The following is a 70,521-nucleotide window of genomic DNA, read 5'->3' on the forward strand; positions in this document are numbered from 1 at the left end:
ACCACCCAATAATGGATGGATGTGTTTGACAGAGTGTTTGACGATGAGCTGCCTTCCTCAATCCTGTTAAAATTGTCATCATAATATGGAGGACCTTTATGTGTCTGAGCTGGATTTAGTCCAAAACAATGCCAAGCATGTCGATGTGATAGTATGGTAGCTGTGTCTCTGTAAATAAGAGTAAAAAAATAAACAAACAATAAAGCTGCTTCAGACTTTAACCTCAAAACAAACTATTGTAAAACAACAACTAGTCTATAACCAGCTGTATGATAAGTTGTTATGATAAGACTTTCACCGATAAGCAAAACCAGGTCATGATAAGGTTATGGGGAACTACCGCCCCCTGTCGGTTATCCACGCGTAAGGCAGCGTGGTGACGTTGCAAGCGCGACAAAGTTAGCTGACTGCGTTGTGGTCGCGTGTGCCACAAGATAGCAAGAAGCGCGTACTTAATGCAATCAAACTACTTCTCATGCGTCGCCTTATCTGTTAAATTCGGGGGGGAACGTGGCGGGGTGCTGCGTGAGAGCGCAGCGTCGGAGCAGCGCGCCGAAGCGGAGCTTCTTCCTCGTTGTCCGGACGCTGTGCGTGTGACAGGACGAGGCTTTTGCCATGTAGAAGAATGAGCAGTCAGCTCACTCCAGCGGACAGGACGGACGAGCGCACCACCCAGCAGGACAACGAGCTCGAGGCGCTCGCCTCTATCTTTGGAGATGACTTCCAGGATCTGCGAAACAGCGACCCGTGGAAGGTAAGGCTAGCTGAAGCCATTAGCACCGCGGATGTGTGCGCAAATGTTTCGGGGAGACTTTAACAGTGGGTGTGTGTTTGCAGGTTAAAAGGCCTCCGGAGGTGTACCTCTGCCTGCGGCCCAACGGGCTGAATAACGGCCAGGGTTGCTACGCGACGGTGGACCTGCAGGTCAAATGTCCACCTTCATACCCAGATGTGTGAGTGCAGAACCCAAATGGCCTTTTTCATCCCCTTTGCAACGCAAATAGGATGCTGCAAAACTAGATACTTCCTGGTTCTCCTGTATATGAGCTTTAGCTGCACATTTTAAAGTACATATCAAAAAACAGAGAGCCTAAAGCGCAGAAATCAATGCAAAACTCGGGCATTAAGGTGTATTTCAGGATACTGTAATTATTGTCAGTATCCTTATGAAAAACATAAACAATTAATATTGTCATAAACAAAAGCAGTTGACTATTGAGTTATAGGGCTGAAAGCTAGATATTGATCTTTACAGGAATAGTTGGCAGTGCTGTGTGATGGTAATGTTTCCCGTTCGGTTCCAACAGGCCTCCAGAGCTGGAGCTAAAGAACGCCAAAGGTCTGTCCAATGAAAAGCTTCAGAACCTCCAGAGTGAGCTCAACAAGCTGGCAGCGTCACGATGTGGTGAGGTGAGGACTCCAACACAAACACAGATAAGTTATATAATAGACAGGCTTGTGTTTTAAGCTTACCCGCTGGTCCGGCCAGGTGATGATTTACGAACTAGCGGACCACATCCAGGGGTTCCTCAGTGAGCATAACAAACCCCCACCGCGTTCCTTCCACGACGAGATGCTCAAGAACCAGCAGAGACAGCAGGAGAAACGAGCACAGGAGGAGCAGCAGAGGATGGATCAGCTGCGCAAGAAGGAGGAGGAGATGGTGAGATAAGAGATTAAAAAAAAATACAAGTGATGGATTTAGTCTGAGGGTTCGATAGAGTGCAATTATTGAGATCACTCCAATGAGAGGAAACGCGCCACTTGTCTCCCTCTACTGGCAACGAGGGGAATTACAGCAGCTAATTGATATTTTCTCAATGAGGTTATGTGCAGTCTGTTTTCACAAGAACTGACTCTTGCGAGTTGCAATAAGGCGGAAGGGGAAAGTTCAAATTTTCTTTTTTCTTTAGGAAAAAGAAATCATGGCTGAAATCCAAAGACGAGAAGAGGAGAAACGGGAGGAAAAGCGACGGAAGGAGATGGCAAAACTGGTGTGTGTGTGCTGCACTGTACCGTGACGCCGCCTTATCAGATGCAGCGTATTTTACCGTTTGCTGGAACTCATATTCACAGGAGAGACTTGAGAGTATCGATCAGTCATTAAGTGCAAACTCCAACCTGCTTGGAAAGAGCCCCCCCACACCTGGAAAAACTCCCCCTGAACTGACCGATGCCAGGAAAGCAGTTGGTAACCGCCGTCGGACTACCTCAAACTCTCGCCACAGGTACACGGCAAACAGACGGACGGCGACGCTGACTCTGGTAAAAATACTGACCTCGCCTTGTGTTCGCGTCCACAGACGCGATACGTGTAACGAAGACACCCATCGTTTGCAAGAGGTCCTCCACTTCAGCAGCAGCACGTTTGGAGAGCTCCTCGTTCACAGAGGGAAGAGTTTAGGTGAGACCTGCTCCAGGTGGCGCCGTCGGTCTACAGCCCGGCCCGTTTGACACGTCCGTACGCTATTCTGACAGGTGTGAGCCAGCACCTGGGCCGCGATGTTTACAACGGGTTCGAGACAAACTCCGGGGAGTTTGCTGTGATTTATGAGTGGACTCTCCACTGGAACAAGAAAATGGGCAAGTTCTTCACCACTCAGGAGAAAGCCAAAATTGAGAGCTGCAAGAAACAGGTCAGTAGAATAATGTGCCATTGTTATTATTATTATTATTATTATTGTGAGGTATCGCTGTTCGTTAAACCTGTGTGTTGGGCAGATCCACGCAGCAGAGAATGAATTTAACTCCCTCTTGAAGTTGAATCATCCAAACTTGGTTCATTACATGGCGCTGAGCACCACGGAGAAGGAAGACTGCCTGGTGGTGAACCTGCTGGTGGAGCATGTGTCCGGCACCAATCTCAACCAAAGCTTAACCACCCACGGGCCGGTCCCCCTGGACAAGCTGTGCCACTACACAGCCCAGCTGCTGGCGGCTCTCGACTACCTTCACTCCAACTCGGTGGTCCACAAACAGCTGTGTGCGTCCAGCGTGCTGGTGGACTCCGAGGGCACCGTTCATCTGACTGATTACAGCCTGTCGAAGAGATTCGCTGACATCTGCAAGGAGGACATTTTTGAGCAAGCCCACGTGCGTTTCACGGAGGGCACGGCCATGCCGACTAAACTGGGCAAGAAGGGGGACGTGTGGAACCTGGGGCTGATGCTGCTGGCTCTGAGTCAGGGGAAGGAGGTGAAGGAGTATCCAGTGACGGTGCCTTCCAGCCTGCCTCCCGATTTCCAGGATTTCCTCAACAAGTGCGTATGGCTGGAATCCTGCCTTGTTGCTTTTCAGGCCATTTATTCTGATTTTATCATGATCTGTTTCTGGTCTGTGCAGATTATTGCAGGGTTGATTATTGTGTCTTTGTTTCAGGTGCGTCTGCCTGAACGACGTGGACCGTTGGACACCTCAGCAGCTCCTGGACCACTCTTTTCTCAAGCCGCCATCGCCTAAGAACCTACCACAGTATCAGGAAGCCAGCCCAGAAGGTGATTTATTTATATATCTGTTTATAGACCTTGTCAGTAAATGTGCATACATTCTTTATTAGAGGAAATCATCTGAACAAAAAGTAAAGCCTCACCTTGGTCCTGTGTGATTTGGCCTCTCCTCAGATCTGGCCGTGGACTTTGCTTCGACAGTCATTCCAAGGAGTCACATCCTCGATGCTCCCTTCATCTCAGGGGTGCAGAGGCAGTTTTCTCGCTACTTCAACGAGTTCGAAGAGCTGCAGCTGCTTGGAAAGGGCGCCTTTGGTGCCGTTATCAAGGTATGAAGATGTTTAGCTGCACTAGAGGAGCAGCTGGCTCTTAAACCTCTGTTGTTCCTCCAGGTTCAGAACAAACTAGACGGTTGCTATTATGCCGTGAAGCGCATCCAGGTCAACCCGGCCAGCAAACATTTCCGCCGAATTAAAGGCGAGGTGACGCTGCTGTCCCGCCTCAACCACGAGAACATCGTCCGCTACTACAACGCCTGGATCGAACGACACGAGAAGCCCTGCACCGGGGTGCCGAGCAGCACCGACAGCTCGGAGCCGCAGAGCCCTGACAAGTCTCCTCACGGCAAAAAGCCTCCACAGCGCCTGAACGAGCTGGGCCTCCCCGACAACGTGGAGGACGCCGCTCCGCCTCCCGCCCTGTCCAGCTCCGTGGAGTGGTCCACCTCCATTGAGAGGTCCTCCAGTGCGAAATGCAGAGGACACCAGTCGAGTGATGAAGAGGATGAGGAGGAGGAGGAGGAGGACGTGTTTGGTGCTTCATTTTTGTGAGTTTTGTGAAAAAATGAATTTCCATTAAGGACTCTCCTGGCTTATGTCACCATTTATAAAACTGTATCTTTCCATTAAGGCCATCGGATAGTCACTCCAGGAGTGACATCATCTTTGACAACGGCGACGAAAGCCCAGATGAGATGTCCCAGGTTGGAGTATTTTCTGTTTTTCAACCCCCCGTAGTTATGTCATGAAACCTGGAGCTAGGTTTGCTCTCACAGGTCGAGCCGAGCAAAAGGCCAACCAGCGACACTGAAGAGACGACGGACTCGGAGAGTTCGCTCCTCGTAGCACATTACCTGTACATCCAAGTAAGCTCGATCCCCGTGCTTTGACCTCCTGCCGTGGCCTCGGTCTCTAATGCAGCTGTTCCCTGGCGAACAGATGGAATACTGTGAAAAAAGCACTTTAAGGGACACAATAGATCACGGGCTGTACCAGGACCAGAACCGCTTATGGAGACTCTTCAGGGAAATCCTGGACGGACTCGCTTACATCCATCAGCAGGTCTGGGTCTACACGCACCTTTAAAGCTGTCAAAGAAGTTTTTATTCACCCACAATTTCATGGTCTGTGTTTCAGGGTATGATTCACAGGGACCTGAAACCTGTCAACATCTTCCTGGACTCGCAGGACCACGTGAAGATTGGAGACTTTGGCCTGGCTACAGACCATCCTGCTAGTGTGGTATGAGGATCACATCACTTGTTTAGCTTCTAAACATGCTGGAGGTTCACCTTTTTTTGAGATTTGCTCCAATAAAGTGATAAATGTGATACAAACCCATGGAGAGATTTTTGTTACTCAGGCTGCAGGTAAATATGAAGTGGAAGAGCACAGCACAGGATTGGTGCCCAAATCAGACCCAACAGGTGAAAGCGGTTTAAAAAACACTCTTTGCTGTGCAAACTCTCTTCTGACCCTTTTATGTGGTTTTTCTACAGATAACATGACAGGTATGGTTGGCACTGCCCTTTACGTCAGCCCCGAGGTTCAGGGAAACACCAAAGCCACCTACAACCAAGTAAAACTTTTAATTGGTCTCGAAATAACTCCACATTTTCAGATTATGATGTTCATTCTCCATGTTTCCCCCTCTGTCAGAAAGTGGACCTGTTTAGTTTAGGCATCATCCTCTTTGAGATGTCCTATCGGCCCATGACCACCGGCGCCGAGCGGATTTCTGTCCTGGGCCAGCTTCGTGGGGTAAGTCCATGTTCTGGACCTGAAACATTCTGCATTTATCGGGGAGTTGAGTTTCTCTCTCCTCTCCACAGGAGCCCATCGTCTTTCCTCAGGACTTCTGTACCAATGAGATAAGTACGCAGGTAAGGAGCTGCGGTTAACTTCATCTTCCTCACTCTCAAAGCTTCTGTTTTCTGGCACCAGATTGCCCTTAATATCTTCTGTGTTCCTGTCAGATGAAAGTGATCGAGTGGCTGCTGAACCACGACCCAGCCCTGCGGCCCACCGCCCAGGAGGTGCTGAAGAGCGAATTGCTGCCTTTGCCACAGATGGAGGAGTCTGAGCTTCACGAGGTGCTCCAGCACACCATGGCCAACGTCAATGGCAAAGCCTATCGCACCATGGTGGGCCAGCTGTTTGCCCAGGACATCTCTCCTGTCATGGACTACACATATGATATCGACCTGCACAGGGTACGACCAGCATCTTTTCCACAGACAATTTCCGAAAACGAGTTGTTCCCGCTTTGACCATTAGGCGTCGCTGTAGCCTAATCTCTGCAGCAGCCCTCTATTCTGCCTGTTTTCATCTGTTCTGTATAATTGATCCGCCTGTTAGTGCTTTTTAGATGTCACATGGTCTCTCAAAGGGGCTGATTATTTTGTCTCCCTCCAGGGCAACTTCAGCTTTAACGGTGCAAAATTGCAGCAGCATGTGCACGAAACAATCATAAGGATCTTGAAGAAGCACGGTGAGTACAGGAAGCCTAACTGTTGCGTGCGCGCACATGTGGCGGCTGCTCTTTATCGACGCTCCCCTGCAGTGCGCTTGGACCCATGACCTACTGTAGATCCGTCTCAGGGACGCCAACATCTGCTCCAGTTAACCGAGCTAAACAATAAGTTCACTGTTGAACAGGTGCCGGTGTTTTTCATGCGCACACCCCCGATGGCATCCAGATGTACCTACTTGTTTATTTTAGGATTGTATCTGCTCACATGTGGGCTTGGTTTTATTTTAAATGCGTGCAATGTTGCTCCACAGGTGCGGTGCGTCTCCAAACCCCACTGCTCTTCCCCAGAAACAAGAAGCTGTACGATGGTAGCGAGCTGGCTTGCTTCATGGACCATAGCGGAATGCTGGTTACGCTGCCTTACGACCTGCGCGTGAGTCCACCCCACACGTGCGCACGGAGGCTAATTATACAACTATTTGCATCGGCACATGCAATCGCAGAGGGAGGCTGCAATCAGCAGCAGCCTTCGGTTCCTGCTGCCGCAGGAAACGGAGGACAAAATGGTTGTTTCCCCGCTGTGATTGATTACAGCCTGCTCTGCTGTGACCTCACTGTTTATAAAGCCGCACGCTAAACGTCTGCACTCTCACTTTAGATGGCGTTCGCAAGATTTGTCGCTCGCAACAATATCACCCACCTCAAGAGGTACAGCTCTGATGGTTATTTCTAAATAATGATGCCAGACAGGAGTAGTTTGGGTTGCCATGTCTGATTTAAATTTTTGCTGGACAATAGTAAAAGAACACCGCCGCTATTTAGTTGTTTCGCCTTGAATGCAAACGTGGCCTCGGGTTGGGAGTAAACGCAGGCCTCTCTGGGTTTCTCCAGGTATAGCATCGATCGCGTCTTCCGCCCCAGGAAGCTGGATCGAGCGCACCCCAGGGAGCTCCTGGAATGTGCCTTTGACATCATCACACCCGTCACCAACAGCCTGCTCCCTGACGCCGAGGCCATTTACGCCATCTCTGAAATAATCCAGGAATTCCCCATCCTTCAGGTCACACATTATAACTGCCTGCTTTGTTTTTTTCTGGATGCCAGTTTCATTGTCCCGCACTTCCCCGTGGCGCCCCCCTTGTTTTTTCCGCTTTGACGCATACTTGACATACCGAAGTATGCCTGACAAATTTCACAGGATTTGATATTTACATATTAAATCTGTTATCTGCAACCCTCTCCACTTCCTGCCTACCAGCACAGTCCACTTCCTGCGCAGGCTGGCGCCTCAGTGCAGCGCGAGCCTCCACTCACAAGCCTGTGCACGCGTTCCACGAACCCGTTCAACTCTGGCCTCTGCCTCATCCCTCGCAGATCCTGTTTCTTATCATTTTTGTCACGTCTCTCCTTGTGTGAAAGCTTTTAAGCGTGTATGAGTCAAAGAGAACGCGAGGGCGGCGGATGGAGCCTCAAAGATGTGTTTGTGTGACTGCAGGAAAGGAACTATCACATTTACCTGAACCACACCAGCCTGTTGAAGGCCATCCTGCTGCACAGCGGGATCCCCGAGGACAAACTGAGCCAGGCCTCCATTATCCTGTGTGACTCCATGGTTAGTGCATGTCACACGGGCTTCACAGATGTTTTCCACGCTGCACATCTGTTGCTGACAGGCTGTTTTGAATGTCAATAACGTCTCTGCAGGATTTATGTAACCGAGCCGTGATTGATAGAGCAGGTGTTGCTCTTAGAACGGTGATATGATTAGTGGAAGTCAGAGAGCTGCTACAAGGTGTCATAAGGGTGCAGAGAAGGCACGGGGACTGTGCGCGCGCACGTTTGTGGGATGCATTTCCCTGTTGGGGGTAAATGCTTCTTTCAAATGATCGCAACTCTTGTTAATCAACACTTCTGTTTTGTTTCAGAGCGAAAAGTTGACCAAACGTGAGGTGGAGGCAAAGTTCTGCAACTTCTCACTGTCGACCAAAAGCGTAAGCGCCCCCGCCGCCACGCCGCCCCCCTCTGCAGCAGCGTTCCGACCCGCGCTAGCTAGAACGTTCACGTCGATGTCCTTCCCTGTCGCGTGCAGTTGCAGACGTTGTACAAGTACATCGAGCAAAAGGGGGAGCTGCAGGACCTGCTGCCGCTGCTGACAACACTGACCAAACACAAGACGGCTGTCAGTCAACACGCCAAGCAGGGGATCAAGGACCTGGAGGAGGTCACGGGGTTGCTGAATAAACTGGGGGTGAAACTGCAGGTGAAGCAGGATTGAACAACAGCTTAAAGTGTGTGTGCGTGTTTATGTTTTCTCCACCTTTTTAACCCAAATCCAACCCACCAACAGGTGGTGATTAATTTAGGGCTGGTTTACAAGGTGCAACATCACACAGGAGTCATCTTCCAGTTTGTGGCTTTTATTAACAAACGCAAGAAAATGGTGGCGGATATCATCGCCGCCGGAGGACGCTACGATCACTTGGTAGGTTTTGTCACAACTCGTCTGTGTGTCTGTGTGTGTGTAAGATGTTCTGTCAAAGTGTGCCCAATATTTCCGCCCACTCGTGTGTGATCTGAGTTCAACGCTGCACTTGTAGATTGTGGAGTTTCGAGGTCCAGCATCTATTGTACCAGTCCCCTCTGCAGTGGGAGCCAGTTTAGCCCTTGAAAAAGTCTGTGTTGCCCTGGCTGGCATGGAGGAGCCAGTAAGACACACACACACGCACACACACACACACGCACAAAGCAGTGTCACATTTATCACTGGCTTTTGACAGCTGGTTCCACTTTTAGAATCACGTTAATAACGACTCTCCGAGTAGCCGTTAATGATGTGGAATTATTTCGGGAGGTGCATTTTTCATACTTTTTGAACCTGTTCACCCGACTAGTTTATTAAAGCAACCCTGCTCATTTTTTAAGCTACTGCTTAGCTTGCGCGTTCTGTTTTCAGCCTTCGGTGAGTTCCTGCGACGTTCTGGTGGTCCCGGTCGGACATTCTTCAATGACCAGAGCCATTAATGTTGTCCAGAAGCTGTGGAGCACCGGCATCTCTGCAGACATCACCTACGACGTCTCACAGGTGAGCAACCCACAGTCGACTTACCTTCCATGGAATTTTACCATGTTTACTTTTAGACTTTATTTAAGATGCTTTTCAGTCTCTTAGGTCATCTCTTATGTATCAACTAAATAAATAAATAGACACTTTCGAGTGTCTGACTTCCGGAGCCCCTTCTGGTCCTTTTGTAATCCTTTATTACCCTCAACCCTCCTCTAGGGGGCAACACTTGGCTTCCGTTCTGGAGGAAAGAGCCCCTCGTTTGTCAGCAGCAGGCTTATCGTGATCGCGTTGAAAATAGTAAACAACCCTGAGAACGGGCTTAATTCTGCGGTCTTTCGGAAAGAGGATTACGAGCCGCGTTGGGACAATTAGGGTGGGTTATTTTCGCAATAATTAACTCTTCTGTTTGGTAACATTGGCGTGATCCCACTCAGGAGCACGGTGGCGTGATGGAAACGGACTCGCACATTCTCCGTGTTTATGGGACAGACGGGTGTCAACCGTCTGTTTGTGTATCTCAGTTGGTTCAAGAGCCGTCATTGTCTCTCAGCCGGCTCAGCGCACGAGGAAATCTGCCTACTTGGTTTTCCCGTGTTCTTAAGAGCAGCTCTGGAAAGTTGGTGCTTGAACACAACAGCCTTTGCTTTGTTGATCATGTGCACTCGACAAGCAGCAGGATGTTGGAGAACATGGCGTTCCACCCTACACACCCATCACGCCCCCACTCATTCGCCGCCCTTTCCAGTTTCCAGAACAACGTACAGCTTTAATTCACCCTCTGGAGACGTTCCACATTTGCAGCTTTTATTAACCAAATATGGCGTTCCGCTCTGCTGATCCCACCAGATCTGCATCGATCTGACACCAGTTGACCTTCTATTGACGAGGCAGAACGGCGTGCGCGGACTGAAGGAACCGCCAGATGGAGTTGATCAAAACATAAACGCCCCTCGCTTCAGTTCAGCCGATTGATCACTGAACCGCCGTCGCCCTCCCATTTTTCCTTTTAGGCGCCACGTCCCTCGCTTTAATGAGCTAATTCTAGCGTCAAGCTTTCGGGCCTTTGACACCTCTGGACCACGTCACCTTCATAACGCTTTTGTTGTGTCTAGTCTCAGGAGACGTTGCTGGAGCACTGCAGGCTGGCCGGCATCAACTGCACGGCCCTGGTCTCTGACAAGGAGGGCAGCTACGTGAAGGTAAACGAGCCCGCCGTGTGTGTGTGTGTGTGTGTGTGTGTGTGGTGCGGTGTGTGGTGTGAGAGTGTGAGAGAGAGTGTGTGTGTGTGGGTGTTGTGTGTGTGTGTGAGAGAGAGTGGTGTGTGTGAGTGTGTGGAGAGTGTGAGTGTGTTGTGAGAGAGTGAGTGTGTGTGAGAGAGTGTGTGTGGAGAGTGTGTGTGTGAGAGAGTCTGTGTGTGAGAGAGAGTCTGAGTGTGTGAGAGAGTGTGAGTGTGTGAGAGAGTGTGTGTGTGTGTGAGAGAGTGTGTGTGTGAGAGAGAGTGTGTGTGTGTGTGTGGAGAGAGTGTGTTTTGTGTAGAGAGAGTGTGTGTGTGTTGTGTGAGAGAGTGTGTGTGTGTGTGGTGAGTGTGTGTGAGTGAGTGTGTGAGAGTGAGTGTGTGAGAGTGAGAGTGTGTGAGCGTATGAGTGTGTGAGCGTATGAGTGTGTGTGTGTGTGGTCTACGACTGTGCTGAGCATAAGTTAAAGCAGTCATTTGTGTCTCCAGGTCAAATCCTTCGAGAAGGACCGACAGTATGAAAAGAGGATCCCCGACTGGGACTTGGTGGACCACATCATCCAGAAGTGTCGGAACAAATTCTTTGAGGAAAGAAACATCAGGTAAAGAGACCTGAGTTGTGAGGAAGCGGCCGAGACGTCTGTGTAACACGTCGGAGGCGTGGTTGTGTAACGCTGCCTTTGTGTGCCGGCAGAGAGGTCCCTGACAGCATGGCCCTCCAGAACCCTAAAGGATCGCTGCTCAGCTCTTCAGGTATCCCGCTCACTCCATATTGGCCCCAAAAAGTCTCCCATTAGGGAAAAAGATCGGAGCTTTCTGCCCGTTAGCTGCTTGTAATCAGCCACACTCAGTTAGTTACTTTCATAACGACTTTATGGGATGGAATCAATCTGTAAATGTGTGTTTTTCTTTTGTCTCCAGGCTCCTCTGAACCACACGGCAGCAGCAGCATCGTGAACGTGAACGTCATCAGCCCGGAGAAGGTGTCGGCCAGCGTGCGGCGGCGCTACGAGACTCAGGTTTGTGCTGCACACACACACACACACACACACACACACACACACACACACACACACACACACACGCACACACACGCAGACTGCAGGGTCGGACCTGGGAAACACCGTGTTTAAGGGAGGGTTTAACTGCCAGGTCCCGCCTCCCCCTGACCCGCTGACCCGCGGCGCCAGTAAAGGTGTTTTGGTCCCGGGCCCGTCGCGTCCTCTCATGTTCTCGTCCCTGTTGTAAACTTTCCAAGGGCACAGCTGTGAGGCGGCTCGTGAGCGGAGCGCCCGTTCCACCGCATCACGCTGTGATCGATTCTCTTTTCCAGATCCAGACCAGGCTGCAGAACCTGGGAAGCAATCTGCAGAACAAAAGCAACGACATCGAGGTTCTGGCTGTAAGTCCCTGGTCTTTTAAGGCCCGTTCATGTTGGTGTGTGAATCATAGACCCCCCCCATCTGGGCTGGAACGGCTCACGTGTTCTGGAGGTCAGAGAAACCCAGATAGTCCCAGTATGTTTACCTTGATTCCAGTAAAGAGTTGGCTCAGAGGGCTCCGTTTCCACGGATAAACCCAGGAGAACGTTCCTGAGATCATTGTGAAAGCGCAGTTCTTAGAAATTCCTCCATAGGCCTGAACAATAAAACCATAAACACTGTCCAAACACGTGTGTTCAGTCCTCCCATCAATCATTGGGTTTGTTTACGCAGCACAAACGCCAAAGTGCAAAAATAAACACTGTATATGAAATAAATGGATAAAGCCGGAGCAGCAACACAATAAACGAATTAAAGAGACCAGAGGAAGCAGAACTCTGACAAACCCTCCTGAGCCGCTGGTTATTGACAGGTGGTAAAGCGGCCACAGGTTAAGGCCCGATCACACCTTTGTTAGACGCTGCAGAGCTTGTGGGCCGGGCCGAGGAAAGCTTCTCCTTTATCTTTTATGACCTGTTCTTGTTGTGCGTTCCGCAGGTGGACCTGCAGAGGGAAACGCTGATCAACTTCCTGTCTTTGGAGGTTAGTTTCCGCGCTGGACTCCATCCAGGCCGCCGCAGAGTTAATAAAAGGCTCCGTCTCGGGAGGGAAGGGAGGGAGCAGGAAGTGGAAAAAACAGGCCGTAGGGGTCAGGATCCCAGACAGGAAGTGGGGATCCCGTCTCCTTCCTTACAGTCGGCCTGATGAGGAGGGAACTGAGGGAACACCCCTGCGTTTCTGCTAAACACGCTGCAGTTAACAAAGGGAACTCTTGAGAGGTGTTAATAATCACATTCCAAACTCCTGACCGTGTCCCAGCCCATAAAAATTATAGTTCCACAGAGCACAGGTTTGAAAAACAAACTCTAATTATATTTCGCGGAGAAAGGCGAAAACGCTCCTAACGGCGGCGTTATATAAGCAAACTCTTCACTTCATAAATGAGCGGCCCACCTGTACAGTATGGACCTCCTGTTCCAGAACCCACCACAGAAGAGTGTCGGGAAAGGCCCGTCCACCCATCGCAGCATCACCCCCCACTCTTTCCCACTCTCTTTCCCACTCTCTCTTCCCAGTTTGACAGTGAATTCCAGTTCGACAGCAGCGTGAAGACCCTCCTGTCCCGGCTGCCCAAGCAGCGCTACCTGAAGTCCATCTGCGACGAGCTGCACCGCTTCAAAATCGCCAAAAAGTAGGTCGCCTCGCATTGATGATGCACCCGAGGGTCAGGAGGAGATCCTGGGTGGGTGGGGAATGTTTAAAGACGGGGGTTTGTTGGGGTCAACAGTCCGTTCAGTCCATCAGACTGTTTGAAAGGTGCTTAATTAGTGCTGATTTACTCCGTAAGACGCCTGTAATTCCATATTTCTCACTCTGTTTTCCACCTTTTCTACCTCCGGTTGACTTTTGTTTCACTTTCCATGAAATTGAAACTTGAGGCAAACGGCGGAATACATTTAAAGAGCCCTTAAGAGAGGCAGGCTCTCCTTTTACGGGCCCCCGCCGCTCCAGAACTGCGAGCGAACCCTCGCGCCCCAGGTGGAACAGTGACCGTCCTTCAAAGGGAGCCGGTAGGAGGATAACGACCGCCTTAAAGAACCTTAAATCCTCCACTGATCCCGTCTCCCGAGGCGAATTCTGCCGTGGGATTAGCCTTTTTTGGTCGTCTGGCGTCGGCCCCTTCCACACCCTCGGTGATTGATGCCCAGAACACCAAAGCACGACTCGGCCACGCCGCTCGTGTGTTTCCAAACTTAGCAGAAGAATGTCGTTTGTGGAGGGCCGCTCGCCCGGACCCTGTGAGGGATTTAGCGGATTTTCAGTTTTTTGAATGAAATGGTACCAATAAATAAAATATCAAAGCTTTGTGACTTCCTCTTTGCCTCTCCAGAGCTGGTTTCAATTTCCTCTCTTCACTGTCTGTTCTCTTGGCCGTTTAGCAGCCGGTGAGGAGGGTCTGGGCTGGTGCACCCGCCCGGAGTCGCCACGCTCTCCTTTAGATGTTTGTCCACAGGTGTTATTTGTTCTTAGCAGAAATATTTGAAATAAACCTACCGCTAAGCTCATGTGACACCTCGGGAGCTATGCTAGCAGCTCTGTGCTAGCATGTTGTGCTAACATATTTCTTATTTCACCCGCAGGGTCGGCGTGGTGGTTCTGTACAGCTACAGGGACGACTACTACAAGATCCTGGTCTGAGCCCCTGATCCTGATCCAGTGTTCTTCGACCTACTGAATCTTTCAGACTGGAAGAAACCAGAGCTTTTTTTTTTTTCTATTTTTTTTTTTTATAAGGCTGAATTTAGTTTTCACAAAAGTCCTTAAAAGTTGTGATTTTTATTATTTCTCAGTTTAGACGGTTGCTGAACTTTTAATGCCTTAATAGATTGATAGATGTTAAGAGTTTGTATTGGAAGTGCAAGTTTTATATTTAGCGATGTGACAAAAAGCAGAAATAAAATACTTTTCTACCCACTCGGTGCCCGTTTGAAGCCTTTTCTGTGGAGAGCAAAGCTTTTGGTTCACAGATTTATTTTTCAAAATAAGTGTAAATGTTACAGTTCATCTAGGAAACATATTTACAGGTTTGCAACAGTGAAATAAATAAGGTTGTATAGAATATAGCAGATAGAAATGGTAAATAGTCTACAATGTACAGCAGCTTTGGCTACCAGGAGTTCATAAAAAAGAAAAAAAATCTCAACCTATAGTATTAATAAATAAAGCTATGTGAAAAAATAAATAAGGTACTCTTCTGTCCTGCTAATTTCAACTAATTTTTTTACACGAACAAAGAATTGCCAAAGTCAACAGTCACCTCTTCATTTTAAAGCACAAGATTCAGAATTCCAAAAAAGAAAAAGACAAATCTACACAATTCCTAAACACTTCATTGGGAATTGGTCTCCAACCAATTTTGGCATCAGAATGTGGTGAGTCGGGATCTGCGATGCTTCGTGTTCACTCGCGCCAGTGGTTCAACATCTCCGCAGAATTCCCTGATCAGGCGCTTTCACCCCCCGAAAAACCCCACAGGGAGATTTCCTAAAACTAAAAATCACCAGCTCTTTGATCTGCTTTGATTCTTTGATTCTGATCAAAGACATTATTGATGCTGTCTCCTCACCTAAATGCCGGGGGAATATATCACCGTTTTTACATTTCACGGATAATCAATGGGAAAAAAGGTGTCGCAGAATCCGTTAAGGCTACGGAATTAAGGCTAACCGCTAGCTGTGACAATCAAAGCGAGCTATCAAAGACATTCGTCCGGCAACCGGGTCAAAACGTGACGCGACCCGGCGCCGCTTAGTCAACTGCAGCTGATGAACTGACATTCGTCCTCCTCTCGTGACCCACTCCTTCCGCGGCGCGACTGCGGAACGGCTGGATCCGTGTCCGGAGGTCAGCGGGAATGTTTGGCTCTGCCGTTTACAAACTGGGAGACATTCGTTCCAACAACAACGCTACGACATGCACGAATACTGAGGAAATATACAGAAAAGAAGGGTTTGGGATCGGGGTGGGCGGCGAGGAGCCTCCGTATTTGGCTGCTTGAACTCGGGGCCGATCCGGCCGGATCGTCGGTTCCTTTGGGTCCCGATAATGAAAACGACGAGAGGCGGCGTTGTGATTCGCACCCCTTTCCGTCTCCTGTCTGCTCCAGTTTCTAGGTGATGGAAAATAAAAGAAGAGCATCCGAGGAGCCTCCCTGAGCTGCGTCCTTCACCGCAGCCCAGACCGGCTTCACGTGTCCGTGAGGTCCGTTTTGTCTCTTCGAGAGCATCTTCAGCTTCAGAGAAGAAGAAGCCGACGCCCAAGGTGTGTGTGGAAGTGTGTGTTTGTGGGAGTGTGTGTGTGTGTGTGTGTGTCGTCCTCTTTTGTACAGCAGTAAGAGCGGGAGGGGTCGGGCGGCTCTTGCGAGGTCGCTAGCGCGGCGTCCACTCGTTGCCCGTGCTCAGCTTGGCCCTGGGGATGGTCATCTTCTCCATGCAGGGGGAGCTCATCTCCGGGGAGAAATGGATGATGCCGCAGTCGTTTTTCACGTTCTGGAACTTGTTCTCCTTGGAGGGCTCCATGTAGACCACCGAGTTCTTGTTCACCTCTTTCTTTAGGATCACCGTCTGGGCAGGGGGGGGGACAGGATTTTATTTGGATGAATCTTTGAGTAAAAACAATGCTAAGATCATTTTAGGCTAGGTTAGCATTCGACGATCAATAATCAAATTTAAAAACTGCTCTGTAGGTGGGTTAAACACATTCAAACCCACGTACTTTTACTGTTTACCACCTGTTTTTAGTGGTTAGCTTATTTTTGGCTTCCGATAATCCCTTCAGACAAGTTTTCTGACAGCAGAGTTTGACGGGTCAGCGTTTTTGACGGAGGACCGAGCTTCGTTTGAGTTGGAAGCCGAGCAGGTCGGAGGGGAAACCGCGTTAATCCCGAAGTCATGACAGCTTTAGCGCCGGTTGGAGCAGAAGATCAAGGAGCCGTTTTTAAGCCCGTCCTTCAGAAATAATGAGCCGCTTCATGTGATTTACGGGCGGCTCCTCACCTTCTTTGGCGCGCTGTAGCACGACATCTGCACCCACTTCTTCTTCTTGTTGATGAGGATCGCCACGATGAGGAAGAGCACGATGGCCAGGAGGAGGCCGGCCAGGATCCAGGCGGCGGATTGGTAGATAAGGGCCATCTCCGTATGACTCGGGTAGTTCTCAACCGAACCTGGAGCATCTGGGGGCGGAGACAAGGATTCAAAAACGATGCGTTTGATGCTCGAGGCGCCGTGGGTGATTTCACTGACCTCTGTCGGCGACGATGGTCGGCACGGTGACGGTGGTGATCCACGACTCGCTCTTCACCGTGACAACGACCGTCGTCTTGGGGACATCTGTAGACGGCGCCGCTGGCACCGGTGATGTCATTTCTGTTGAGAAAGGAGTAACATTCACTGCCCACCGAACGGGTAGGAGATTCCGGACACGTGTGAATTCGGGTTGTTTACCGGCGCTTTCTTTCATCGTAAAAAAAAAACAAAAAACACCCGCATTTAGAACAAAGAACAAAAACAACGGCGGCAAGTATCAGCGGGAACAATGGGAGCCGGCGTTGAGGTCGGAAAAGCTGACGCGGAGCTTTCGCTTCCTGCGGCGCCGTAAAGAGAGCGTCGCGGGCCGATTCAGCCGGGGACAGGAAACACGTGTGAATGCGCGGATGCTAAAAGAACGTTTTCACGGAATGCTGCTGCAAGCGGCGGCTGCGTTTGCCCGCGTAGCGCCAGACGACTGAACGCCGGAGAGCAGGCCCCCCCCCCCCCACGTAAACCCGCTGGTCCTGAACACCAACGCTCACCCAGACAGTGCGGGCAGCACTGGCCCTTGCGCAGGACGGGCACCCTGCAGCTGGCGGCCGGACAGCTCTGGGAGAAGCACTGAATGGTGCCGTTGTTGCAGGTGCAGCTGGTGCAGGCGTTGGCTCTCCAGGAGTCTCCCGCCAGCAGCACGTCTCCGTCGTTGGTGATGCAGTACTCCTGCTGGCTGCTGTTCACCGGCAGCAAGGGGCTCTGGGTCTCATCTGGGGACGCACACGGGGACAGTCGGGGTGAGCAAGGAGGCCGCGCGACGCATTCGTCTCCCAGTATGCTAACAATGCTAACAATGCTAACAATAACAGCAGTTTTAACCTCGATCTGTACATTAAATGCACCGTCCTTCCAGTCAAGTGCAGAGAAAACACCCTCCTCTTGCTGATGTGCACCGCTGGTCCGGTGAGGAGCTAAAAAGGTTAGCAGCGGGAAAATGGACCAGGAAAAATAAATAAATAAAAAGGCTTTTGTGTGACCTTTACATAACCGCAGTTTAACGTCTAGTCCATTAAAGATGCGAGGCCTTAAAGATAAGTTGCTTTACTGTACAACACAAGTGCCTCCATATGGCGGTCGCCATCTCGGGGATCTCATTTCTCCGTCTCAATAGGCCGCCACAGGCCTTAGATGTTCGGCTCCCTTCCGACTGGAGAGTTCAGTTAAAGCACGTGCGCACCGCGGCGCACATACATCACAGGCCTGTCAGTCAGATGTGCATTATTCCCACATTCCTGGTGACCAGGCCGGTATCAAAGAGGAGCCGCTGACAATCTGCTTTTGTGGAGATGCAGCGATAAGGCCGGACGGCGTTCCGGAGGAGCGCGGTCACGCACTGCTGATCCCTGCGCCGCGTGGGCGTATTTGGGTTAGTCTGATGCCTTCGAATACGCTTGGAAATAAAATATCCGTGTGTTTTCGCGTCCGCCTGGACACAAGCTGCCGGGCTTTATTCCCAACAACCACGGGAGTAGAACAGATGGAGTGAAATCAGGAACATTCTTGCCATTCCGATTCTGCCGAGTTATGAAAAAGCGTCCAGTGTGAGCAGCCTGGACGAACCCTTTCTAAACCCCGACCGGCCTCGGCCGGTTTCTTTACGAGTCTGTGTGGCCAACCTTCCAAAAGCTCACATATCTAAAACATCTGGCACCTCAGGAGGTTTTATACTTGCTAGTAGCAGAATTTACGACCTGTTTTCCGTCGCTAACTCTGGCTTTTTTTCCCCAGTTACCTGGACAGGCGTGGCAACAGGTGTCCTTGTTCCTGATGGGCGCCTGGCAGAGCGCCGGGGGACACACTTCAGTGTCGCACAGGACGCGACCCTTCCTGCAGGTGCAGCGTGTGCACTCGTCCAGGTTCCACGTCTCGCCCTCCACGTAAATTTCCCCCCCGGGGGCTTGGCACACCACGTCCACCCCGTCCGGCTGACCGCTGCCTGACTCATCTACGGCGGCGAGGAGAGGAAGAGGAAAGCGTTAGCCTGGGACGAAAAATCTCTCTGGCTCCAACAGCTGTTAGGAGTTAGCATGTGTCCCTGGCGGCGCGGAGCTCCTGAAAAGTTGTAGACATTCCTTAAAGTTTTAAGTTGAGTCACACTTCTATAAATATCTCAAGAGCGGATAAAAATGTGGCGGGAATGAAAGAGCGACTCCGAGAGCCGTTTTTGGTTCTGAAAGCAGCAACGGGGAAGCAGGCGGGGCCAAAAAGACGACCTGAGACGTACCCTCGCACGTCGGGCAGCACTGGTCCGACCTCACGACGGGCTGAGAGCAGCTGGGAACCGGACAGGAGATGAGGACGCACATCTCCCGGCCCGAGTGGCAGTAGCAGTCGCGGCAGCCGTCGTGCCAGCCGTCGCCCTCCTCGTATCGGCGTCCGCTAGAGGTGAGGCAGAAGCCGGGCGTGGGCGGCGCCGGGGCGGTGGTGCTCGGAACGTGGGCGCTTTCTACACACAGGAAAGGCAGAGAGGTTATCGGCCCGTCGGAGGACGCGGATCAGCAGAGACGCTCGGAAATTCAGCCGAAAAACCTGCCGGCGTTGTTGCGTTCTGTCCAGTTTCATTAGCGGGAGCTAACTGGATCCAGTTCTGACTAAAGGAATGTTTACCAACCTTTGCGTCAATATTCGTACAACCGTCCTCCGCTCATAGCAACGGCCGATTAAACGTGTTTATGTCTGTTTCTGTCCGGTAAACTTAGAAAATAGGCAAGAATTCACGGGAAGAATCAGGCAAACAGCAGGTTATTTACGGCCGCGCGCCACACAGGAAACGCCAGAGGTCGAGATATTTGCAGTTACTAAAGAAGCAGCTAAAATGTGGTGCAGCGTAAACACGGCATCGGTTTGTTTGCCTTAAACTCGGATCAGAGTAAACCCAAAAAGTCTCAAAAGTGAGAAGATGTGGATGAAAGAGGATGTGTGTGTGTGTATTTTAAATGGAATGTTGTCGAACACCAAAATAAGCACGAAACTGAGAAAAACACACTTTCTTCCTCTTCCATTAGCTTCCTCTGTTAGCGGTTTCGCTACCATATTGAGCAACCAGTTTTTTTCCCCCCTTCTTCTGAGGACCATCATCTTAACAGAAATGTGACCAGTGGGAATAGAGTCCGTCTTTGTTCGGCATGCTTCAGAGGGCGTTACCTTTACACATGCAGATGGAGCAGCCCTTCTTGTTCTGGCGGTAGCCGTCGCTGCAGTGCTTGTCGCAGGTGAAGGGAGGACACTTGATGCAGCGACACATCTCGCAGCCATGTTTGTTCCTCCTGAGGGATGAAAAAGGATTTATGCAGGAATTAAAACAGGAATTGATGCAAAAAGGGGATAAAAAACACCCCCAAAAAACGGATCACTTCAGTGCTACGCTAAGCTACGATCCAGCTGTCTTTCCTCCCTTTCGGATAAGCGATGAGATCTTGTTAATGAAGCAACGACCTCATTAGCTTCGGGTAATTGCTTGATTAATCTTCATGTGTGAGGGGCGAGTCTGATAAAAGCAGGCTGTGGATGGTTGACGTGGATGACTGGACCTCCGGACCGGCCGCTGCCCGACTGTACAAACACGCAGAGGGAGGCTTTGTGTGAAATACCAAACAGCTCCGGGGAGATAGAGAGGCTCAGGGAGGTACTGGGGGGCCCCCAGGGGCCTTTGGGGGTGGCTGAATTCTGAGGCTTTGGAGCTCTCAGACAGTCTCACGAAGGAACCCGGACTTCCCGTTCTCCTTTACCCCCGCCGGCTCCCTCACCCGACCGCTGCACACGTATCTTTTAGCAAACACACCGAGGCCGCTCTAAGCCGCGGTTCCGCAGTACGGGGGGGGGGGGGGGGGGCAGGGCCTCAGGAACGCCAACTGCGTGTACATTTGCTCATTGTTTTGAGACGAAGCAATGATTTATGAAATGAGAGCGGAAGAAATGTTCCGGTTAAGACCACTTCCAGATGTGTGATGGGTTAAACGGGATTAGGGGGACGGGAGCTGCAAGGGGCCGAGATCCTTGTAAGGACCTCACAGTCTAGCGAGCACACACACACACACACACACACACACACAACACACACACACACACACACACCACACACACACACACCACACACACACACACACACACACACACAGGAGACTCACCACCAGCAAAGAACCATTTATTTAGGATTATAAATTAGTTTTGCCCCTGATTAATTCTTTTCCCAGAATTCCAAACAGGCACTGGATTAATGAGACTGGACTCCATCTGTGTGATTGTTGCTGGTTTCTGTGTTTTGTTGTTATTTACATGGCTGTGTTGACTTGGCTTTACTTAGTAGCTGTTTATTAAACGATGCTAACTGTTGTATCAGCGCTGTAATATTTGAATTAGCCGCTAACTGGACAACAACGTCGGTCCATTATGAAACTGCTCACCTCTCACTCACTGTCTTACATAACCGGCGTCTCATTTCCTGCAAGTCGCAGCACGGCCACGTTTGCTTGAAAAAGGAAGATAAAGGAGCGCAGGTGGGCTCGGCGCCACCGGGGCTACTCACACGTATCCGTACGCGCAGGTCTTGCTGCAGGTCAGGGGTCGGCACCTGGGCGCGGGGATGCTGCACTCGCACACCTCGCAGCCAAAGTCGTCCCTCTCGTAGCCCGTGGGGCACTGCAGCGGGCAGTAGCGTCCCAGGTCCGGGCAGGAGTCGTCTGAAAGAGCGCAGGGAGGGAGGGCGGTCATGTGATGGCGGCCACAACCATCCATCACAGGCTGGAGCGGCGGCTGCACGTGGCTGCTCAAACGCCAAGTGAGGCCACGTTCATGCCCCCCCTTCGAGGCTTTGAACCCTTCAGATCCATCAACGCTGAGGAAGGAGAGCGGACTTACTGCTGAGGCACTGGCAGAGCAGACACCCATTCTGGTCCTGCTGGAAGCCGTACGGGCAGTCGATACCGGACAGGGAGCAGTTGTCCATGGGAGGGCACAGCAAGGGGCTCACGGTTTCATAAGAAGGCTCTGAAGGACGAAAGGGTGGGAAGGGGGGTGGGGGGGGCATCAGCAACAACCTTCCCAGCATCCAACGATTGGTTCTTCAACCGTCGTGCACAGAAACCCTCAAGCATAGCTAACGCTAACCGTAATAGCCAAACAGCAATTACTGATAACTGCAGCATTTTGTACCCCCCCCCCCCGATTCTATACCTACAGGTTCCGGCAACTTCATAGCTGTGCGATGACCTGCTGACCTCTGGCATGCAACCCCAGTGACCCGCTCATTTATCATAAAGACACATTGTTGTAATGAATGTATTAGCATGATTTATGTCTATTCTTTCATCTATCTGCCCCCCCACCCCCACCCCTCTGCCAACTGGAGGGTCACCTTGTGTGAGCCTGGTCCTGCTCAAGGTTTCATCCTGTTAAAGAGGAGTGTTTTTTGCCACTCTAAAGCGCTTACAGACAATTCTGATCGTAAAGACGCTAAATAATAAAGATGAAATGAAATTACACCGCGGCGGGACGCTGGGTCGGACCCCTCTGTCTCCCGTTATTGACCCCACTGGACTGAAATTAGATTATAATCTCCCCTGGGTGGGGGCCAGATTTGTTGTGAAGCCACAACAAAAGAGCCACACACGGGCTGTCAGAAGCTGCTCTCCGGACACGTTCGGTGGGAGGAGTAGCCCAACGAGCTGTAACTAATTACGCTCGCATAAAGAAAGGATCCACTTCTATTATGCTGCCTCCCACACACACGCAGGTGGGTCTCATTTTGGCGGGCAACTGTAATAAAGGCGCACAAAGGAGCCCGCGGCCCCAAGAATGCTCTGTGGCCTCCCTTTAATGAGCCCATGCTGACACGGCCTCTGTGGCAGAACCAAGAGGACGCCGGAGCCTCTTATGTGCGGTACAGGGGTCCACTCGGGCCCTGGAACGCATCGACCCCCCCCTTGCTCTCCGTACCTTCGCAGAAAGGGCAGCATTCTCCGGGGATCTTGACCGGGTTCTGGCAGCTCTGCTTGCAGGCCATGGCCGTGCAGTGCGGCTCCGAGTCCACGCACTGGCAGAAGGTGCAGTCGTCCTCCTTCCACTGCTCCTCGTGAGCCCGCAGTTTGTTGTTGACCCAGCAGCTGGCCTTGGTGCTGTCCACCGCCAGCAGCTCCACATCTGGGAGGACAGAAGAAGAGGACGGGGTGAAGGAAGGGGACGCCTAGACGCCAATTTAACCCAAAACGACCATTTAGCTTGCGACACTGACGCAACCTAAAGAACGTTGCTCTGTGATCATCACGATCATTTAACCGGTTGATTTACACGGTCAGTTGTTAACTCAATGATGAGAGGGTCTTTTACTGTGGTCCTTTAAAGTTTCTAGTGGACCACATCACCAGTCCCCTCGAGGCAGAACTGCTACAGGAACAACTTCCTGCGACGACAGTGGAAAAAGGCTGACGGCTGCGGCGCCGTTTATGGACCAATCCGGGATTTGCATCATTAAATGAGTGGTGCAGCACTGTCCCGACCTCTCGTTGCCGTGGTTTCATGTGTATTGTTGCCCGCCAGCATTAGCTCGCAACACTGAAGGCTTTTTTAGCATTCTGACGCCTGCAGGTTGACATCATTCCACAAGTACACGCAACTCATTTATAGCCTCGGTGTTGATGCGAACGTTCCACACGTGTTGCGGCGGCACGCTGCAGAGTCACGTCAGACGGGAGGTGCTGCCCATCTGGCTGCCATTAACCTGAAAGGATCCATTTTTCTTCTCCACTTTCACTGCCACACACATTTGACCGTGACCCTAAAAATGACTCTTTAAAGCGTCGCTTTAGACCCTTCGGTGATCGCTTTGATGATCAGCAGTGGTGAAGCCGGTGCCAAGATTGGTTTGTATTAGTGCCTCCAAACTCCCAGAATGCAACATACTAGAGCTTTAGCTAAGTTAATGTCAAAGGAAGAGGTATTAAATGAGTTATTATCTCATAAAACACATAAGTAGCTTTCTTGGCTGAGTAAGTTATGTCTTAATGTAAGATTTTTAAGGACAGCACAGACAATTAATGAACCTTTTTACCCCCCAACTACCAAACATGAGCTCACAGTAGAGTTCCTCCCCGACCACTCGCCTAAAAATGTGTTTCTTATGCAAACATCTGACTTCAAATTCCATGAAATACCATCCATTCCTTCGGAGTTACGCTCTTGTCTGAACGCTGGTCCCATAATTCAGATCTGATTAAGCCTCGGCTCCGTCCCGCCAACACGCACCTTTCATTTAGAATCATTCAAAAACTGATGAAGAACTGAAAGATTTTCATCCAGTAAAAATTCTATAAAAAGGTAATAAAGGCCTAAATAGCCTTCATTAGCCTAAATGCACGGATCATAAAATGAACAGTGTTTAGAGTCAAGGTAGGCTAGCTGCGCTAATTAGCGGCTGGAGATTTCATTCTCGCCACCACAGGATTTGTAGAGCCGATTAGACCAGAGAGCTTAACCAGAATCTCCAGAACTCATTAAAATCATCAGAAAACGAGAGGATGTGAGAGAAAGACGTGGGAGCGTAATAACGCCGAGTGGCTGACGTGCATACCTATGCAGACGGGGCAACACTCGCCCTCAGGAATGTAGAAGTTTTCACAGTCCAGCTCAGCGCACTCCGCCTTGGAGCAGAAGGAGATCCCGCCGCGGCACTGGCACAGCCAACACGGGTCCATGCGGTACACCTCCCCCTCAAGGAACTCCTTCCCGTTGTGGACGCACTTAGGAGAGACTGAAGAGAACAGAGGCGATCGGGAATCAGCGGCCATGTTTGAACCGACCACCACGAGGGTGCCCGATACATTTGGGAAAGATTATTCTCGCCCTGTGGTTGTTCAGAACGGAAACGTAATCATGGCTGTCGAGCCAAATGAGCGCCGGAGCTTCAGACGTGGACACCTTCAAGTGCCAAACATCCGCCCATCAGCGTTTGGCTCGACTGAGGTGGGTGTTCGTCTTAACTGGACTGAGATCGGCACCGACGGCCGAGGGGTGTCGGCATTTATAAGACAATAAAGCCAAGTCCACAGGGAGGAACTTCACAGATCTCTCAAACCTGGAAACGATATTGGACAGTGTAGAGGAAGAGAAAGAGGATGTGGAGGGTTCGAGGGTTCGAGGCTTCGTGGCGGGAATCGACGCTATGACCTGCTTAGCTTCACCAGCATCTATCCTCCTGCTCCTCCTATCACTAGCTGGATGTTTGGCTTGAGCTCACTAAAGCCCTTAGCTAAGCATCATGTTGTGGTGATCAGGTGACAATCATGTGACAGGAAAGTCATGTGACTTTCCAAAAGGGTGGTGTCACCTATATTCAAAAGTCAAGGAAGGAGCTAATTTAAAAAGCTTGTTTTCTGAGGGCAAAATCAACATTGGAGACATTTAACAGCTCCAGAGCTCCTCCAATAACACGTCTTGTATTACATTTATCCAGTTAGAAGAGAAATTTGGGTAATTTAACAGTCACGTTTGCTTGTTTTTGCATTTACCACGACAGCTCAGTGTAACGTAGTTACACAGATCTGAAAAAGAGGGGTCAAAAACACTGGCTCTTTAACACAACCCCCCATTAATTAGCTTTAAATCATTCCTTAAACGTGTTGGCAAAATGTTCTGGGTTTTTAATTTCCACAAATTGTCTGAAGGAAACACGGTTAATCGGGAAAAACAAATGGTAGTTTTCTAAACCACGAGCAGCCCTTCCACTGGAAACGCTCAATTACCCGCCGAAGCACACCGCGGTGGTTTGGGTGGTCATTGTTGAGCAACCACACAACTCCTCAAACTCACAGCAGCGCGAGAGGTGAGGCAATGTGGTTACATAAGAAAGTTTCCAGGATCACAGAGGCACGTCGCTGTATTGTACAGATGCGAGCAGATGTTGGGCCCGGCATTTCCATGGATGAGGGCGGAGGATAAAGCAGCATCTGCACGCCATACCTTCCAGCGGAGCCTCCGAGCGTCTGACGACCCCCGCGCCTCCTGACAAGCAGCGCCGCGCGCTAATGCAAAGCAGATGGGCCAACAGAGAGTGGGGATTTATTTTCCCCCTCTTCATCATCATTCTGCTTTATCCTTTTTTCCTCTTTGTGCCTCCCAGAGTCTCTGCTGAGCTGCAATGGGAGCTGAACACAATCGGAGGCGTCCGTTACGCCGCACGGGGTCGCGTTCAGTCTCTAACCGGACCAAACCCGACTCCACCATCCTGGAGGGACGGGTCACCAGCTTCACTGGTTCCAGAACTAGCAGACGTGCTGCTGGTTGTTGCTTATTGGGAGTTCAGGCTGGAGTGAACTGGAAACCATTCCTGTGGCGATTTCAGCCCTACTGTTTAACACGGGCGAGTTCAAAAGAACTCACGCAGCCCTGAATTTACAAGGCATCTGCGGAGGGGTGGGGGGGGTGGGGGGGGGGGGGGTGGGGGGGGGGGGGGGGGCTCACTCTGCCAGCTAAAGTGTTAATCAACAACAGAGCAAGGCTAAATGGGATCAAACGGGATTATCTGTAACATTAGATGACATCGGGTCAGGACGGTGCTGCCAGGTTTCCTTTGCCACCCAGTTGCAGCCCTTCAGGAGCCAGCAGTGGAAAGGGTCCATCGTGGGCGGGGGCCAAAACACACAGGTGGGACTTATTGTCGCTGCGTATACCGACACGGGCTAAAAATGAGCCCCCGTGTTTAACCTTAACTCGTTTCCAGTTGACAACTGACGTGCGCTACGACGTGCGCGTCTGTGGCATCAGGTGGAAACCAGTCTGTCCCCACCGCGTCTCCATCTGTGGAGCCTCCCGACGCGGCGCGCAGTCATGCGGGCCTAACGGACAGTAGTGGGAGCACAAAAGGCATCAAGCCCCAGACCCAAAGGGCAGCAGACACTTGTTATCAAAACACTGATCCCATGGCCCCCACGGCTGCCATTCAGCCCCCACTAGGCTGCCGGACTCGATTACCCTCCCCACTGGCAGACTGGAGCACATAAAAAGCATTCCCATCAATGAACTGTTGAACCTTTTCCCGTTGGACGTGTGACCAGACAGGAACCCTTTGACACTGCACTTCTGTTCAGCAAATTCATAGCCTAAGCACTTTTCTGGTCACTAGGCTCGTTAAGTCCATTAATTCCAGGACACGGCACTCATTTATTCAAGTGGAGAGGCCAGAATGGGAATTTGTTCTGTTGGTAAAACAGCGAATATTTGTTGGGAGCGCAGAGTAAACAGCTCTGGACCGCAGGTCCCCTCCCCGTCTCCCTGACCTTCCTGGCTGGCCCCGGGCCTCATCTGAGGTCTTTCTATGTGGGATCAAGGTCCACGCTCTCTGCTTGTCATTTTTCTTCTGCAGTTCACTTCCCGCAAATCAATTTTATTTAACTGCCCCAGAGGAAGTCGAAATATTTTACGTCCAGCCCTGAAAAATGCTTGTGAACACAGAGCGGTGAGCTCGGCCCGTTAAACAGCCCCGGCAGGAATTATAGATTCAACATTCTGCCTTTTCATCTCTGCTCATTAATCAGTGGGAAGAAAAGCCCTTTTCAGAGGATAAAGAAATCGCTTCCTCCAAGGCGCTAACTTTCACCCCACCTGTGTGCCCCCCCCCCCCCGGCAGAGCAATTGGAAGAGATTGTGTAGAGTGCAAAAATCACCTTTCTGACAATCATAGATGTCACAACAGTCCCCCGGTCGACCGCTGGCCTTGCTGAGAGGAACGGCGCGCTGTCCACTCGGGCAGTGGGGCTTGTGGCAGGCACTGAGGTCACAGGTGCACTGGGGTGGTATAGAGGGGCAGCAACCGTTTGGGGGGGTGTAACTCTTGGTCAGGACAGAATCCTCTGGGCAGGAAGATACCTCCAGGGTAGGACACACAACCCCAGCACACCTCAGCTCCTCTGGAAGACAGAGACAGACACAAATCAAGGTTAGGATAAAGGAAACATCCTAAATGTGACAAGATCATGGCCCACTTAACACTCACTACACGTCTACATCTGCGATGGTAGCAGCAAGCATGTTTGCAGGGTGCAGGGTTCAGAAGAGCAATTTGGGGCTCATTCTGTTGATTAAGGACACCTTGACATGTGGGTCCAGACTCGACTGAATCAGATGTGTCTCAGTCATGTGTAGAATCAGTGATGCACATGAGTTTCCACTAAAGCCCCTTAGAGTTGAGTTGCAGCACCCTCCAGTCCAACCCAACTGACATGAAACCCCTAGAAGCCCCTCACAGTCTAAAAGAAGTCATTAATACCTGTCAAACCTCAATGGAGCTTTTTCTTGCTGCCAGTTTAGAACCTCCCCGTTACTTAGCATAGCAGAATGTGTTTATCCATCCTGGTAGCAGAGCCAAAATAATAGCTAAAACCCCTGGTTAATGTTGGAAAACGGTTGCACGGGCGCTAGAATTCTGATCTGGAGGGTTTGAGGATGTATTTTGGAAACTGCTCAGGGAAAGGAAAGTGGAGGGCCCCTCAGTACAGTCATTGTATGAGAACAGTAGCTACCTTACAAAGATTGGGTTACCGTAACCAAAGGGACGTGTTTATTTTGCTCCTCTGTGTAACTGTAATCTATACAGTGCAGGTGGGGGCAGAGGATCGGGCCGAGCTCGCACTATAATTGTCAATCATTGAGTTATTTTCCAGATCACCTCCTGAGAGCAGAGTCAATGACCACTTTGTTGGAGTTCAAAGCAGAGAATGGATATGGGATATGACAAATCACTGTGGTAACAAGTCTGCTACCACACATTATTAGAGGCTAATTGGCTGTTGCACAACGACTGTGTCACGTGCATTCGGTTTTGGTTTTTTGTTGATGGCCTTTCCAGATCGAAGCAGATGCAACGCGAGGACGTGACTCATTCTAGGACCGGTAAGTGGATCCCTTTGGGCTCCGACACAAGATAGCAGTCAGCAGGTCAGGGTCAAAGTTTGTGATGCCCCAGTCTGACCCCTTCCTCTGCTGCTGTTGCAATTATGCAGCCATCTGATGTGTATCTGACCCAGCATCAACACGGAGAAGAGGGGCCAAAAGACCTTATTTGGTGGGAGTAACGGTTCTGACAGATGAAGCTGGGGAATGAGGAAAGGTCAGACTTTTAGATAAACAGAGAGGCAGTATAAAATATCTGTTCTGTACCGTTTACTCGAGCAACCTGGGAACAGTAAAGGCCGCCACAAGGCTCTCATTGATAAACATCACAGCTGAGCAGTGTCAAAGAAAATGAGGGAGGGCTATACCCCAGAATTAAGCAAGGCTGCAACCCTTTTAACGGTTTTTGGCCTCGCTCCGACGCCGGAGTTAAATAAACTTCAGTTGGAAGCACTGATTGGCCTGCGTCTCACATCCAGTGAAGTTGAACGTCTTCTGCTGCCGTTGCTCAGCTGGTTTTGCATATGAAAACCTCGAGCGCACCGCTTAAAGCCATAGAAATTACCCCGGAGGATCGCTCGCGCACAATGTTCTGCAGTGAAAAACACTTTCCATGCATTGTTACGCGTCTCGGAGAAGGCTGATTAGTCTTTCAGCGGCGATAATAGCCGAGGTTAGAGAGCGGCGGGAAAAGCAGCTGGCAGACAGACTATTGTCATTTAAATGAACAGAATTATATGCACCCGCCAAAACCCCTCCAACCCTGGCAGGTCCAATTAAGATAATTTTCTGGCTGATGCATTTATCCACACAATAGGCAGAGTGAGGGAATGGGGTGAAGAGACAGCGGCAAATGGATTTTATCCTCTGCCATTTGTGGTTGTGTAATTAGCACCTACTAAACCATTTTTTTTATCACAATGGTGGCCGTGTGCCAGCTAGCACGAGCGCACAAGATCTGGTGCGTTAGGTCTGCTAAATCCTTCCAAGATTGGGCAACACGTGTGACTGAAAGATAACAAAGAACAGGAAACCTCTGACCTGCAAGGCACACCTGACACACGTCTGGGAGCGGTAGGATACGGAAAGTCTCCTTTATTAGCGCCGCATATCTTGGGCATGTCAGCAGCTCATTAAAGGGAGAAAAACACCTTCTATCTTAAGGGGGGGGGGGGGGGGTTTCCTTCTTTTTGAGTACAAGGAGCCGAGTCTTTCACCAAACCAGAGCGGCTTGGCCAGGCAGAGGAGGCTGTGTTGACAGCCTGAGTTTACTCATGGAAAAAAGCACACAATGTGAGTTCTGTTCACTCGCTGACTTTGGAAGCAAGTCAGCGGAGAACAAAGCCGTCTCAGTCTCGGTGCTCTCTGCAGATTTCGGGTTTGTCCTGAGGTTTTTAAAAGTTACCCCAGGAAGGGTTACTTCACGTGGATCTGTGGAGGCGCGGAGCTCGGCTATTAGCCTATTGTGTCAAACGTGTGTGAGTAAACGGAGCAGGAGGGTAACAGAGGGGGGCCAAAAGGCACAGACGGGGGTCATTGCAAAGAGACTCTAGAGACTTTGCAGGACGGTGTCTGGAGTTCGAAGCACGAGGTGGTCGGTGGCAGACGTGCGCGCCTGCATGCGCCGCTCCCTCGCTCCCAGTAAATAGGTATTTGATCAGGCCGATCTCCTCGGGCGCAGCTGTGAATGTTTGAAGGGTGAAATGAGAATCTTCAGATGTCTGCGAGGGAGCCCAGCGAGTATAGCAAGCACGTGTGCATTCTCTCGCAGTCAGATGGCCAGCGGGATTAAAATGACAAAGCGCACGCACCGCTGGTATCTGACTGAAGGCCTCGACGTCCGCAGCGTGCACCGCCTATCAGGGCATCTGCTGAAAAATGGGTCAATATGCGCCTCAGTCCTGCCATTTAAAGGAAGTACAGTTTGCTTATGATCGTAATCTAGGCCTCATCTGTTGAACATACACGGGTATGCGTTGGCTGTTGGATGGACCGGCCGAGAGGTGCCATTCCATTGAAATCCACCTCATTTTTCGGGCAACACACAAGACTTTTCTTTCGTCTTTGAACCCCTTACCCATACCAACAGAAGTAATGACCCACTGGGCAGCTCTCTGGCTACACCGACCCTCACCAAGGCATCCCATGCCCCTGCCAGCCACTTGCAGGTCCAGCTTGGCCGGAAATAGCTCCACCACAAAGAGCCTGCAACCAAGCAGAACTAACAGTCCTTTCACACGGGCTACGCGAGGCAGGACGGTGGTGGCATTCGTGGGCGTGTGACTCTGTGGGCGTGGGGTCAGCTTGTGCACGCCGCTTCCCCCTGCATTAACTTCAGCGTGACTGCTAGCCAAGAAAAGAAACAAAAACATCGGCGGACAACCAGATGGCTTAATTCTTGTGTGCCTCATCACACAAATGTTAGTATGAAGGGATTCCGGTTGCGGTTGAATCCACTGACTCATCCTCTCTTCAGGGAGCAGCGGGGGGAATTCCTCTGAAAAAGCAGCCAGGGGCCTTATCGCACATGAAATATGTAAACCATTCTTGGGCGTAAAATTACCAAACGCCACCCTCCGAAGCCTCTTGGGCCGACACTTGACAAAAATAGGTGGACAAAAATGGCATGTTTTGATTCGCCGTCTTCCTGCGTCTGCCACCCCCCCCCTTTCACCCGCCTGCACTTATCACATCCCTTTTCCCCCCCAACATGCGGGTAACACGCCTGGTGCACAAAGGGTTCCTCCCAAATTACAGCCACTGACGGAAAGTGAGAAGTGAATCTATAGTTCCCCTCAGAAACCGTTTTTTAGGCGTTTTTATTGGCACTTTAGCGTCCCGGGCGCATGTAAAGACAGGACCGGCATTAATGCGAAGCGGAAGCGGGTTTACGAGACGCCTTTTCTCTCCCGCACATCTGCTAACAAGATCTTAATAACCGCTTGTGTCATGGCAACAGGGGGCTGGATGGAAGCAGTCTCCGCGGAGCCCAACGCGACCGAGCAAGTAAGATCCTAACCACAGAGTCCCGGCCTGGTCGGAGAGGAAGCTCTTCCCGATGACAGACAAAGGAATATCTCCGCTGAGACGTCCACACAAACAAGATAATTATCACCAGCAGCCGCGTGTGCATCTCTCTGCACACACATGAATACTTACAGACATAACAGACACACAATCTGGTATGTTGCTTAATGAGGGGGGCCATTGGAAAGATGTGTGTGTGTCTGTGTGTGTGTGTGAGCGCAGTGAGAACTTATAAGCTGCTGAAAAATGTTGTTTATAGTTTTCACTGGCGTGACTTTTAACTGTCATCCGCTTGGCTCGGGCTTTATGATGTGGGGGGGTCGGATCTTCCCCTGCAACACCAGACCTCAGTGACATGTTTTCAAATGCAATTGTTTGGCGAACACGCTTCCTGTGGGATTTACCGAGCGAGCGGCCTCGAGACGCGTTCCGTTTTATCTGAAGGCCAAATGATGGCAGACGTGTTTATGTTGCGCATTCCTTTAAAGCCGGAACGTCAAACGGAAAGCAACACGTGTCTCACAGCTATATTTACACGTGGATTTTCAAGGAACACAAAAAAACAATTAGACGCTCCAGCGGGAGGCTGTTTCGGACACATGTTTACATTATATTGTTTTTCAAATCTTTTTGCAGTCACGCGGCACCTACGCAGGTACGGGTTAGCGTTGCATATTTAGCAACTTAAACCATCTGTGAGCGTCTAATTTTTTCACCTAAATGTGTGTAATCAGGGAGAATGTTGATCTGTGGTTGTTCTTTAGGCTCTCCGCTCTGGCCTGTGCACGTAGCGTCCGCTATTCTAAGCAGTTATTTACTGCTGCAGCTATGGCTGCATTTGCTTCGTGCACTCAGAGATGTCCCCTCGATGTTTATGGAACTTGTTCCTCAATTTCTGGCAGATCTGGCTGATTTTTCACGCTTTAATGAAGAGTCGCATGAACATGACTGTATTTGATCAGTCCCTCTCAAATTGGCCAGCAAGAAAAGCAGGAAATGAAGGAGAAATGAGCGTGAAGAAGAAAGCTGGATGGATTCGATGGAGGTTTCCCGGGATTTTATCGATACCTTTCCCCCACACGGCCGGAAAATATTACATTTGAGACTGAGGATTTAAACCGGTAAAAAGGGGCACAAAAACGATTTCTAATAATGTAAAACCATTAAGGGTCCATAAGAATCCCAGCAGTTTCACTGGTCAGTGCTACGGACTCCTACGCTTCCTTTCTCACACGCAATGAGCCGGGACGGGAATTCTGCTGAAAGGTGATCGGGACATGAAAGGGCCTCAGCAGCAAAAGCCACCTGATATTAATGTTCGAAATAAGCAGGTGTCGCATTATAAAAGTAACTTTGTAGTTGCTAAATCCATCTCAGAGGCCTGCATAAATCCCTACGCCCCTCTTCAGATTAAATACCCAGAACTGGCCAAAGCCACTGGTTCCAGTAGCGGGTCATTTGAAGGTTACCTGCGGCTTCCTGGCACTGGCTGCGGTTGATGTAGGCAAAATGGTGGTGGCAGCTCTGGGACTCACACACGCAGCCCTCGGAGGTCAGGTTACAGCCAGAGAACGTGCAGGCTGGGTTGGACGGGCCCACGTACTTCTCTCTGTGTCGTTCCCGGTGCGCGTGTCTACGGCCCTCTGGAACGCCGACATAGACCCCAGTCATCGATGAGTCAGAGATAAAGACGCCACTCTCGTATGCGAGTAGCGTTAGTCACCTCACATCTGTTATGGATTACCTCGCACCAACGGACAACATTATTCCCCCGAACTTCTGGGGGATTTCGTCATTTTGCGTGAATACACGCGTCAGAATTTTGGAACCCATCTGGGATGGAAGGGGCCTCACCTGACTTACCGGGCTTCATGCAGCTTTCTCGGTCCGGATAGGCGAAGGAGCCCAAACAGGAGTGGCGTGCGTCGCACACGCACTGACCCCCAGCTCTGTCGCAGCCTGTCATCAGAGGACAGCGCTCATCCTCCAGGCCGGCTTCAGGGTGATCGGGGAGCACTGAGGAGCAGCAGAAACCAAAGAGAAAGAACGTGAGCGTAGAGATGACATTAGCGACGAAGTTTAAGTGAAATCACAGGGCACGCTAGCCAGGTTTTGAGCGCAGCCCCGGTTGCGACATGCTGCCTGGACACTGGAGTGAAAGACCTCTTTCAGCCCAGCCATCCGCCTTCATTGTGTCACACTCCTTAAACCTCTAAGCCCCATTTGTTTGTTTTGTTCCACGCCGAGGAGGCCTCCCAGGGTTTCCGTCTCTGCCTACTGCTGCAGCGCCACTTACCACCGTTACCCACAAACCCTTCGTTGGCCCACTGAGCACCCACCCCTTCCCCAACCACTAACCCCGAAGCTTCGTCCAAATTGGACGACACATAACAATCCGCAGGAATATAAGACCTTCCAACGTCTCGCCATTATTGTGAGCTAAAAAACCCCAAACCCAGCGACACCCATGAGAATAAAGCACCCCAACATCCACAGTGTTCCTTTCACAAGCATACATAAACACACATATATACCCCTAAATTACCCTCCTTCACAGTTGTCCAAGCATGCAAGCGTGGCAGCAGAGTAAACAGGATGAGACAAACTGTAGCACAGAGTAACCTTCTAAAGTATTTCACTCCCAGGCCCCAGCTAGCAGTGTGCAAGCGCGAGCGAAGCTTATCATAATTCTGCAGCGAGAGCAGAACAATGCAACGGAGGGAAAAGGTGAAAAGGCTTCATCATATAACAAAAACACCAGGACCTTTACCGGGCTAGTGCAGCGGGAGACGCTGGAGTCGGGAAATACGCCACAGCATGCTAAAACTGGAGTCTTTTGTCATGGTTTTCAGCCCTAGCGCAAGGCCACACACTGCTCTTAATGTCGGCTGCCTGTGGAAGGTTACACCACCTCTAACCTGAGTCAGCCTGTGCTGTTAATAGCTCTCTCAGGCAGCCAGCCTGGCAGATCACAAGCAGCCTTTTCAATAAAGCACACCAAAGTTTTTCCTCTGCGATTTCCGTTCACCTCAAAATGATCCTCAGCTTCACTTTTCCTTCCATCCCCAGGCTTTCCTGTGCCTGGGAGGGTATTTCGTTTTGAGGCGGAGGCAGTGGTGCCCATGTGTGTGGCGCTTAAACAGATGGAAGTCAAAAGGTCTCTGTCTGGAGACTAAAGACAGCGTCGCATGGAGTTTCTCTTAACTGGTCTGCTGCAGTTTAGCCTCATTTACCCTGACCCTGAGCCGGACTGGCCTCCGTATCTATTGTCTGGCCTGGCATGACTCGGGCCAAGGTCTGTGGCTTCATCCCAGGGGGGGAATCCTCTCTCAGCCGCTGAGAGCACTTGTCCTGGCATCCAGAGCCATGATGGGAAAGCTGACCTCTCGAGTCCCTCTGGCTGATAGCGAGCTTAAAAGGCAGTCTTTGAAACATTAGATAATACCAGAGGAAGACAAGTAGAAGGCATGTGAAGGAGTGCAGCGGACACGGTGTCCCAGCAAGGCAGACATGCTGCTACGCGGTATTTTAAGTGCCTGCAGAGCTACTTGTTGTGAGAGCACAGACATAAGAGTCCAGCAAAAACAATAAAGCTGCTAAGATGTCACCGTTTGGCTCATCAATGAGGCGAATAGGATGAAGCGGAAGATGAGCAAGGGCTTCTGAGCTGAGGCTTCATCCTCACATTCACCTTCAGATCCAGTGCGAGCTGTCACGCATGAGTGCAGTTCGTGTGCAACGGTAGCGGGGAGCCAACTCAAATATCGGGTTGATGGAATTTCAACCTCAACCCGCTCAGTGTTCAAGGGGGGAAAAAAGATGACGAGGAATATCCAGGAATAACCAGAGTTCACATTCAAGTCTGTTTCAGGCATAAACATGGCGGGGAAACATCTCGCATCATCTGAATAGCTCATTAAAGAGCTGACACCCTGGACCTTTAGCAGATGACATTTACCCTCTGCGTATGATTGGTAGGCTGCTCATTTTCAGACCCCTGCAGCATGAGAAGGGAAATCTGGGATCAGCCTTCAGGAGCCAGACTACCAGGAAGCACACTGGAAGGTGTTGATTTGACCCACCCTTCAAACCTTTGAAGGGGGGGGTCTAAAGATTCTGTGCGTATGTGTATCCCATCTAAGGGTCAGCAGGGTTGCGCGGCCCCCCCAAGGCCGTGGGGCAGCGGCATGACTCAATCAGAGGAATCATTTGGGTTCCCCTGCAAAGCTGCTAATTTGCAAAGTTGTCCTCCAGGCGCCAGTTTAACCTGAATGTGAGGCACAATCAGCAGCAGTGTCTCCTGGGATGGCCTGGGGCCCGAGATCCCCTGAAATGGACCACCCCAAGACGGGATGAGGGGAGGGTCAGCTCTGGAGAGCTGCTCACTCTCCCCTCGCCAACAGTCCCTTTCAATCACTCCGAAACAGACCAGACAAAGTGCAGGTGAGTTAGTTTAGAAGCATCCCAGTTGTCACTGGTTTCCCTGTAGAAAGTCACTGGTACCCATTTACTTGAGACCTGACCCAGGCACATTGCTCTGACACAAATGGTGAGGAAAATGAGCTCATTCATGGGATAGAACCTAATCCGCCGACGGTCCTGCAAACCCATTACATTCCCGACACCCCCAGCTGATAGAATCCTGAGATAAATCCAGCTGGTTATTCATTAAACCACGTGCCTGAAACCGAAAACTGACATTTAATCTAGTGGCAAATGAGCGGGAGGGGGAGCTACTGAAAGGAGCTAGAATAGCTGAAAACGAATCCTCTTATGGTCCGGGTCTCTCATACCTGGCAGCAGACACGGGCATTTCAACAGAGATGCCCTCAACATGCTCTTCAATAAACATGTTTCAACCCCAGCAGCAAAGCATACACAACATTTTCAGACAAGAGTCTTTTACTCACCTTTACACACTCCTATTTCTGGAATTTCTACCGCTCCCGTGGAGTTGATGGAAGCGCAGGTCAGCCCCAGAGCGCAGTAGCCGTGCGCCCAGTCCTGTCCGCCGCATGGCTCCAACTCCAGCCGGGCGCACTGGTCACAGCATCCGCACGGATCCCTGGCCAAGGTCCGGCCACCCTCGCAGTCGTGCGGGGCTTTGACGGAACATGTCCGGAGGTTACACGGCGTGCACTCGTGAGCCCAGAGCCCCCGCACCAAAAAGATGACGCTCACGAACACAGCGGAGCACTTGCCGAACATGGTTGAGAAGAATGGCTCCGTGAGTTTCCCAGGAAAGACGCTCCGCTTCTTTTGAGGAGTCGAGCCGCATAAGACTGGAAAGTTTAGAGTTTCACAGTTGTGTTCACTTCAGGCGCGTTTTTATTACACAGAAATCACATAAAGACGGTAAAAAAAGAAAACAACTCTGATATAGTGCGCAAAACACGCGGTCCAAACGCTTCCGACGCGCGCAGGTAGACGCGTAAACTCCAAACGGAGGACTGGGACGAGCACTTGTGCTCACTGACAGGCACACACGAGAATAAAATCTGAACCTCATTGAGACGAAGGCATATAGAAAGCGGCGCGCCCCCTCTGCCTGACTGGCGCAGCGGCGGGCCAGTCGGGGAGCCCCGGAGGAGGGACGATTCAAACGGAACACGGCCCTTTCGCTCGGAAACGCGGATCGACGTTGCGCAATGACGCAACTTTGAACACTTCGGGTGAAAGTTGCTGTTTTTCGGTCACATTTCACATTATGTAAACCGCTGAAACCCAGCAGAATAACCTGCCCTGAAATCCGTTATTAAGAGATTACATCATTTCCATTTACAAACAAGGGAACTTAAGATGAATTAAAACATTACCAAATCGGAAAGTGATTTGTTTAATTCTAGCGCTAGTGAATAAACACTTTGGGTTAAATGTGTTTATATCACAAAAATGACATCATGGGGCCTTATATAAGTACAAACAGTGGTTCCTATCTACTTTTATTTTACATTAATGGATTCATGTTTGAGCTCATGTACAATGTCATGTAAACAATGCACCAAAGTAATGAGTTTTCCCCAAAGTTGAGATTAAATTATAGGAGAAGGAAATATTGATGTAAACCAGAAATATCTCGAATTTGCACTTGTGTACAGCTCTTGTCAACACCAGCTAACTGTCCTTTTATTGCCACTCAACAATACAGCCATAACGCCCGTCTCGGCCCTGTAATCAAACACATCAGGCATCACGGTGGCCACCTATCAATCCTGGGCTGCAGTGTTTGCGCACGTAGAATGCGTTCGCTGGTGTCTGATTGTGTGTGCAGATGGTTTTGGGAAGGTAAAAGGTCAGGTTATGTTTGCTCAAGCAGTGTTTGTGTGTTCCTACACTGGCAGATGGATCTGTGTGTGTGTGTGTGTGTGTGTGTATGGGGGGGGGGGGGGCAGTTGGCGCAGCTGGAGGTCTATTGTGTGAGTGCCCCACACAGACAATTTAATCTCCGTGCATAAATCTGCCATCACATATCAAAACGACGAGGATGAGCTCATGTACACCCTCTTCAGACACCAGTCAGCTGCCATTTGACTTCCGAAACTCACTCACTCACTCACACTCACACACACACACACACACACACACACACACACACACACACACACACACACACACACACACACACACACGCCTCCTTTATTTGCAACATCTGCCTGGAGCTGGCTGCTCCAACACAAGCACGGCATCCAGGAAACCGGGCCCACGTGCACGCATAATCAGGCCTCGCAGCACAACTCTGCTCTTGTGCTCCGGCTCTCCCTCCGCCCTCCCTCGCTCCCCCCCCACCTCCAAACCCCCGAATGGGCCGAACTGCCGACCGCTGGCCGGACACCCACCGCCGGCTGATGACAGATCAGCCCAGGACCACGGAGAGCCTCAGTTTCCATTCCCTTGCAGAGATTGTGACCTGCCATCACTGACCTGTCTGACCGAGCTTTTAAACGGAGCCGGCTGGCTCAGGTCCCGCTATCCCAATAGTTCCCAGTCCAATGTTAATTCAGTCTAATGTCAAATATCTCAATGTCCCGTTGATTATTTTGGTGTTTTAACACCCCTACAAACATGTGTGAGTAGGAGCTACACTAGGACACGTCCAGCGTGTCTCCTGCATCTGTTCACACGTGCAGACAATTTTCACGAGACCTTTCCATTCGTTTTGGTTTATTCCTGTTTGGCTCGTGTGTGTGTGTGTGGGGGGGTCAGTCGGATCTTTCATTGGGGGGGTCCTGGAGTGGCGAGGCTCCTGTTTCAGGGAGGCTGCATAATGGTTTGGAAGTGAGCTGCCCAGCGTGGTCGTGGCGTGTGATGCGGAGTGTTGAGTGCATGGCGAGTGGACGGCGTGCGGCGCACCAGATTGCAGGAAGTGCGTCAGGGTTCCTCCGTGCAGAGTGCTGGTTATCGCCCTCGCTGGGCTTATCTGTGAGGGCAGGTGATGCAGGACTGGGCCTCAGTTTTGGAGCGTGACGTAGTCGGAGTTCTAAGTTTAAACAAATTTTGGCTTAGCCTGTTTCCATCGAACCGTCCGTCTGCTTGTGTTTCGGAGCGCATCTTTTATTATTGTCTCCATGGAGACGGTGTGAGAGCATTGTGTGTTCCCCCACTGTGAGGTCTGAATCAGTTGTTATTTCTCATAGTGAGACTTTAATCATTTGTTTTGACACCGTCAGGTCTCCTGCAGACCACGGGGTACCAGCAGTGATACGGTCCAACTCCCCCCACACCCCCTTGAAGCTTTCAGAGTTCAGGAGGTTCGAACAGGCCTGTTTGCTGCGCCCTGGCTTTAAACTGTGTTGCTTTATTGTGCAAAAAAGAGGGATTTGCTTTTTCTCTACCAGCAGACCAAAGTTTATTTCTAATATTTTTTAGTGTAAACCTCCATCTGGTTTTACCAGAAGGGCCTGGGTGTCACTTTGACCCCTGAAGCTGTGTTGGGGGAACATTGACAGATCAGATCAGGAGTTCTTTTAGATTTTCTGTCTCCAGCAGAATCTTTCCTCCATCAGACATATTTATAAATGGCAATGATGCCTGAAGCTGCGAGCAAGATCACCAGGAGTCGAACCAAATGCCTTGCAGAGCTCCTGACAGACTGCTCTGTCTGTCAGAGAGCCAGAAGCTCTCAAGTCTCTCCGTCTCTAAATTTAGGCAAGGTCTTTTTGTTGGCTTATTTTCTTTCCCTTTAGGTAAAGAAACTTACCATCAAAAGAAGAGATGAACAAGGGAAAGCTAGGCATGCTAGTGCATTAGCATTCAGACCAAACTGAAGAAACTTCAGGCCTCAGCCTCAAATAAAATCCACAGCATGTGGTGCTAAATACAACAAAGGATGCACAAAAATGCAGTGACACATCCATGAGGTTTCTGGGTTAGATTCCACATGACTCAGCTCCGGATCCTGCAGTTGCGACACATTAGCCACCCCTCACTCTTCAGCCATGAGCGCTGGGACCTTGTGAAGTGAGCTCCCACCAGCCTGTTAGACTGTCATAAGAGGCATAGCTGCCCTCCTCCGTCGCGCTCCAGCAGACACTAAGTGGACCTCGCAGAGGTTTTAATCTGTCCAATCTAAGATACGACGGTACATTCCTCAGTCTAAAAGAGCCCGTGTGTCTCCTGGACGGAACACCTGCCCTGCGTAAGCTCCCTTTTAGGATCATCGAGACTGTTGAACCTCAGTGGAACGAGTCTCAGAAGGTATATAGTTACAGTAGATAACTGGAGGGCACTGCCGTAACCCAAATGTGTCACCCGTCAGGAACAACTTGAGTGGGTTAGGGTTAAGGGAATGGGTATTAAAGCAGGTCTAATATTTCTACTCACATTCTATTTTGTCTGGTGGGGTCATTCTGTTCCCTCCTGCAACCAGCTAAACATGTCCTGAAGCTTCAAAAGATTATGAAAGCCGAGCCGTTGTAATTGTAGGATGGTTCATTCTAGCTAATGCCAGATGTCATCACACAGTGACTGAACCTTACCTGTTTAAGACGCCACTGGTGGTTTTCGGAGACTTACGTGGATAAAAGTCGGGCAATACGACTCTCCTGAGTTCTACGCATCAACTTAATGATGACGGCTGAAACCTCTTTGAAGGCAGAAGATCACTTAGAATGTCATGTTTGTGCCTGACAACATCGTGGGAGCTAATGCGGTCGACCAGACTCCAAACAGATGTGGCGGTTACACATTTTTGCTTTCTTTCCTCGTGACCGAAATAACTGGAAGGTTTAGGGCACTGAGTGATGACGCTTCCTGCTCATGGGTGGTGACACCAGTGGTGACAACAGTGATGACCCAAATCTGGCTCTCCAGCTCCAAGATAGCAAATAAGCCCACTTGTAGCACATCCTGATTCTGCCGGCTGCATATACAAGCACTGATTGTGCTATTCTACAAAACAAATGACTGTTTTTGTTGACATCGTATCCGCTTGCACACACACGCAGTACACCTGTAGTAATGGTTCTAGCGGATTCTGCAAGCTTTAGAGGAGGATCCAGAGGTAAGGGTCCAAATTTACAGGTAGACCTCCAGCTGGCGGTGGAATGTCACAGCCGGTGTTTCGGCTGTAAATTCTGGTATAATTACAGTACCACTAACTCAGACATTGAGGTGAAACAACTACCTTGTGAGGGGAAAATGATCACTGCTTAATGCTACGTCTGGGACAAACCTTTACTCCTGTCTTTGCAGGGGGAAGTACAGGCGGCAGCAGAAGGAATGTGAGAAATGTGCAAGTTCTCTGACCTTTATGAAGGTGAAGCCACCAGTTTGCATCATTACCGTAGCGGACGTGTACCTGCACGCCGTCACAAGGGCCGGAGGAAAGCAGGTACGGGTCAGATGAGAGGGAGAGTGTAAGTTATGTGCTGTTTAAATACTTCTGTGCATCCATAAACTTGTGGGCTTGACTCACCTCTGACACATACAGAGTCAAACTGTTTAAATGTCATTTCCTGAAATGAAAGATGAGTAATTGTGGCTTTATTGTAGCAAACTGCAGAACAAACAACATAAGGAACAGAAGTGTTGAATATGCGAATCCCAGCTCTCATTTTATGGTCAAGTTTGTGCTATTTTTAATCTGTTGCTGCCAGAAATCAAACAAACTCCTTTCCATACATTTTTTCCTCATGTGTTCTTCAATTATAGGTATGATATTAACATAAAGATGTGTTGTGATGTTGCCAAAGGACCTGTGTGGATGCTGGACATCCTGGAATAGATAACGAAGCAGGATTACACATTTTGTGCATTACTCCTTACCCACATGGTCACTTATGGAGTATAAAAAACTAAATTCCTATTATATTGGAACCTACATTACAAATCTAAAACAAATGTTTAAAAAAATAAAAAAAAAAAAAAAATATATATATATAATATCATTTTTTACTGGATATCCACCATAGTTTTTCTTCACACTTTTCATACAGGAGGCCAATAATAGCCATTCAGTCAACACAATACAATTGGAAACATGAACTTCTCAGTAAATCTAGCACACGTTGCCCTCCAGCACCTCTTCCTCAGCTTTAAATGGTTCCTCCTTTATGTTGTGCTGCCACGTAGTGGCCTGATATGTGAAGTGCAGCTCATGTCGCGCCTCATCCCAAAGGGTTCAGGCTGACTCTTGATGGTGATCTTGCTTGCTTGCCTGTCAGTTCATGTGTGAGAAGAAACAGGAAGACAGGAAGTGTTTATTCCTCCAGGGCCCGAGTTTTTACTGGCTTAGTCACACAGCTCTTCCTGTTTTTCTCCCACCAGTAACCACCAACAAACAATACAAGGAAGGGGTCGGCTCTGTGTCTAGACGGTGACCCTTCAGTTGTGTCTAATCCGTTTCTGTGTGCAGCTCAACAACAGCCATGACAGTTGACCTGTCTGGCTGAGGTCAGTGAAACCAATGAAAGAAGGCTTGTGTGGATGAACCCAGCAGGGATGACTCTACAAAGAGAATTTCATTCTCTTGCCCCTTGAAGGATGTCGTGGACTTTTATTGCATCTCTACTGATCGCCACAAGGTTTTTTGTTAAGAATCCACAATTATGAGGCGTGGAATATTAATTAAAAAAAATAAAAATAAACAACCTAACAAATAAAAGACCCGTTTTGCCCTAAACGCTGCTTGTATTTCCCAAATTTCATCAATAGGGGGCAGGATGACACAACTCCCTCAACTTTCTGGGTTTACCTCAGGTCTCCGCTTACAATAGAGAAGAAAGCAAAGTTTCACGCTACAGTGGGCTCATTATTGATGGGAAAGAATACAGACGATGTGTTTCCAACATCGAAGGCTGATTCCACAGGGCAGCACAGCAACGATTTTTCTGCTGGTGTGAATGCTCAGAAGCGTGCAGGGATTATCCATATCCATATAATTGCAGCGCAAACTTTTCCTTTCTCGTGTCCTCGGTTATTTCCAACAACCCCCGCCCCCGTCGCACTCATTATCTTCACCGAAAGTTCAAGGGGGTGATGCTAACATCGCTGCGGCTTTATGATGTCTGGTCCCCAGAGCGATGAAGAGGCCGGGAGCTCCATCTTCCACCAGGCTGTAAATATCCCTGCTGTGGCCTTGAGATCTGCTGGGCTTCTTGATTAAATGTGTGTTGTTTGATAACTATCTGCAACAATTCAGCGTCTCTGAACCTGCACTTCAGAACTGGCAATGGCCTAGACTGTGTGTGTGTGTGTGTGCGTGCGTGTGTGTGCCAGTTGGTACAGACTTTCTGGTGCCGGCTCCCACAAACCCCCTGACTACCTGTCACTGGTCAGACCAACCTCAGGTTGTGAGGGGGCGTGGCCTATGGAGGCCCGCATCAGCTGATGTAATTTTGGCTCAGAAGGTCACAATACGAGCGCTGGTAACCTCTACTGGTTAAGAAGACGAAGACGAAGGTCAAAATAACGACTCAACGTCTTCAAACAAGTGAGCATTATTTCCGCGGCATCCCTCAACAGTAAATAAAAATTAAAATGTAAAACAAAAGACATCATTAATGGACACCTAAGATTCGGAATTGATGACATTATTTACTATGGCGGTCGTGCTGCATGAGGGCTTCTCATCCGAAGTGGTCACTTTTCTGTCAATGACGAGGTCGTTTGTTTTCAGTGGTTAAATCACCGCGACCGTACGTCAGGCTGACTGGCTGCCGCCACCGCGGGCCTTTCTGACTGGACCCCACAGTCGAAAGTGTATCGAGCGCCCACCGAACAAACCAAACCTAACTTCCTGACTCCGGCGCATGTCTGTACACGTCCCAGTATCATCACGGCTTCTGATAACAGTGTATGGCGTGTGTTTAGTTTCGTGTAAACTGTGATGCTGAGCGCACGGAGATTAGCAATAGGAAGCTTCCGTAAGAGTCAGACAAAGAAGCGACGGCGGGACGTGAACCTGGCCCGATGGTGCAAAACTGGAAGAAAGAAAAAGACAGGAGGAGAGCGATAATATGATGAGTGTGTGTGTGTGTGTCAGGCCTTGCCCCGAGGCATGGTTTCCTCGTCTGCTCTCGGTGAAGGGAGGCCAGCAACACTGTCATACACAGCTGAAAACACTCACCGGCAGCCAAGGCGCACATCTGGATTTGTCATAATGAAATGCAGTCGGCTGCAGTAGGCTGTGCAAACATACAGTCAAGCGACGGAGAGAGGGGGAAAGAGAGGGGGATGTTTTAAAATACTATAAAATCCATTGTCACTGAGACTGTACATGCACAACTGAATTAGCTGGAGCGGCCACAGCTGGTAGATATACTGCGATCAAGCTGTCAGCGCGTTCAAGTGCTGCGTTCTCCTGTTTTTATTACACTGAAAATACACCAGAGCCGCAAACACAATCGCTCCATCCGATCTGTCCAATCCCGTCCGTGTGCAGCAGACCCCCCCCCCCCCCTCGTTTCAACATCCTCGCACAATGCAGAAGAGCCGTGCTCGGGTTACGTGCTGAAGTTTGGACCTCTCGATTGCTCCCCGGGGCTGTCGGGGAAGAGGAGAGGGGGAGAGAAGAGAAGGAAAGGAGAGGAGATGATGGAAGGAAGGCCCACAATAAGAGTCTGTTTCCTCGCATGTTGGGGCCTGCAGCCGAACCTACTGCACCTGTTGGCCAACGCTTGCCGGAGAGTGATATGCAGGGCGGGGGAGTGGGGTGGGGATCTGGGGAGGGGGGGGGGGGGTGGGGTGATCTGGTGCGGCACCTGTATCAGGCCCAAATGCCAGATGGGCTCTTTGCACTTTGTCAAAATCAGCCCACGTCTTTTTCGCACTCAGTGACCCTGTAGCCTCCAGCTAACCCTGTCCATCGGCACGAATATACTGTATAAGTGGAATGCCCCCCCCGCCCCCCACGACTCTTACTAGGTAATTGGGTAAGTGTGTAATGCACTTGGTCATGGGTATCGGCCACAAGGCTGGGTTAAATATGACCCAAGCAGCACTGAGGGAGGGAGTGGGGGCTGACAGGAGTGGAGACATTTTTACAGAAAAACATGGACCTGGACCATGGACCCCCCCTGACAACCCCCCACCCCCCTCCAACACACACTCACACCCAGTTACACCCAGGGCATAAATATGATCTTTCTAAGTTTCCTTTGAGTGAAATCCGTCTTAAAGTTTTTCCTCAGGGACGATTCGGTGCCTCCCGACACTGGATCGAGCATCCAAACCGCACAAAAGTCACATGATGGTTGTCGTGACGACAGAGAGATCTTCCTGTATCAGTCCATCACACCAGAGAAGGGGAGATCTGCTGAGACAGCTCTGAGCTGCCCTCTCCCCCCTGATTGCCATATTAGTGGGGGTTTGAGGGCAGTAAGTGTGGCGTGGAGCTCATTATCCCTCATTGCCTTCACCAGGAACAGGAAACGAGCTAAGCAAAGCCCGAGGTGGTTTCAGGGCCGGAATTCTCCGAGGACTTCGCACTGGAGCGATTACGAAGGTTTTTATTTATTTATTTTTAATTTACCAACTATCAAAACACAATTACCAATTTCCCTAAACTGCAGGTCATGTTTGTCAAATTTGCAGCAGTTGGTTTTACACGTTTGGAACGGAGCCTCGGCCGGGAGGCTAACTGTTGATTAGCTCGCATCACGTGACTGCGGACCGATCGTGCCTGTCTGTCACATGACATTACGGCCCCGTCCTTCCCGGGAGTTACATTTTTTCCTTGTTATTGTTTAAGTACCTTCATCCAGTCTGTCACTTCTCATTTAATGCCCTACCTTGCAGCTCTCAGCCAACCCCCCAGCTACCCCGCACCCCACCCTACCCCTCCCCCGCACCCCCCCACTGTTTGACCAAGTCTGTAGTTGTTGTCAGACAAGGCGTTCTCTGTCTGAGGGCCACTCTTGTGTGAATAAACGCATCTGTGTGCAGGTCCATGTGTGTGCTGGCAACTGTTGATATCTGTGTGTGTGTGACTGTGCTCTGTGTGTGCGTGTGTGTGTGCGTGCGTGTGGGTTTTAGCACGCCATGGGGCTGAGCCGTGGGGCCAGTCTCTCTTTGTCTTCCCAGCCATCTCCCAGAGATGGATGTGTCTCCAGGGAATAAGCCTGCTGGAAAAAAAAGAGCACCTCCAGCTCCGCTCATATTAAATTCTGCTGAGCAAATAGAATCTAGCGGCATGGCTTTAGCCCCTCCCCCTCCCGCTCTCTCTCGCTCTTTAAAATGAGCTAATTTAATATGTGTGTCCACATGTGTGTTTGAGTGGACAGAAAAACAAGCGAGAGGCAGTCCCAGAAGGACTTTGGTGCACATAAACTTAAAAACAAGCATGCTTTTCTCTTCAGAGCTGCTCTGCACTCTCACTTTGGCACCAACTCGGGCGGCGCAGTCAAGACGCGCACGGCCGAGAGGTCTTCACACAAATGCCGCGGCTTGTTTTCTTGACACCTTTTGGATGTCGGATGTTTTCCGTTAAAGCCTTTGCAGCCGGCGGGGCCCCCCTCCCTCTGTCTGAGGCCATTTGCAGTTCTGGAGTCATAAAAAAGTTCTCCGGACCTCATTTGCACGACCTCGCGGCAGAATAAGAAGATCCAGGCCACGATGCAGCCCCCCCCTTATTGCCTCTCCCTGATTTCTCTTCTCCTTCCAATCCTCCCCCAGGCTTAAGCCTTGGCACCTGTGGGCCCCTCCCCCCACCTAAACTTTTTAATCCTTCCCCTTCTGGCTGCAGGCTTGAGGCACTGACACAATTACAGCTCTTTGTGTGAGACAGGTTTTTTCTCCTTCCTTCTCTTCCTCATCCTCCTCCTTCCTCCTCCTCCTCCTCCTCCTCCTCCTCCTCCTCTCCTCCTCCTCCTCCTCCTCCTCCTTCCTCCTCCTCCTCCTCCTCCTCCTCTGCTCCTCAGGAGTCCCAGTCTGAAAATGGGGTGAACCCATTCAATCACACGCGTCCGCATGCCAGAGCGACGGGCAGGAGAGGAGGTTGAAGTGCTCAGCTGAGCGTCTGAAGCTCAACTCCGCGTGACAAAACCTTTGCAGCCGTGACCTTTAACCTCTAGGTATTGCTCCCCTCTGCACCCTTTCTCTCACCCAAAAACAGACTTTATTGTGTGGTTTCTATCATTGTTTAATCCATCCGCACGACCTTCTGGCTGCTGCTTTGCGTCTCTGCTTGCATTCGTTTTTGTTTTTTCCCGTGTCCTAATTAAGGCCAGGCTCTAATGAACTTCATCTGGGGAGAAAATGGGAATTTAATGGTAATGGGAGCCTGAACTGGCCTTACACCTGCTCACCAGTAAATGGCACCATAAAACAGCTGAGCGTGTAAAACTTTCCAGCACCAGAGGCTGCCAGACCATCCTGCTCCCAAGCTTTTCCACCCGCCGAGCCGCGTTTCTCTGTCACGTCTTCCCTCCTGCCACCCCTCCCTGCCTGGCACCCCCGGCTCCGTGGCACTGCCCCAGACACATGGTTCTGATCGGCCCGTCCGCGCTCCCTCCTGGTTTTGTTGGCCTGTTTTGGAGGGAGCACATAGGAAGACATTTCTCAACAGGAAGGTATCGTTAATCTTCAGCAGTAATGCATCACGCGCAGCCGTTGGATCCCGCACACCTTCCCCTTGGCTGGAGCCACGTTCATGGTATTCATTAGCGCGTGATGGCTGGAGAGTGATCGTTCTCTTCCCCCTGTCAGCCTCATCAATATTGATCGGTTTTTAGTAAAGTATCTAAAAGCATATGGTTCCCAGAGAGGCTGCAACAACACACCGGAGAGCTTACAGACACGAAGAATCAAAACTGACCAATGGTTCCTCAGATTTTCTTGAATGTTTGCATTATTTATAGTCTTGGGCGCTCCGGTTTAACAGCCTGGGATCTAAGGGAAATGGCCCAAAGTCAAATTGAAGAGTTCTGCCTCGTCATGTCTTTGATTTCCTGTAGATTCTGCGTTGCATCAGGCCGTAGAGATGGAGCTGATGAGGGAAGGCGTGGAGCTAGACGGCGTCGTGGGATCAGACCTCCAGAAAATGTTTGTTCTTCAAGAGTCGACCATCACCAAGAGTCCCTGATAATCCCCACGGAGTGACCACGGAGTGATCAATGTGAGACATGGAGCTGAGGAAGGCTAGCGGGGCTCCTCCATCATAAGAAACTGGGAACAGATAGATGCTTATGAGCCATTTGCTTCATGCTAACATGCTAATTAGGTGCCAGAGGAGCAGTGGAGAAGATAAAAAGACCGTGTACGTTTTCTGAACCGGCTCATAAAAAACATCCATCTAGTTTTGGATGACGGGTGCATAATGTAGAGGAGCAACAATTACTCTGTGTGTTTGGGTCTCTGGCTCAGGAAAGTTTTCACAGAAAGATCAAGACACCAGGTCCTGCTTTCAGCTGGCTAGAATCCAGTCACACACACACACACACACACACACACACACACACACACACACACACACACACACACACTTCCTGAGATCTATCACCTGCATGTTGGGCAGTGGCCAGAGAAGCTGGGACAGCGGATTAAAGCTTTTCAAACAACCTCCATGACCAAAATCCTCCAAATGGGACAGAGATTACAGACGGATAAAATAAGGCCCTCAGCTGTTTATACATACGAAAGATCTGCTAAACACATGTGAATCATGAGTGAAATACAAGCATATGTGTGTGTGCGCAGACAGATGTGACTCACTGACTTCTTTAGTTGCAGAATGGGGCTTTTTAACTTAATGGCAGCAGAAAAATGAGGATATAATTCACGGCGATTATCGTATTAGCTGCTATGTGCTTTACATTGTGTCATCTTCAAAGGTGATAAGTCATGTGCTACAGCTAGTCCATTATTGTGCTGTTATAACCTTTTACATAAACAGCCAGTCAGTGTGTGACATCTTGTTCACGGGTGGAAATTGTGCTGGGACTGTTACAGGGCACAATTTCACCAAGCAAATGTCATCAGTCACGGCACAGAATGGCTAATGGAGCTGAGGAGCTCAGAGGAGGAGGCATCTGCTGGCACACTTATTCTCTATTTATATTTTCAATGGCACCAGAAAAGTATCCCCGTGTTGTGGAAAATGGAAGAAATGCTAAATTTATGCTAACAAACGCCCTTTGGTATAATGGTGTAATCGAGCACAGCCAGCGTGATGATATTTACCTGGGAGACATTTTTATTGCATGTGTGGTCGCAATGGGAAATACACAAATAATGCTGAGTCAATAGTGTGGATGACAAAAAAAAAGCTGTTATTTGGACCTGGATCAACAAACCTGCTTTATCTCGATCAGTATCAGACAGTTAGATTAAATGTACATATGTCATGCTTTACTCAGTCAAGTTCTCTCATGCTGAGTGAGACTTTTAACTGAAGCCACATAAATGGAAACAATTCTTCTTTAGTGGGTCTGGCCAGGTTAGTAATTCATTAGCTTCATTAATTACACTATTAGCAATGCTGTGTAAGCATATTTTCCGTGCAGTTTGTAGTCTTTTTAGTATCACAGACTAATATGCTGATGTTGAGTCTCAAAACTTCACACATATTTGATATCAAAAGGATTTAAGAATAATCTGATAGATCTTCTGATTTTGTTTAGCCTGCTGTTCAGGTCAGACCAAGGGTGCTAGCTGTGAACAGTAGTCCCTCATTAGCACTATTTTCATGTGACCAAGCTGCATTGCAGACACATAAACACACTTTCAAACGGTTGGATACAAACTTCCACATGCGCACACAGCCGCCGCACATGACCAGATGAAGAGGAACCATTGTTCGGTATCACAGGACCTCAGACACACACACAATTCTCCTTTTGCACTGCTATCCGTGTGACCACCAGTCGTCCTCGTTTTATTATTCTGCGGGTTACATGCGTCTGCTGCCGGTAACCGCACAATTCCTCTGTGTTTGGGTCTTCAAGTACGACTTTTGTGTGCGCATCGAGCGCTGTGCGTCGCTAATGCGGAGGTCTGACGCGGCCGAGCCCGGTGTGACGAGGGCTCATAGAGCTGTCAGACTGCAGTGGGTAGCGACAGCGGCGGGCCATTAGTCCACTGAGCTAAAGCGAGCGAGGTCAAAGGCCTGACCTCTGAGGATGAGGGCTGATGGAGGCCTGGGGATCAGGGTTGAAGAGGTCACAGGGGTGGAAATATTTGACCAGCTCTAACCTCTCCTCTCCTTTTTGTGGAGGCTGGTTCAAAAGACAAACATGTTTAACTGTGATTTATGAGCCGCACATGATACGACTTCTGTTCTTAGACAACCTTTTGTCTGGTTTGACTTTTATGACCGTCACCACTTTTTCTTTTAGTGCTTGCAAATGAAATGGCAGCAGGAAAAAAAAACACTTTGGATTAGGACGAAGTTTGTCTAGTGCGAACACGCTCGAATAACCCCACTTTCACCACTGGAGACCAGTCTTGACAACAGAACGTAGCGTTAGCTCTGGTAAAGGTCAAGAATTCTTAATACTTGTGACCTTTGCTACTATTCCTGGACAGAGATTGAAAAACAACAAGATTCCCAACACCAGCTGGAGCTGAAGGCTGTAAAAAACAACCATGTCTGCACGTGAACCCGCCATTTCCCCAGATTGCCTCTTGTACAGACACATTAGCAGCAGATGTGCACTAAAAAACAAGACCTGAGGATCGACTGAGGATTCACCACCAATTTGTTTCCCCTAAAAATCTGATTAGAGTCACTCATCTAATGATGGCTAATGATGCCTTTAATGTACTCAAAAAAAGCAAAACTTTGTTAGTCAACCTGGACCATTAATAAGATTTTGTTTCCATTGTGACCTATGGGACTTTTATAAAATTAGGTCTTAGTGGGCAAATTACATATTTGAAAGAACAAAAACCACTCAAGTTAAAATTAGCTGTTGTTTATAATCATCTCAGACACTTGATCAGCTGAAGGAAAATGAAAACAGGGCAATCTCCCACAAAAGCTGAAAAAGCTATCAGAGACATTTTTGTGTGCAGATAATTGTTGGACTCATATGACATGACTTGTGGTGGACCGCACCTAACATTGTGGTGGGCTGCATGTGGCCCGTGGGCCACCAATTGGACACACTAGCTTGAGCCTATATGCAGCTTAAAACATTTCTTCTGTGCATTTACTCAAAACATTCTACAATAAAGAACCTTACCGTGCTCCAGCGCTCACACTCGTATGGGCCTTAAGATGAACGTGGTGATTATTGGAAAAGCAGAATTTTAGACTGGTTGCTCATCACACGTCTCTTTGCGTGATTGTTAAAATGTGAATTTGGTCTCAAAGTTTACACTCCTCTCTCTGACAACACTGCAGCTGCCGCCGTTTCTGTGCTTCAGAGTGAACCCCCACACACACACACACACAGACACATACACACATGCAGCTGTGCGACTCATGTCGAAAACCACATACACTCATGGGAAATGCACCTGTGACGGAGTGAGATTATTACCCTGCCGTCAACACCTGACCTTAGAACCACATCCCCTCATCAGGCGCACACGCCCCGACCCAGAGCACGACACAATATCTGCCCCGTCTCGGGAATTTAATGAAGAGTGACAGACAAGATGAAGCCAACAAATCATATTTGACAAATCCCATCGCTGATCAATGGATTTCTTTAGGAAAAAGGCAAAAAAGCGCCGATTTAAACCTATTGAAGTTGACAACGTGCCGGGACGTCATCTCTGTTCCTGTTTTGGTTTGAGTCGCTCAGCCTTGTGTCACGGTATCACTTTGTCCCGTATGAAAACAAGCAAATGCCACACTGTCACTTCCCCTCTCGCACCTTGAACCCCCCCCTGCATCCTGTGTCAGCATGATAAGCAATCCCTTGATACTTTGCAGCCCTTCTCAGAACAAAAGAACCACAGGAAGAGGTCAGACGTTGCCTGCCAACAAATTCTAGAGCGCCATATGTTTCAGGTTGAGACTAAAGCAAAACAACCCCCCCAGCTGCATCACCTTTTCTGTACCATTACACCCCAAGACACTTGTAATAGTGATCTAGTTGCACACTGTCAAGTGATATCCAGTTAGCATCCTTATTAGAGCTGCTAATTGCTTTCCCACCTTTGCCTGCTGGTCACATGCATGGTCAGGGGTCACCAGGGTCAACTACAGCCAGGCTCACCAGGTGGGGATCCAGCGGTACGACGCCGACCTGGCCCTCAGCCCAGAGTAGGCGCTGTCGTCCATTTTTATTAAACCTCACTGGTTTGGTGATGTCATCCAGGAAAAGAAGGAACCGGTTCTGTCGCCACTCACCGACACTGAAGGAGAAGTGGGCAGAGGTGGAGCAATGACAAACACCCCCAGCTGGCTCTGCACCCTGCATGTAAAGGATTCGGCTCTCAGCGAGCTGAGCCGAGCGCCGGCGAATAAAGGCATGGAGCAACGGGAGGGCAACTCAAAACAGCTGTTTGTGTCCGCGTGAACACACAAGTGAAAGCTCACGGATCCTGGGCCAGTTTCTGTTTTGGTTGGGTATGAAAAGCGAAAGTGTCTGCTGGCCAAAATAAAGCAGTGCCAAACGTTCTCCAGGAGACGGAAGGCAGATGTTGGCTCTTGAATTCGGACGCTGACAGATCTGCTGGTTCATAGTGAGGTTACGAGTAAATAGATGCACTTGGGGAGAAAAAAAAGAGCAGGGAAATGAGGTGTTGCCATTTCAATACATTAAAGCCCAAAAGGCAGAATTGGAACATGTAAATGGGGGTTCATCACACTTTGGAGCCTAATTGTGTGAACTTGTGCATCTTCTCCCGGTGTTTTTGGCTTTAGGAGCCAAGGACATTGGACCAATGGCCTCTTCAGGGAACCTTTAGGACCACTGACAACTGGTGTCTGTTCCTGTAACATTTTTAAATTGTGACTTTTTACGGAAGGGTAATCTGATCAGATCACATCACATCAAAACTCTTCAACCAAGACAAGGCACAAATAAAAGCCCTGATAAATGTTTTTTTTTGTGTGGACAGTGAGCTGAGGCCCTGAGCAGAACCACTGACATGGAAGGGAACACAGAGTCAGTTGGCAACTGGGCACGATCCTTAGGGTTGTGATCAGTTGGGAAAGAACAGCCAGACATGCAAGCGTCGAGGTATTTTCTGTTCTAGGTGAGTTTAGGAACGTTTCGCTCATCTCGGCTGCAGCCCTGGCCAATCGCAGGCAGAGGAAGGTGGGTGATTGGGCCTCATCCATCCTAGGAGAGAAAACAGGAGCGTGGAGTGGGGCCCTCTAAGGGAGGACTCCTACTGTCACTGCAGCGGATCTACCATTGAACATTTGTCAACTAATTAATGGGCTACCTCACTGTAATCTGATTACAAAAGGAGTACAGGAAGCTAACAACTCTCCACCACTCCCATAGTTTTAAGATCTGAAAGATCATCACAGATAAAACCTATAAAGGTTGCTGTTGACCTCTGTCAGGGTTAGGGTGGAACATTCAATAAACTCAGCAGGCTTTTCTTTATGAGACTCAAGGCCATATTTTCCCTCTCAATACAAGAATAATGCGGTCGTAAATACTCCAGACCACTGTAAAATGTTTTTTTCCTCTCATTTTTGACCACATCTCAATCCACAAGGCCTCATTAATTATGACACGAAACACAGGGTCAACAGAGCTCTTGGTCTTGGATGGACCGGGATCCTGGACACACACAGCCATACACGCTAGGCGCTACATGCTAACTCTGCTCAACTGTGTGACAGTGGGTCGCTGGTCTAAATGGAGTTTGACAGAGATGTTCGAGCTGAAATGACGCTGCTGCGTCTGGAAACTGGAAGTTCTTTGGGGTGGTGAGAGTGAACCACAACAGTTTCAGACAGTAAAATAAGGAAAACAACGGCCCAAACTACAACCAAAACTCCGCGCAGAAGCGACAAAGAAATGCAGATTCATGACCCATATGGTCACAATAATAACGCTGTTGGGTCTTTTGACAGCAGCCGCAACGTTTCCTAACACATCATCAATATTCGAACTGGCTCGCGTTCTCTCCCGTTTATTGTTGCTCTTCGCTGTTTGTTCTGAAACTGTGGCACACAATCACTCCTGACTTGTGAAAACGTCTGGATGAATCACAGACAAAAGAGCGGAGATGAAGGACTGCGCTGGAGATCCGTCTTTAGAACATCAAACGGACAGTGTTTCTCCCAGCAGCCAGTGGGGCTCCGCAGGGACGGAGCTGTAATTTCCTGGCAGAGAGGGGCTGGACATGTGGGCACTGCTCGGCCGACATCAAAGCCAGGCCGACCTCAAGAAAGCTGACTGCACACACAGTCTCTTTCTGCCTCCGGGAGAAACATCCCTCCGGGAAAAAAAAGGAAAAAACAGAGTCCGGGATTCAGCTTGATCGTGGAACGCTATGAATGCACAGCGAAAGAAGCAGAAAACATCGAAAGTTAAAGTCAAATAAGTTGCGGTGGGAAAGCACCTTTGGTATCCCTCCTTCAGGTTCTCCTTTGATGTATTCGAGTCAACTTTCAGTGGGTTTGATCTCAGTGCAGTGCAGTTTCATTTGCATGGGAAATTGATATAAAATCAGCTGCCATTCATTTTTGACAATGGGGTGGAGTTAGTTCCTCTGAGTGAGTTTAGTTCGTCAACACCCTGGAAATAAAGCATCCGAGGAAGCGTTTTCAAGGTTCAACAACGTGATTGTCGGATTCAATCTTTAGCTGGCAAACACAGAGCGGATCGCACCAGTTTTTTCCAGACCTCGTCAAAGCCCCATTGCTTCCCTCTTCCCTCTTCCCCTTTTCTCAAGCTTGTCTGGAGGTGGCACTTTCCAAAAAAAAAAACATTTTAGGAAATTATCGCTTGTTTGATGTGAATCTCGGTGCATCTGCAGATTGGATCCACAGTTTTCAGATCCAAGAAATGCCAGATTGGCGCCTCCTCGCAGCAGCTAGCTGACTGAAACACACAAATAATCATACGTTTGCATATTACCGCCCCAGTTGTGCGATCCAGTTGTCGACTCATTTACAACTTGACCTTTTACGTGCTCTGATCTTTCGAAAATAGCATGTTGCTGATGTAAAATGGCCCTCTGGGTTAGCCAAAGTGCTATTTGGTTACGTTTACGGCTGTTCCACGCAGTAAAAACAACCCCGAGCCTGAAAGTTGTGACTGTGACCTGCCATTAAATGTTACTCTCCACCGCATTTGTGACTTCTGAGGTTTGTAATCTGCACAATGTTGCTTCTATTACGATTGCGTGACACAGCTTCTCACCGAGGGCTCATGTGAGCTTGGGTCCTGGAACGCGCAGTTTGTAGTAAAAGCAGCCTTCTGAAGCAACCAACAATTTATTGGTGAACTTGTGCAGCCGCACATTGTCTGTACATGGAAAAGCACTTGTAGGCTGTGACACCACCTCTGTCCCTCCGTGGATCAGCTTTCATGCAGCCTCACTGCACCACAGTGGCCACAACAGCAGAGGCTGCACTTAGAAATGACACAATGGAAACTTTCACATCTGCACGTAATTAGGCACTGTGGCTTTCATAACATGCCAATAATCAGTACACGATGAGAAAACTTGGAGCAGATAAGAGGCCTTAAATGAAACCAGACTCATGGCCATTGTTGCGTGATTGACAGGCAGCTCTCGGCCGTGTTAACAGGTGGATGTTTGCTGAGGCGTGAGCTCTCGTCTCCGCTGCTCAGCCGTGGACGATTGTTGCCGAGGTAAGAAGGATCCCGTTACTGTGGTTGATTGTAAAAACCAGTAACTGCTGCAGGATTCAGGTTTGCAAACCTCCTGATTAGCAAGCTAACCGCATTTACACAGGCACGATGGTAAATGCTTATTTTCGTTAAATAAAACAAACGAATAAACAAACGTCGATATGTCGACGCACATCCAGAACTGGCCCTCAGCTCACTGACAACAACATTTGACTGTTCAGCGTGATAAGTGTGACAGCTTAATCACAGGCTGGAAACGGCGAGCCGCAAAATCTGCCGCAGAGAAGAACAGGCTGTATTTTCGCTGCTGAAAGAGCTAATGTCTGAACCAAATTGTTGAGGTTTGACAAACCATAAAAGGGGTTTTGTCCAACATTTGCGCTCCGAAACTGATCTGAATTACTGTTACACTGATCAGCTTATGCGCTTGATGTCAGCGAAGGGCTAAAGGGCGTGCCGGCGATTGCTAGCGTCATGATTGAACGCGACGATCATCCGGCATTTGTTTGTGATTTCGAAGAGGCCCGTGCGCTCCTGCACCAAATTAAAACCGCACAAACTGTAGTTCTTGTGCACTCCAAAATATTTATGAGCCACTGGCAAATGTGGGGGGAAGCACGAGGCTCAGATGTTGCTCCGTGCGTACTGAGTGTGCAGGTTGTGGGACGCCCCGGGCCTCTCCGTCCAGAAATATGCATCATGTGAGTAAAACGCGTTTACTGTTAGCAGCTGGATTACAGAATAATTACAGGATACAACTGTGTTTTGGGTCTGTGTGCACGTGCGTGTGCGTGTGCGAGTGGCTAAGGCTGCGGGACCTGCTGAACTTGAGGCTGTACTTGTGTTTATGTGTAATCCAATGAGTTAACTACCGCATCTCCATGCACACACACGGCCTCCGGCACCACGAGGCGGGGAAGGCTATGATTTACAGGCTCTGACTCCCCTCAGGTAACAGTTAAGCTCATACATCAGAATCGGACTGCAGCGGACGGCCAATTTGCTCCGAGCAGAGGCTCCTGGAGAAGGCTGGAGCTGCGTGAGCAGCTGGGCTTGTCAACAGATTAATGCATCAACCTGAGTGACAGGTCAGGACCCACCTCCTGTCAGCCCGTTCCGGGGATCGCTGCTCTCGGTTTGGGAGCGCTCTTGTAGCTCTCTTTTGTGCCTTTCGCTTAATCTTAAGCAAGCATCCCCCCTCCCCCCGGGGACCGGCCTTCCCGGCCTCGGACGCCCCTGCCAAACCAGGTGCAGGCGAGTTGTTGATGCCGTGGATTTGTGGTTTACCCTCATGATCTGGGAGTAGAATATTCCACTGGCACACTTAGCATGTCTCCACAGCGCCGCTGGCCCATCATGCGTGTCAGTGGCCCAGCTAATGCGGCCCAGATGAGCCAAAGAGAGCGAGCGAGCGAGAGAGGGAGGAGAGCGGGACGGCGTGACAGTACAGGAACCCTGAGGAGTGGTGAAGGAAATTGCAACAGCGCAGGTGTGTGTGCATGTGTGAGAAGAGAGGAGATATAAACTCTGCACCACCACCCCCTACCCCCCCCCCCCTTACAACCACTCTCACCCCCACCCCCCGCCCCAGGCTGTGGTGAGACACGGCCTGCAGAATCACAGTTCAGGGCGGAGGAGCTTGTTTAGAGAAACTGCGCTTATAGTGGTCAGAGCAGCTCAGCCTTACTGACGGAAGTCTTTGATGTGTCCATCTTCACAAAATGCTGGCTGGGGCGGTGCGTGCGTGTGAGGGGGGGGGGGGGGCAGGACTTAGGTCAGCTGTACTCCCTTTGAAGACTTATTTGCATCCCAGCCAAGGGCAACATAAAAGAGCAGGAGTCGCATCACGGAAGGCGATTTTTTTGGCACGTACTTGAAGTAGTCGTGGTCAGTTTTGGGTTGTGGGCATGTCGCAACAGTCCCTGCATTATTTTACAGACATGCAGCTCACAAACGACTCGAGATGACAAATGACTCGGGTGAACATCTGTTCTTGTGTGTTTGGCCTGTGTGCTGATGTGAGTGTTTGACAAACTGGTCTGTTTACACTGGCTGGAGCGTTTTTGTCGGTTTTCATCAGAAAACAGGTAGTTGACTTGAAGCACACGGTTGTGCATATGAAAATGCAAACCACTTCCTTTCTGCACTTTTGTACAGTTTCAGTGCAGATGAGGGAAACAAGGTGAATATTTTCATGCTTCACCTGAGTCTGAGTTTGATACTGATCTTTCTACGTGTGTTGGTGTTCTTTTGTGGTTTTCTCCAGGTTCTAGACTGCCTCTAGGTGTGAGTGTGTGACTGAATGGAGTGCGATGGGGCAGTGATCTGTCTGGGGGGTGTCGCTGCCCTTCATCTGGTGACTCCTGGGATGGAGCCCAGCAATCCAAACCTTGAGTGGGAAAAAGCTGCAGTCATATAACTGTATAGATACAAAATTCTCAGAATAATTAAGGGAACACATTGTTGCTAATGAACTGTTCCCCATGTGCTGACAATTTGGATTAAATCTGACGCCCCCCCCCCCCACCGCCACCCCCATCCTCAGGAAAAATCACAGATGTGTCCTGGAACCTTGTTTGCAGGCCTTTCTGTTTTCCCAGACGTTGGTGTGGATCATTAAATTATCAGTTTACATGTGTTTAGTCTCCGTTTAGCATCTAAATGTTGTACGTCTGTGACATTTGTTGAGGTTATCATTTATAAGTGCACTGCTGCAGACACCAAATCCACAGCAGTCTGGTTTGAAACCAAACAGGGATAAACAGCAGCATTATGAAACATTATCTTCATGCATTTGCACGCTGCTGACTATCACACACGCACGCACGCACACGCAATAATGTTTCCATGCTTTGGCTGCAGCCTGGACTCTTTGTTCCAAGAGCTCTGACGGCGAGTGCAGGTCTCAGGAGGTGCGCGCTGTAGTTGAAAGCTCCTCAACAAGCTCTCTGAAGTGGCTGCCCGTTGTGATGCTCACCGGGCTGCAGCTGCAGGAGAAGGCAAACGGCGTAAATTAAACCCCGATTTCATTTCAAAAGCGGTGTGAATCTGCCACACGCCCTCCTCGGGATTGGATTTCTGCCCCAGACTTTGATAAGAAAGTGGAGGCTTCTGGTCCGGTTTTTAAATCGACGCTTATATAACTGTGGATGAAACTGTTGCAGCCTGTTGGGCTTGTAAGAGTGTGTCGGCTTCACGTCGGAACATGAATCTACTGGCACTCTGGAGCAGACTCAGATATGATTGCAGCTGTGTTTGTATCTTGTGTGTGTGTGTGTGTGTGTGTGTGCTCTGCTTAGTCACATTGTGGTTTCCACCTCTGCCATTTAATAGCAGCCCTGGTAATGGCTCTGTATATTAGATGCTTATTATGTTAATGGCGTTCAGACGGCGATGGGCTGTTTTAATCCAGGCTTGTTAGGCCAATAAAATAACAGCTGCAGGAAAAGGAAGCAGCATACGGGAAATTCTGTGTCCACACCAGACCCAGCAGCAATAAAGAAACACTGTAAATTGACAAACAACAAAAACAGCAGCCTCCCTCCGGATCTGTGGATCTGTGTCGCTGGTTCCTGGTGAACTACATTTCATCACTCTGTGCCAAAAGCAGCGACCCTTGACCTCGTAGCTGCCCTCAGAGCCGCCCTGACTTCACCCTTCAGCCCTGGAAATCTTTGGCAGCGCTGCAGACGGTAAATGAGGACAGAAGCAGGGGGGAGGGGGGCGGCATTTCCAAAGCAAAGGATGGTTATCTTCACCCAGATCTATTAATCTGTCTCCAGTTTGGTCTGATGGAACAGAGTCTGGCCTCCGCACACTTATAAAAATGTGGGAAGGAAAGACAGGAAGTGTGGTTTTTATAAGCGGCTCATTAGGATCCAAAGCGATCGGCCAGCTTCCACCGAGATTAAACTCCTGTGATTATTCAGACGGCCGGAGGCACTGGAGAGGAGCCAGGAGGAAGAGAGGGAGACCAGACAGGAGAGTTATGTATTTTATATGGGGCAGCGGCGGCCTGGAGGCTAGAAAAACAAGGCTTGGACCATAAGGTCAAGTGTCACTAAGGACCTCAATGAAGAGCTATAAGTAGGCAGAACAACCAGGGCTGCGCTCCACTCTGATTTAAGTGCACGTCTGGGGTGGGGGGGTTTGGGGTCCTCTGGGCAGTGTTGATTCATGTCACAGTTTTTCAGATTCTTATTCAAACGAGACTTTGCAAGAATGTCCTTTCTCCTCAAAATATAGAACATGTTTAACCCTGTGTTTAACCTGTGAAATGTGGGTGAGATGAACTGTAATAACACCCATGCCGCTCTTGCATCTCATTCGTGTTCTCTTCATTATCATTTGCTCTGTGCACCTTTGCAGTGCACTCTGACTCATTCTGCAAACGTCACGCAGAAACCGGTAGTTGTTTAATCGCTTCTTGGATCATTACAGAAAGACTGATGGGAAACTAGTAGAAACTACACCTATTTACTCTTACCAAGTTTCGTGGTTTGGCCTCTTGTTGAACAGCTAATCTGGAGTCAGGTTTCACCTTCGAATATTCCAAACTGACAGGGACACTGAATTGAAACACACATTTTTAGACAACAGACGAAGCCACGGGTTTAACAACCACGAGCGGAGCTGCAGCGTCAGTGAATCACTCTGAAGAATTAAAGCGAGACCTGAGAGCTGAGAGCTGAGAGCTGAGAGCTGAGAGCTGAGAGCTGAATCAAATAAAAACAACATTCTGACTGGCCTGAAGGAGGCCTAATTATCAGATCGTTGGGCTGCAGCCTCCTGCTGGCCTGATGGCACCGCAGCTGCTCATTGCCACACTGCGGCTCCTTATCACCCTGCTCTGCATCACGATGCAAACACTGGTTTATCTTAACGGTTCTGGCTCCAGTCGCTCAGTCTGTGATCTCAGTCAAGGATCTACATGTAGAGCAAAGTGTCTAGTTAGCTAAAACAACTTCAATCATCTAATCCTGTTTTTACAACAATGGCTGAATGAAGGCTAAAACGCGGGGAAAGTCGGTACAGACGACCATTAACTACAGACAAACATACACACTCTATTTTAATATCTGGGCATTGACACCTGTGGTTGCTGTGGGTATCTACAAATATTAACATGAGAAAAGGAACTCGTGTACGTTCCACCTGCATCACCTTAAGTCTCCACCTCCCTTTCCAGTATAACCACACTAAACCCATTTTAATCCAAACCCATGACGACACGTCCTGCAGCGTTGAGAGCTGTGTCACGGCAGCATTACACTTAAACGCTCACTCCTTAAATCGTCTCGCCTGACTGGTCGAATAGGCGACGACGTAAACTCGACGCCGGTTAACGTGACCGACGCCGTTCCTGCGTTTGACAAGCAGAATTTGTTCTGCTAACCCCTGCCGAATTAAATCTCCATTTGGATGCCAGGAGGAAAATTAGAGGGACAGTTGTCTCTGAAACAGCTGATTCATTCGAAGGGAGATTTGGGCCGAGGCAAACAAATAACAGATTAAGCTCTTTCACCCTTTTGATCCAGAACCGTTATCTAAAATACAGCCAGGATTTTGGAAAATGCTCAAAGCGTCTCTGCGGTGTTTTATTAACAGCACAATGTAAAGGGGCCCAGTTCAGATAAGACCTTCTTTATGGATGGTGTTTCCCCAGGCCTGGAGACTCCGAGGCCAGCCAGGAGATATTAGATGACTGGGCCCCGGAGCCTGGAATCTTCAGCCCAGCTGTTCACACAAAACCCTCCACACACACACACACACACACATACATCCCGCTCGACCAGAGAGGGCACACAGGGGCAATAAAAGCTGGGTCAGGTGCGGGAGACATGCCGAGACGCGCCGTTCCGTTTATATAAAACCATCCCATCTCGTTCGGAGTCTGTGCCGACTGCCTGCTGTACCTCTTCTGGCACGTTAATACCTGACATGAATCACCACAACAGTGCGTGCACGCGCTTTAGCCTTTCCCAACTGCGAGCTGGCAACAGTGTGCAAAAACAGAAAAAAGAAGCCCCGCGCAGCACCAGAACACTCTTGCCTGTTCGCGCCGCGTTCGCGACCGAGACGCAAAATATCCAAACGGTGTCTGTTTTACATCACAAATTTAAACAAAAGCCTCCCTGCTGACAGTAGAAAGTACTTTTCAGAGGCCTGGAAAGAAAAATAAGACTGAATAAAACGTGTTTACCAATCATTGCATCTGCCCCCCCAAAAAAAGAGTGTGTGTGTAAGATGAGAGAGAAGGCAGACGTGGAAGATAAGAGGAAGAGTTATGAGCAGCTTTCATAATGCTGTCTTTCCCTCCTTCACAGAGGGCTCATTCACCCGTGGCAAAGAGGGGGGGGGGCACGGCAGGATAACCAGACCGACATCCGCGCACGTTGTTTACAGGCTCGCTGCGTTGACGCAACGAATACGAGAGGGCGGGACGATGCCGGGGAAAACGTGCTAGCTGCAGGATCTAATCTAAATACGAAAAACAAAAACATGTGTGGTGAGGGGAGCGGGGGACCCGCGAGGTGGATGATTCAGCGTGAGGCCCCTTTAAGGCCGGATGGGAGTGTGGGGGGGGGATGTGGGGCTTTTGTTTAGAAAGTACGCTCTCCAATCCGCTGCAAGACGCTGACATCAGCAGAAACACGCAGCGCGGGTCAGGTGGGGTCGAGGCTGCCACTCACCCCGGTGTGAAATCAAAACAGCCTGGGCAGGGCCTGCAGGGGAGAGCACAGAACAGCCCGCTTTCACGCCTCCTCCTCTGGGCCGCGTGGTTCCGGCACCGGTTGAAACTTTGCTGTTGTCGCTGGTGATGTCCTAACTGGGATGGTTTGCCAGAGGGAATATTGACCGGGACTGGCAAACTGACCCACTTGGAGGCTGGTTACTGGTAAACATATGGTGGGTTTTGGTTGAACCTAAGACCGGTTCGCCACTGTTCACACAAGCTGCTCCGTGGTGCGACCCGACACGAGCAGAACCAAGTTTGGAACGTTGGCCTCTGAGGGAGCAGCGGCGGCGGCAGCCAGCAGGCTGCAGCCGTACATCTACTGTACCTGACAGCGTCTCTGTGGGAAAGTCCGGGACCGTGAGCAGACCGTGAGAATACAGTGAGATCAGACACAAAGATGTGCAGAGCAAAGCGTCACAACAGGGTCACTATGGAGACGAAGGCGACTTCCAGGCAGCAGATCACAAATATTGACTCAGAAATTTAGAAATGCAAATAGCTGTAAAGCTATTAGATGACGTTTTGTTGCCAACGGGCCTGTCAGCTGAACCGAGCTGCTGTTGTCTCTGCGAAACTGAGCTCACGTGTGGCCGTATTCTCTGCACCCTCCCTTTTACACACACACACACACACACACACACGCACACACACACACACACACACACACACCACCCCCCACTTTCACATCCACCTAAACAGGCAGTAAATATTATTGCTTTCATTAGTGTCATAATTTCTCAGAAAGGTCACAAGATTCCCTTTCATGGGGAGAGAGTTCAACGTCTTCAGATCTCTCCTCTCCTCTCCTCTCCTCTCCTCTCCTCTCCTCTCCTCTCCTCTCCTCTCCTCTCCTCCCCTCCTCTCCTCTCCTCTCCTCCTCTCTCCTCTCCTCCCCTCCCCCTCCTCTCCTCTCCCTCCTCTCCTCTCCTCTCTCCTCTCCTCTCCTCTCCTTCTCTCTCCTCCCCCTCCTCTCTCCTCTCCTCTCTCCTCTCCTCCCCCTCCTCTCCTCTCCCCTCCCCTCCTCTCCTCTGCCCTCCTCTCCCTTCCTCTCCTCTCCTCTCCTCTCCTCTCCTCTCCTCTCCTCTCCTCTCCTCTGCCCTCCTCTCCTCTCCTCTCCTTCTCCTCTCCTCTCCTCTCCTCTCCTCCCCCTCCCCTCCTCTCCTCTGCCCTCCTCTCCTTCTCTCCTCTCCTCTCTCTCTCCTCTCCTCCTCTCCTCTCTCCTCTCCTCTCTCCTCTCCTCTCCTCTCCTCTCTCTCTCTCCTCTGAAAAAGTGAAAGTGACCTTTAGATCCAATGACCAAAAGCTGCTGCTGACAGTCCAAATAACTCCAATTTTCAGAGGTTTGCCCAGCAGCTGAAACACCGATGGTGCCCGTTATGTGAGCTTTGTCAAGAAGAAAATATCAAAAGAGAGAAAAGAGAGAGTCAGGGAAAGGACAAGATAGACAGACATGTAAACATGTAAGAGCTCTCTCTCTCTCTCTCTCACACACACACACACACACACACACACACACACACACACACACACACACACACACACACACACACACACACAAACAGACAAACATATATACGCCCACAATGTGATTCATGCAGACAGAGTTAGTCTCCAGCAGGGATCTGTCCTCACCAGAAGGCCTCAGGGAAAACCAGACAGAATATTTAAGACAGGCCCCTCTAATCCCCTTAGTTAGACAGAAATCACACACACACATGCACGCGAGCACGCATGCACGCACACACACAGGCACACTCACGCACACTACATTTACAGGAAGAGATTCTTCAAGGAAACAGGATATCACTACATTTGGTGGTTGTGTGTGTGTGTGTATCTCTTTTTATTTTTACTCCAAACTCTCCAAAACAATCGGACGTCTGAGACAGACGCACGTGAGAGCGAGTCTAAACACTGTGTGAGCGCTACCCGGCGATCACACGGGCCGCAGCTCCCTGCCGGGTGAGGACGGTCCAGAGTCGTACCTCCACTTGCTTCTTCCTGTGTGTGTTTCTGTTCAGCCCTGTGATGGAACAAAAGGTCAGGAGGACGAGTCTGTGGTGACCCGAGCGTCTCTCGCCCTCCCACCCCCATCGTACGAAACTCTCGAGGGGAAGCACCACCGAAAAACGGTCACATCCACCTACACAACACAACAAGAGATAAACACTTTGACTCCCCCTCAGAGCTCTCGTTTTGCTCTCCCTCCCTCTGTTGATGAGAGGGTTGTTATTATTGGCTGGCGGCCTGCTCCTAAACTCCCAGTAGAAGGCAGTTGATTGTTTTTGCTGCCTGGGGTCCAGACCCTACCTCGGCAGATCCTGTTACTGGAACTATGGAACCTTTCCACAAAGAGTTTGACACGAAGAGAGGAAGAACGATTAACCTGCATCACAAACACTGTTTACATTATTATAAACAGAGCATATCGCAGGACCTACAAGCTGTCCGCTAAATTACGGTTGCAGCTGTTCAGCCAAAACCAAATGAAACATCGTTCGTAACTTGTAATTTCTCACTCTCACCAAATCCATAAAAACAGCTCCCCCCCACACAACCATACACAACTGTGCTCACAAAGTTTATAAAAGAGTGTGGAAGAAGCAAGAGCTTATGTCAAATTACCAATTTCTCTGTGGCTGAAGAGGTTTTTTTCATCTCAGACAGTTGTGGCCAATATTTCCTGACGAACGTGAGCACAACAAAAGAGTGAGAACGCACCGATATTGGGTGCTGAAGCGACATCCTGGAGTTAGCAAGAGTGCACATTTGCTGTAATGGAAGTGCAATTTAGGCTTGCCTGTCAGTCCAGGCCTGCAGAAAATAAGTGAAGCATTATCTTAATGTGAAAGATCTTGGATCGGCCTCACAGCCCCCACAAGGCTCCATCATGCAATGTTTTCTTCCTTATGGTCACTTACACTTATTGATACAATAGAAAGGGCCATTTTTGAATGCAGCACCGTTTACAAAGTGCTGCCTGGGACCTTTGTGAAATCACTTTTTAATGTTTGCACTCTCTGGTGCTAATTCAGTAAACTCTGCCGTCTGTTTAGTGTAACTTATCTTTTCCACGTTGTAGTTTTCAACACGCACATGCCACACGTGTGTATTTTTAGCAGCCAGCCTGGACAGCTGCTTGCCATTAGTCATATCTACTCTGACCCGATGTTATTCTTTCTAAGCCACCGGAGCTACAGTCATTGTATGACTGTTTTTGTCAAACCCTGGCGGGTTGTATTTTTTTTCTTCTTGTTCTGCCTCAGTGGGTAAAGCATCTCATTTAAATTGCTTTACTAGTTTAATCATTTCCCGCTATCACTGTGGGCAGAGCTACAATAAGCCTGAGCAAAGAGGAAAGCTCAGACGACTGCTAATGAATTATTCATTGTTCTAAACTTTGTTTATATTGCTGAAGTGAAATGTCAAGAGATGTGTGTGCGCGCGTGTGTGTATGTGTGTGTGTGAGAGAGAGAGAGAGAGAGAAAGAGAGAGAGAGAGAGAGAGAGAGAGAGAGAGAGAGCAGTTTATTCTCTGGCATGCAGCAGATCAAGTGGAGGTGTGTATGCTAACGTGCAAAAATCCCCATAATGAAAGATGGACTCACGGTGCTGAAAAAGATGTCCGGCTGACAGATAAAGACTGAACTGGCTCACGCAGGGTGTCAGAGATCAAGTCAAGGTCACTCTGTCCCAAAAGGCAGAGCACAACTTCATTACCCTTAATGAATGTGGTATTAATGGCTTCCCTCTGGGCTTGGACATAAACATGCAGTTAGTGTTTTACAGAGTGCAATTACCCTGGTGGGATGATTACCTCAAACTGGAGCCTCTGCTGAGTTCCTGCAGCAGTAATAGCTGGCCAGGAAGACTTCAGCTTGTTTAGTTTAACTGTAGCTCAACGCCGAACACATCGGGGCATAAAACAGGAAGGGGTGGGGGGTGTCAAGTTTGTCAAGGACAGCCATTCTGTAAATAAGTCACATAATCATAGAGAGCTCTGTTCAGGTGAATGTTAGAAATCTGTCTTTTTGTTCCCTTCTGTTTATACAAATGTTTAGTGAATCCAAATAATTTCCCCCAATGCCAATTTTTAACTGGAAAAAAGGACCAAGTAGATGATTACAATGTCTCGGATCCAAAGGAATTCTTGAGGAGTTTAGGAGCGTTCACCATCTCCGCTCAGCCGCCACCTTTAAACCGGAGTGCTGCTGTACACTTGCTCATCTCCTTCCCACAGCCATTACCTCACTGATGATTGCGTCATTCGGAAAAATGGAAGTAAAAGTTCCTGGGGACGTTTCCGGTGGCAGTTGGGTAAACAACTGGTGGTGCTGTGGTGGTGCAGCAATGGAGGACACTGTTCAGCCACAATTTGATCACTTTAAGAATATATAGTGGGTCAAACCAGGTAAGAGTAGCTATTAAATATTAGTGAGTCCTCCACGTGTTCCCTGAGTCCTCCGAGCTATTGCTCTACCTGTCGCGTGCAGTTTGAAGCACGCTCATTTCTCCCCGCGTTAGTGACAACACATGTGTTGCATCAAAACAAACAGCCTGTGGATGAGGGTGACAGATCTCTGCGGGGAGGGGGGGCGTCGCGCTCAATGATCACTGACCTGTGTGCAAACAGCGGAGCCCCCTGCTGGTTCACGATCAGAGGGAGATAAATAAATTCCCGACTAACGCGGCGCACAATAGCTGCTGCATGTTTGCTGCGGGCTTTGATACGTAAAGCCTCCTCACAGCTTGAACTCTCGCAGGCCTTTGGGCATCATGGGATGGAGTGTAACTCCAGCAGCATAAAGGTGTTTGGCAGATGATGCAGGGTTTGGCTGGGGGGGGCTGGATAGATGCTAGCTGGAGGCTGGCTGGAAGTTAATGAGGGTGAATCTGGCCAGATGAAGTCCCTCTCTTTGAGGGGTGTATTTCCAAGCATGATTAGCACAGAGAGTCCCCCCCAAAAAAGGTCAAGTTATTAACCCTTTATTGACAACTCAAGCTCAGCCCTGGAGCATCAACACAATCAACAGCCATGTAGGACAGATAAACACGGTCACTGCTGGATAATAGCCAGTGGATAAGTAGATTATAGATGTAACTTCTAAAAATATGCGCACTTAATTGCCATTAACTTTACATAGATTTGTTTGTGAGCATTAACGTGGTCCTGGGGACAAACTGTACCGCGTAAAATAACAGCGGCGCAAATTTACTGTGCTGTTTATCGCACACAACCTCCATTGTCCCGCGCAGCGACACGAGCGCGGCTTGGCTCGGTACACTCCGGGGAATTGGTGCGAGCCATTGTCACACACTCCAACCTCATGCGCATGATTGAAAGCGCGAGGTTTCTGGGTGTGAGAACCACGTGAGAGAAGTTGTTGGGAGGACAAAAAAGCACAGGGAGACAGAGTCGGAGAAAAAGACAGACAAGCTCTCTTGTTTCTGCCTCTCGGAGGCCCAGCTGCTGCAGCGTCCTTTATTCAGATGCAAGACACTGAATTAATACAGCCATTGGTAAACACCGCCACATGAGGGCCGGAGAAACAAACATGAGCCGAGGACAAATCAGGTTTCCTGATCCGCTGTGAGAAATGCAGAGACAGTTTGGACATTTGTGTCCTTAAGGTGAATCATCACACAGCCAACGCTTGTCCCTCTCTATAAAGTTAAACTCTGATCAGCGCTGTCTGGAATCTAACTTCCTTACAGAAAAACCCAGCTCATATCTAAATTACACCGGGGGGGCACTGAGCTGGGGGTCAGGCCGGTGAGGGAGGGGCTGCATAGGCACTAGGGGTTATTTCTGTCATCCGCCCCACTTGTGATTTCTAATGGTCTGATCTACACGGTGCGTGAGAGCAGGGGATTGCCAACTTCCCTTCCCTACCCCCTGCACTTTCCCTGGGGGAAACTCAAAGCTATGCTAGGCTGGGGAGGGTAAGATGATGTCCAGACTCGCACTAGACGGAAAAACCAGGAGGAAAAAAACCATGCGAGGCAATTGTTTGCAACAAAACATCACTGTAACAACACAGTCGTGCAGGTTCCTGGAGTTCTTTTCATCTAGTTGTACAAGGAAATGCATTCTCAGTGAAGGAAGGAGAGAGGGCGAGAGAGAGAGAGAGAGAGAGAGAGAGAGTTCATGAGTTCAAGATCGTATCTGGGTAGTTTGTCTTGTCTTGCTAACCACTTGACGCCACCCTGCCAACCAGCTCTGGTTAGAGTTGACTGGCCCTCACAAAACCTCTAGAGCAACCGGTCAGTTCAGTCTGAGTTCAGGAGAGAGAGAGAGAGAGAGACAGAGAGAGAGAGACAGAGAGAGAGAGAGAGACAGAGAGAGAGAGAGAGAGAGCGAGAGAGAGAGTGAGTCAGTCAGTATTAAAGACTGTGGCAAAACTTTAGGGACGCCTGTTGGGCCCCACTTCTGCTGCTGTCTGAACTGTTTTGGGGGAATCCAGATAACGAGCCCAAAATCTGGGCAGTCGTTTCATATTAGCAGCATCAAGAGAAGCTAACCCTTTCATTACCCTACCCCCCCACCCCCCAATGAATCCACACATTAATCAGCCCACAATTTGTTCTCTGCTCCTCTACGTCTAAACATCCTAAAGCAAAGAAAACAAAAGTTCCCTTTGCACCAATAATGAATAAATGGCTCCCATGTGACGACAGGCCAAGTCCCATTTTGTTCCGTCCTCTGTTTGTTTTCCCCACCATTGTAATTACCCCTCCCCCCCTTTAAAAGTCCAAACTCACCACGGTAAAAGAAACTCAACAGACCCCAGGACCCTGACTCAGACCCATAAAAAACATGACAAAAAGGGTATTGGGGGTGGGGGGGTGATGAGGGATTGTAGATTATAGGGGCAAACATGGCATGACAGCAGGAGGGGAATACGTTGGGCACTGAATGTGTGTGTGTGTGTGTGTGTGTGTGTAAGGTGCCTTTAGCCCCTTCCTTCGGCTCTGACCCTGGCCCCCTGCCAGCAACAGTCACAGTCTAATTACTGAAATCTGTGTGCCAGCTAAGGCATTGTAGGAGTCATTATTGTCTGGGGGCCCCGAGAGAGCTGTCGCCATTCATGCCCCGGTGCCCTCTACCTACTGAGGTGGAACGGCCTTCGCAACGAACCGGTTTTTGAGGCTGCGCCACGTTTCAGTGAGCGGGCCTACTAACTAATGCGGAGAGGCCCCGATGATCAATACAGTCAGAGCTCTGCAGACGAGGCTTCCGGTAAAACATTGAATCTGTTGCACAACCGCGACGTCCACGTGTTGCACTCAAGCAGAGCGTGACAGCCACGGTTGGTCCGCTCCTTTGTTACATTTATTTAACATTTCTAATACATCAAGTGTTTTGCAAGTCGCCACCTGTAGAGCTCCCTCTTTAGCCCCCCTCAAATGAGCCTTCCTGTGATTACAGTGGTTCCCCCCAGAGTGCGGGAGGAGCAGGACTCACAATGAGGTAGTTCCGGTGCTAACCCACGAAGAGGCCGCGTTTTGACATCGAGTAAACTGATGAACACGCTGCGTAAATGCGCTTGTTTTTCACCTTCAGCAATCAAACGTGAAGACCGAGGGCAGATTTCGTAGCGAAATCCCTCTGCCAGATTAGATTAGAGCGCTTCTGCTGCGTCTCCGCCCGGCGTGGAGGGAGTGACTCCGGCTTAGATTCTCCTTATCGAGCCTCTGACTGGATTTATTGGGAGTAACACGGTTAATCAGCTGGATTTCCAGAGTAAACCCATTGGAGGTTATCCTGGAGGGGAGATAAGAGTGGGGGTAGATGACAGAGAACCCTCGCTGTTTTCAAGCACCAGCCAAAGTCTGCGGGTTTATCAGACCTTCTGTGATCC

General features: G+C 49.6%; 2 protein-coding genes across 5 annotated transcripts; one reads left to right on the forward strand and one right to left on the reverse strand.

The window, feature by feature from the left end:
- The first annotated feature begins 380 nt into the window (after window positions 1-380).
- On the forward strand, window positions 381-14,451 carry eif2ak4 (eukaryotic translation initiation factor 2 alpha kinase 4). 2 transcript variants are annotated; one of them, XM_057011789.1, is made up of 39 exons: window positions 381-754; window positions 838-953; window positions 1,308-1,410; window positions 1,490-1,663; window positions 1,914-1,994; window positions 2,077-2,228; window positions 2,304-2,404; window positions 2,479-2,636; window positions 2,722-3,260; window positions 3,379-3,494; window positions 3,621-3,775; window positions 3,839-4,272; window positions 4,356-4,428; window positions 4,501-4,590; window positions 4,664-4,786; window positions 4,862-4,966; window positions 5,088-5,151; window positions 5,224-5,303; window positions 5,384-5,485; window positions 5,557-5,607; window positions 5,701-5,937; window positions 6,140-6,215; window positions 6,509-6,630; window positions 6,856-6,905; window positions 7,089-7,257; window positions 7,693-7,809; window positions 8,123-8,188; window positions 8,287-8,457; window positions 8,545-8,679; window positions 8,795-8,902; window positions 9,151-9,279; window positions 10,374-10,460; window positions 10,985-11,097; window positions 11,190-11,248; window positions 11,417-11,514; window positions 11,829-11,897; window positions 12,475-12,519; window positions 13,053-13,168; window positions 14,118-14,451. In XM_057011789.1, the coding sequence occupies exons 1-39, from the start codon at window positions 626-628 to the stop codon at window positions 14,173-14,175; spliced, it is 4,971 nt and encodes a 1,656-aa protein (XP_056867769.1). In that variant the 5' UTR covers window positions 381-625; the 3' UTR covers window positions 14,176-14,451. The 2 variants fall into 2 exon arrangements, with proteins under 2 accessions (XP_056867769.1, XP_056867770.1); XM_057011790.1 differs by having other exon boundaries at window positions 585-754; window positions 1,308-1,405.
- A 40-nt stretch (window positions 14,452-14,491) lies between these two features.
- On the reverse strand, window positions 14,492-37,247 carry crim1 (cysteine rich transmembrane BMP regulator 1 (chordin-like)). Of its 3 annotated transcripts, none has more exons than XM_057011807.1 (15): window positions 36,659-37,247; window positions 33,612-33,764; window positions 33,218-33,391; window positions 27,497-27,739; window positions 24,406-24,585; window positions 22,776-22,979; window positions 21,699-21,827; window positions 21,367-21,520; window positions 19,986-20,107; window positions 19,066-19,287; window positions 18,574-18,786; window positions 17,330-17,551; window positions 16,782-16,904; window positions 16,533-16,711; window positions 14,492-16,100 (listed from the first exon to the last, which is right to left on the reverse strand). In XM_057011807.1, the coding sequence occupies exons 1-15, from the start codon at window positions 36,954-36,956 to the stop codon at window positions 15,906-15,908; spliced, it is 2,811 nt and encodes a 936-aa protein (XP_056867787.1). In that variant the 5' UTR covers window positions 36,957-37,247; the 3' UTR covers window positions 14,492-15,905. The 3 variants fall into 3 exon arrangements, with proteins under 3 accessions (XP_056867787.1, XP_056867786.1, XP_056867788.1); XM_057011806.1 differs by having other exon boundaries at window positions 33,603-33,764; XM_057011808.1 differs by lacking the exon at window positions 33,218-33,391 and having other exon boundaries at window positions 33,603-33,764.
- Window positions 37,248-70,521: the final 33,274 nt, after the last annotated feature.

Source organism: Takifugu flavidus, chromosome 16 (genome assembly GCF_003711565.1).
Source record: "Takifugu flavidus isolate HTHZ2018 chromosome 16, ASM371156v2, whole genome shotgun sequence".
NCBI classification, from domain to species: Eukaryota; Metazoa; Chordata; class Actinopteri; order Tetraodontiformes; family Tetraodontidae; genus Takifugu; species Takifugu flavidus.

Excerpts from the sequence above, each read along its gene's own strand:
- eif2ak4 (XM_057011789.1), top strand. The coding sequence starts at position 626 with ATGAGCAGTCAGCTCACTCCAGCGGACAGGACGGACGAGCGCACCACC. Across the intron at positions 1,411-1,489 it reads CAGCGTCACGATGTGGTGAG|GTGATGATTTACGAACTAGC; the intron begins GTGAGGACTCCA and ends TGGTCCGGCCAG. Across the intron at positions 2,229-2,303 it reads ACCTCAAACTCTCGCCACAG|ACGCGATACGTGTAACGAAG; the intron begins GTACACGGCAAA and ends TCGCGTCCACAG.
- crim1 (XM_057011806.1), bottom strand. The coding sequence starts at position 36,956 with ATGTTCGGCAAGTGCTCCGCTGTGTTCGTGAGCGTCATCTTTTTGGTG. Across the intron at positions 21,521-21,698 it reads GCTCTGCCAGTGCCTCAGCA|ACGACTCCTGCCCGGACCTG; the intron begins GTAAGTCCGCTC and ends GCGCTCTTTCAG. Across the intron at positions 16,905-17,329 it reads GTGCTGCCCGCACTGTCTGG|AAATGACATCACCGGTGCCA; the intron begins GTGAGCGTTGGT and ends CTTTCTCAACAG.